Source organism: Gopherus flavomarginatus, chromosome 6 (assembly GCF_025201925.1).
Source record: "Gopherus flavomarginatus isolate rGopFla2 chromosome 6, rGopFla2.mat.asm, whole genome shotgun sequence".
Lineage (NCBI taxonomy): Eukaryota > Metazoa > Chordata > Testudines > Testudinidae > Gopherus > Gopherus flavomarginatus.
The window spans coordinates 120776114-120848202 of record NC_066622.1 but is presented as its reverse complement, the minus strand read 5'-3'; the positions used below and the strand labels follow the sequence as shown (position 1 = coordinate 120848202).

The window sequence follows — 72089 nt, the reverse complement described above, 5'->3', positions numbered from 1 at the left end:
TCCTAAGTTCTCTCACAGCAGGCTAGCTGCAGAGCCAGGAACAGAAACCCAGGTTGCGATTTTCAGAGCTGATTAAGAAATTTAGCCACACTGAAATTTATGGAAGTAGTGTAGCTAAATCTGCTAGTTAACTTTGAAAAGCTCAGCCCACATCTCTTAACCCTCAGACAGTCCCAAATCCTACTCAGTAGACAATGAGGCTAGAGTATAAAATGTACCTCATGTGACTTTTAGGGACATATGCAAAGAGAGAAAAAATGAGGCCCTGGGCAAACTCCAGAGCACTAGGCACAATCCCCTGCAATGTATATAGCCCAAAAGTATATAGCATCTTCAATAGGAATGGAACTGGACCCAGTCTCCTGATTTTAAAAAGCAAGCTGCAATCATTCTCAGATCTCTCTTGAAATCTCTATACCTCAGTCTTGTGACAGATGTGAATAAGATGCAACCTGATGTCTCCCTTACTTCTTTATATCCACTGCTTTCTTAATATCAGCAATTGCTTTTCACGAGTACTATTCAACAGAGCCATAAATATCCTTTGTCATTTAGGAAGTGTACTGTGCAGGGTAGAACTTACTTCATAATTTCAGTTTCTGGTGAGAGTCTTCTGCTAACATTGGCTGAAAGTCCTAGAGTCTCCATCCCTGAGGTTGGTAGGTCTGCAGCATGGGAACTCATCATATTACCTTCCAAGAGGATTACCTGGGTAACAGGGCTAAATTTTCCTATGGGGGGCAGGGAGAGATAGCTCAGTGGTTTGAGCATTGGCCTGCTAAACTCAGGGTTGTGAGTTCAATCCTTGAGGGGGCCTTTTAGGGACCTGGGGTTAATAAAAAAAAATGTCTGGGGATTTGTTCTGCTTTGAGCAGGGAGTTGGGCTAGATGATCTCCTGAGGTTCCTTCCAACCATAATAATCTATGATTCTATTTGCAGAGCACTTTGAGATCCTGGCATAATATTTGTGGAATAGGGAGAGAATAGCATTGTCAGGGTGGATAAGAGTCTATTTCAATACTGAGAAAAATTTCCTCTCTCAAACAGGATGAAGATCCCAGAAACCCATACTAGCCCTGATACATGTGCCAAATAAACCACAGAATCCTAAATATTAGTGATAGAAGAGATCTATTCAACTACTTTCCCTTGCTAGTTCACGATTTTTCTGTATAGTGCTCTTCCCCATCTTTTGTCTAAACTAGCATAAAATGTCTCAAGTGATGAGACTTTCACTCCTTCCCTTGGGAAACTGTTCTTGGGCTATTACCCTGGAACTGAGAGGAATGTTCCCCCATAATTTGATCATGCTAACTGCAGCCATATTGTGTGCATTCAGCCACCTTGAATTAATAAAATAGAATATCACATAGTTAAGAGTTCATTTGGATAAGCTGGGCTTTTGGAGGCAAGGTCAAATACTAGCTGCAGGCTTGCAGTTTCTGCCAATCAGAATGGGAGGAGGAGATAAAGGAGTCAAGAAATTATGAGACTGAAAGAAAATACGTGGATGGAGATCTTGAGTTTTGGGTGTTTTTGATATAGAAGCTTATTATGGTTAAGATTGTTAGGAATCTTTTGTTGCTAAGTAGTTAGTTGAAGTTAGGAGAAGTGATGACCCAGTAGGTGGTCACTATGAGCTATGTGTTTTGTAAAAAAAACAGTTATAAAATGACTAGATAATAGAGTGCGTGTACTTTGGAGCAGTTCTCTGAAGCTATCCTGAGAGACCTTTTCCTGACACCATATTCCCCAGTGAGGAAGCGATTGGCTAATTACTCAATACCATCTCAGATTTTAGGTAATTATTTGGGATGTTCTAAACATATTGCTTATGTCTGTGTGTGCTTAAATCTAGTAAACAGCAGTTTTAGATAAGAACATGCTTACATGTATCAATCTTTCACTGTGTTCCCACTGATTTATTCCTGACACTGCCTGGAGTGAAACAGCTAAGTTAGCACTGCTTTGGGTTCTGAAAACCTGAGTAACAGGGTTAAATGTATCTAACTTTTCCCTTCCTTAATTGCATCTCAATACTCCTATCTCTGTGCTTTGTGGAATAGCGTACTTGATTGGGCAAGCACTGGAATCAGTCCCCACGTTTCTCAGCTAATGAAACAAATCTGATTTCTTTTCTTCCCTCTCCTACTATTTATACTAAATTGGCCAAGTAGTTATGCCAGTTGGTTGAAAATATGGAAATAAATCACTTTATCAATATATAGTAATTTAATTATTTCTTGTCCCATATAACCACCTGTCTTAAGGTCGTCACTTAGCAAAGCCAGATGTTTTTCTCAGCAATGGGGTGAGGGTATAATGTGTGAAGGTCAAAAGTAGATTTACTTCAAATTCAGCTTGTTTATGCCAGTGTGAATTTGATCTATTATATTAGAATCAAAATCTCACTGACACTGTAGAATTTCATCCATTATGTCAGGTTAAGAATCTCCCATTGTCATTCCTTTCAGTGAGGAAACTGTTCATTTGAGAGATGGTCTACCTGCTTTGGAAAATATAGATATATTTATTTTGAATATACTATATATAGAAAGTATATTCAAAATGAAAATAATTTCTAATGATCTTTGTTTTCTGTCAAAGAAATTATATGACCTAACTGTCTTAATTATTTGGCAAATTGCTGAGTGGAAGAAATTGAAAGAGACTGTCACAAAATGGGAAATGACAAATCAGGAACTGTGGAGAACTGGGAAATGTTGATATTAGTCTTTTTATAAACATCATGTGCCCTCCACCAGCGTATCTGTGTGACTTATCCTACCTGAATACGTACAGGTAGATCAAAAGGGGTTAGTGTAGTGTTGGAGCAGCAGTCGAGTCCCATCCTGACCAGGTTTACTGATTCAGAGGGACCTGGAGTGGAGGAAGCTGTTCCTGAGGAGAAATGGCTGGTGGCACTGAAAAAAAACAACAGCAGCTTTCTGATTGGGACTGACAGAGCCAGTATGAACTGGAACTTGTAAGACTAGGGAACCACACTGATCTGATAAGCAGGGTTGGAACACTAGATGCCAATTCCACAAGGGGCATCAGCCCAGTTCAAAGAAGTGGGAGCTATTGATGCCTATTTCAATGCCTTTGAGAAAGCTAGTAATTTGAACTGACCCCTGAGGTTAACAGGAAAGGGTTCTGAGGGAGGCTGAAGCGCGAGGGTGTCATTTACCTGGAATTGGATAACCAGATGAGGGATTACTTCCCCAAATGGGAAAGGGATCTGGAACCACTACCATGGACCAGTTGTATGAAATATTTGGGCTGGAACAGTTTTATGACATGTGTCCGCTTGTGGCTAAAGGATCAAAAACCAACGGGTCTGCAACTCGCAGGCAGACTGACTGATGAGTTTGTAAATAATTTATCTGGTTCTGAGAGGCAGGGGAACACCAGGGTAAACTGCTCTAAATGTGGCTCCCAGGAGGCATAACAGGTGGAAGCACTCCAGAAGTGGGTAACCTCAAGACAAAGAGTGACAGCCCCAAACTGACTCTCTAAAAGAGATTCCAGAGATCTTTACTGAAGTGCTATCACTGTCAGATGATGGGACACGTGGTCAGACTGGGATTAGATACCAGGAAACTTGCAGTGAAGTCTAATGGGTTCACCCACTGTCTGCCCAGCCAGAAAGGCAGCTCCTACCTCAGGCTTATGGAGTAGATGAAGTCACTGAGTCCAGAAGAAAGCAGTTATGCAGCCAAATTCTCTGGGGCACAGAATGTGCTGATAGATGAATTTAGCCCCTAAAGAACTGTTTTGCACTCCCTGCATGCTCAGTGGGAGCAGGAGATGGAAGTTAATGTGGATACATTCATGGGGTGGACACTTTGACTGCCCCAACTCCTCTGAGACCTCTTGTGGTGAAACCTCATCAGTTGCTGAGAGTGTGTAACATCTAGGTGAAGGTTCCAAGTTTGAAACCATTTGTGCTGCATGCTGCATAAATTTCTGTACTGACACAGGAGGGATTGGGATGGGATACTGGATGATGTCTCTCTAGAAATTACTCTAAGTTTAAGGTAAAATCCAGTCCTCCCTTTAAAAGCATAGGGGTTGGATCAGGTGCTGAAAACTGGCTGTAAGAATGCAGCTGATGGTATCAGCGAAATGCAAATGGAGTGGCTGGGAGGGAGAAAGGGGTGTCATTTCCCTCTTCCCTGCGACACAAGGAGAAAATTGTGAAACTCAGGACACCTTCCCAGTGTCTGTAAGCAGACACACGAATGTGAGTTGTGCAGGGGAAGTCTCTCCACCCCTGAGTCATTCTGGCTCCGATAAATTCTGTGAAGCCAGACTCTGTAGGAAGGGGAGCCATCTGTGATTTCCCCTCATACAAACAGTCCCAGGATAGAGACAAAGCCCCACAGAGGTTATGCCAATGCTGGGGACGGCCCTTATTCCCTTCCTCACCTGAGCCTAGGAAACAGAGCCCAAGATTTACTGCTGGTTAAGTCCAGCTTTGCAAAGAACCAGTCCTGACTTGCTTTCCCCATCTGTTCAAGGGGTTGCTTCCCACACCACCCTAGTGGGAAGGATGCCGCGGGCTGAAGTTGAGGCACCTTGAGGAATGTGGGTTCACCACTCTTCTCACTCACAAAAGACAAATGGGAAGAGCAGGACCCAGACCCAGGCACAAGCTCAGAGATTTTTAGGGTGAAAATAGACTGTGGGGCCACATGAAAGCTCCCCATATGTGTCCTGCTAGTGTGATCCAGAGGGAAAGCTCTATATTTATCTATATCTGTAGCTATGTATTTGATAATGCTTGGCTCTGTTTTATGACAATTGTGTGGTGTGTGATTATGGGGAAGGCTTAGTGTGAAGGTCTCAAGTATCAGAGGGGTAGCGGTGTTAGTCTGGATCTGTAAAAGCAGCAAAGAGTCCTGTGGCACCTTATAGACTAACAGACGTTTTGGAGCATGAGCTTTCGTGGGTGAATACCCACTTCGTCAGATGCATGTAATGGAAATGTCCAGGGGCAGGTATGTATATGCAGGCAAGCTAGAGATAATGAGGTAGTTCAATCAGGGAGAATGAGGCCTTGTTCTAGCAGTTGAGGTGTGAAAACCAAGGGAGGAGAAACTGGTTCTGTAATTGACAAGCCATTCACAGTCTTTGTTTAATCCTGAGCTGATGGTGTCAAATTTGCAGATGAACTGAAGCTCAGCAGTTTCTCTTTGAAGTCTGGTCCTGAAGTTTTTTTGCTGCAGGATGGCCACCTTAAGGTCTGCTATAGTGTGGCCAGGGAGGTTGAAGTGTTCTCCTACAGGTTTTTGTATATTGCCATTCCTAATATCTGATTTGTGTCCGTTTATCCTTTTCCGTAGCGACTGTCCAGTTTGGCCGATGTACATAGCAGAGGGGCATTGCTGGCATATGATGGCGTATATTACATTGGTGGACGTGCAGGTGAATGAACCGGTGATGGTGTGGCTGATCTGGTCAGGTCCTGTGATGGTGTCGCTGGTGTAGATATGTGGGCAGAGTTGGCATCGAGGTTTGTTGCATGGATTGGTTCCTGAGCTAGAGTTACTATGGTGCGGTGTGCAGTTACTGGTGAGAATATGTTTCAGGTTGGCCTGTGGGCAAGGACTGGCCTGCCACCCAAGGCCTGTGAGAGTGTGGGGTCATTGTCCAGGATGGGTTGTAGGTCCCTGATGAAGAGTTGGAGAGGTTTAGCTGGGGATTTTATGTGATGGCCAGTGGAGTCCTGTGTGAAGGTCTGACATTTGAAAGCCAAGGAGGTGATAATAGATACTCCATTTAAGGCAGGAGGTTTCCTAAAACAAGGTGAGTATTCTTGCTTTGTCCTTTTCTCAGGGGGAGAGATATAGAGAAGGGAGGACACAGGCCTGCCACTTGAGAGGGATTCATTTGGGGGTCTGGCAAAAGGTCTCCAAAGGGGCAACCTACCTTGGAACTGTGATAAGAGCATCATGGGGGCAGGGGAGAGAGAAATCTGGAAAAAGTTTGTCACTACCACCTGAAAATTTCCAGGCCTAAACCCTCCAGCTGGTGTTAATCATCGTAGCTCCATTCATCTGAATGGAGCTTTACAGATATCCACCAGCTGAAGATTTGGCTCCCAAAGTTACTTTGGTCACAGAACATGCTACACACAAAGACATCAATAGCAGTTAAAGCTGGAGGTGGGATGCCATGAAAAAAAAATACAATAAAGACCAAAGTCGACTCATCTGGGTTGAAAGAAAGCTTAGATTACTCTCATCTGAGAGAGAGGTGTAGCCATGTTAGAATCTTGGTCGGGACGAATAGCTTGGTGACACAGTAGTGGAAACATGCCTTCAGGTGTTGGTGCTCATCAGATGAGTTTGGTGGTGTGGTTTTGATTCTTATTAAATACCACAACTCTGAGCAGGGGATGGTATTGACTAGCAGTATTTGTGTGTGTTTCTTAGTCTTTCAGCACTAGGTTTAGTTTTGATTCTGGGTATATGACTGTGTGAATGCCTATGTATTCAGTAACTTGAAACCCTTGGCTGACTGCCATGCGGTATCTTGGAAACTGTACTATAATAAAAAAGTAAGAAAAAGAACAGTAGGCCAGAATAGTGAAGTGTAATTGTAATAGTGAAGTGAACATTTGTGGCTTCCTTTTATCTTTTAATCTTCTCTCAGTTAGGAATGGATAGGCTCCCCAGTGCTTTTCTATGGCAGCACATTTGGCTGCTCATCTTGATATATTCATGCCATTTTTATTTGCCCTTACCGTTTTGTTAATAACGAGCCCTATTTGCCTTTAGTGGTACTTCTGTGAAAAAAAAACAAATCCAATTCCTGTAGTTACCTTTGTGCAGAGGTGTTTATTATAGTCACTAACCCCTCTGTCAGATGTAAAGCTACTGACTCTATCAGTCACCAGGGCCTGTGGAGGATCATGTCTCAATTCGGCTGTCCAGACAGTCATACGAATGATACGTCAATTTCATCACGGTATGATGGCTCGTGTCCTGGATGACGGTGAAACATCTGAGTCCTTCCCAGTCACCAATGGCGTCAAGCGAGGGTGTGTTTTAGCACCCACTTTGTTCAGCATGATATTCTCTGCCACTCTGACTGTTGCCTTTCAACACTGCACTGATGGAATAGGCCTGAAGTACAGAACTGACGGGAAACTATTCAATCTGAGGTGACTGCGTGCCATCACCAAAGTGAAGGAAACCGTACTTTGAGACTTTCTTTTTGCCGATGATTGTGCTCTGAATGCTAATACAGAGCCAGAAATACAAGTCAGTATGGACAAGTTTTTATCTGCATGTAACAACTTCGGTCTCACTATTAACACCAAGAAGACTGAGGTCATGCATCAGCCAGCTCCCCACGCTCCGTACTCAGAACTGTTCATCACTGTAAATGGACAGAGACTTCAGACAGTGGACCACTTCACGTACCTGGGCAGTACCCTTTCCTGAGCAGTGTCAATCGATGATGAAGTAAACAGCAGAATTGCTAAAGCCAGCTCTGCATTTGGCCGATTGCACTCCAACGTCTGGGAACGTCGAGGGATCAGTCTACCAACGAAGCTGAAGGTCTACCGAGCAGTGGTGCTTCCAACTCCTTTGTACGCCTGCAAGATGTGGACTGTCTACCGGAGTCATGCACAAAGGCTCAATCACTTCCACATTTCCTGTCTGCGAAAGCTTCTAAAAATCAGATGGCAGGACAAAGTGCCCAATACTGAAGTCCTTACCAAAGCCAGTCTGCCGTCAGTTTACACACTGCTGATGAGAGCCCAGACCAGATGGGCTGGACATGTCGTGAGAATGTCAGATGAGCGCATTCCTAAACAGCTCTTCTACGGAGAACTCACCCAGGGAAAGTGCTCCCATGGAGGACAAAAGAAGCAGTTCAAGGACACGCTGAAGACCTCTCTGAAGTCCCTCGAGATTAACATCGCCATATGGGAAACCCTCGCACTGAACCATCCAGCATGGCGCAGCCTCATTTACACAGGCAGTAATACCTTTGAGGCAAGGCGTACTGCTGAAGCTGAAAGAAAGCATGAGCTGCACAAGTCCAGAGCTGCCCGCACATCGTCGACAGTGCCATCACACGTCTGCTCAACATGTGACAGGACATTCCACCCCCGAATCGGACTGATCAGTCATCTTCGGATGCACAGAGTCCAGTCATCGAACGAATGAGATGTCGAGGTCTTCATCGACAACGATGGACGAACATCAACCCCTCTGTCAGATGTAAAGCTACTGAGAGGTTTAAAAACAGGGGTGAACAGATGAACTGACCAGAACCATTGCCCAGAACTCACAACTATGTTAATTGAACTATTATGAAGTTAAAAATAACCCCATTTAAATAAAAGATATACACTTTTTTCTTTCTAGATGCCACATCTCATCCTGATTCTGGCCAGGAGTGGAACAGGAAATGTCAGAATTCTATGAGAACTCGATAATCTGATGTTTTATTTTGCTGGGATTGGGTTGGGTTTGCAAGACAGTCTCAGTATCTCCAACAGTTCTGTTGAAAGTGGGTCTTTCTCTCAATTTCAGCACAACTCCAGGACATCTGGATTCCCAAAGCATTGTGATGTTGTGAATGCAGCACTTCAGTGCTTCATATAGCCTCACTGGCAGTGGCACCTTCTTCCAATTGGCCACTTCTTAGCTGGTAGAATGAGAACAGAAGTCACATCCATCCACCAGCAGAGGGCATGAGGCTTGAAGACATAGACAAGGGCATGAGCATGGAGAAAGACATGGAGGACTGCTTCCACTCCTCCTCCTTGGATGAGGCAGACCCTGACCCTCCTGAGAGAGTGACACTTGTGGCCAACTAGAAGATGTTTGAGGAGGTAAGAGGGAGAGAGATATTTTAAAACTGTCTAGTAGGAGTAGAAGGGAGAGTGGGATGGACAAAATATTGATGCAATGGAGAAAAATGTGAGTAGGGAGGGTTTGTTGGATGAATGGGAAGGTGTGGAGCTGGGGAGAGCTGCGCTTAAATAGTTTGCTTTAAAAGTTCAAGCACAGAAACACTTAGTTTTACAAGAGTGAATGTGGGTGATATGGATTGAGAATATGTGCTGTGATAGACCCAGACCAGTTGGGAACAGTGGAGAGGGAGATATACTGGCCACTGGATAAGCAGTTTTCTGTTCCCTGAGTGACCAGAGCAGGGGCTGCTCCAGACTAATGAGAACACCTGACTCCAATTAACCTGCTAAGAGTCAGGTGAGGCTGTTAAGCACCTGACTGTAATTAAGGCCCCATCTGATGCTATAAAAGGGCTCACTCCAGTCAGGCCAAAGGGGAGCCAGAGGAGAGGAAGTGCGTGCGAGGGAGGAACTGGGAGCAAGAGGCTTGCAAGAAGCGGAGAGTGAGCAGGCATACTGCTGGAGGACTGAGAAGTACAAGCATTATCAGACATCAGGAGGAAGGTCCAGTGGCGAGGACAAAGAAGGTGTTGGGAGGAGGCCATGGGGAAGTAGCCCAGGGAGTTGTAGCTGTTGCGCACCGTACCAGGAGGCACTCTAGACAGCTGCAGTCCATAGGGCCTGGGCTGGAACCTAGAGTAGATGGTGGGCCTGGGTTCTCCCCAAACTTCCCAACTCCTGATCAAACACAGGAGGAATTGACCTGGACTGGGGCTTCTACCAGAGGGGAAGGTCTCTGGGCTGTTTCCTGATCCGCAGGGTGAATCTGTGAGGTGAGCAAATCCGCCAATAAGTGCAGGACACACCAAGGTAGAGGAGGAACTTTGTCACAGTGCATTAATAATATGTAGGCCTATTATTTCTTTCACAGATGTAAATAATATGAAATATCAGTATTTGTGCAGAAACCACCTAAAATTATGAATGGAGACTGCTAGGAGTGAAGCATCTCAGCATAAGGTTTAAAAAAAAAAAAAAAAGCATTGTAACCAATATCTCTCTTTCAGAGACTGGTTACCAAAAAGTTAGGAATGTTTTGAAAGAGTGAGTGGGTAGGGAATTTTCACGCTATCAAAGCTATAAAATCCCCTTGCTGGTTTCCCCCAGATTTATGGTAAAAATTCTACTGATGGATTATATGTTGTTGTTTTTGAAATTTTTTAAGAATTTTGTTTGATGAAGTAAAAACGTGTACTGAAAATAAGGCTAATGATCTTAATTGTCAATAGCAATTAGATGCTGTGTGTATGTATCTCATGCACAATATCTTTGAGGATTTCTCAAAAGATATTTTCCAAGCTGCTTGGTTTGCCAGTCTGGTCCTGCTGATGGGAAGCAGGAAATTACTGCCTCGTCCATTCCTGCTGATACCTTTATCTCTCATTCTGTTGAAGCTCAGGGGTTCATTTTATTGTTTTACAGCATGTGGAGTATTTGCAGTGTGATGGGAGGTGCAGTGAATCAACTCAGGACTGGATCAAAGCCATTCTAATGTGGAAGCTACGCCTTGCTTAAATAAACTTCATAGATCTGATTTTTGTTATCTTTGTGTATTTATTGGTAACAAGCCACGTAAAACTCAGATGAGCTTGGATTTCCACATCTAGCAAGAGCCACGCAGCTCACATGACTCTGGCCTGCAGACCAGGTGAGTTCTCATGCAGGCGTATGAGTTGCAGGCACGTAGCAATTATTTCTCTAAAGCGATTCTTCTTAGCCACCAGGAGCTGGTGTGGCATCAGATCTCCTCTTGCTGTTCTCCCTATAGGATACAAGCCAAGAAGGCAGGATATCTGATAGAGAAACAAAATAAAGAATCCAATGCTGAGTCAAGGTTTCCCCCTCTCAACTCCTTTTTCCACAGCTTCAGCCCCTTCACCTCATAACTCAGCCACTTGTCCTAAGCTTTCTCTCCCTTTCCCCAGCTTCCAACCGCTTCCCTCTCTATATATCAAGTATCAGAGGGGTAGTCGTGTTAGTCTGGATCTGTAAAAGCAGCAAAGAGTCCTGTGGCACCTTATAGACTAACAGACGTATTGGAGCATGAGCTCTCATGGGTGAATACCCACTTCATCTCTTTTCCTCTCTATATATGTGTCAATAGTTAGATAAGGTGCTAATAGATGCACTCCAGGATATGTAGCATAGTTCATGAGTTTTATAGGATCAATAAAACTTCTTGTCTTGCACTTGTTCCTCTGTGCAGTTTGTTACATTGCTCTTAACACTCACCTGTCCCATCACTAACCTACTCAGCTGGCCAGGCACAATCCCACTGCTAAGCATCCAGCAGCCTCTTCACACCCTCATCTGAGCAGGCACTGGCAGCATTCTGCATTTCCCTGTCCTTTGAAAATGGCTATACAATCTTTTACAATTCAGAATACTGCACCTGGCATTTTATCTTCTGTGGGCAACCTGTTACTGCCACCCCCCAACTCTCCCTCAACCTCAGCCCTTTTGCTTGGAGGAAAGGAGCATGGGGGATGAAATTTCAGAGAGTACCAGACATAGAGAACAGCTCATGGGGACAGCAGGCATATGAGCTAGCAAGGGAGGAGGCAGAGTTGTTTAACAAGGAAGGTGTGGTAGTTAAATTAAGAGGGAAATTTGTAATGGTGGATTTCCTTCAAAGGGTGTTGAATGATTAAGGACAGAACCAGAGGAAGTGGATGTACGGGCCAGGCTTCAGAATGGGTGGATGGACAAAGCAGAGGGAGAGGAGATAAAAGTAAAGACTAGAGTGGTGTAAACAATTCTCTCTCAAAAAAAGAAAAAAATACAGTGTAACAGGGCGATCTGCCCCTTTAAGGGCCCAGGGGAGCAGGAAGAAGATGATCCTGTTATTGAGATGAGCCCAACAGGCAGGTTCTGGGAATCATTTGACCCACCTGGACACATTTAGTGATTGGGTCTGAGGAGTCTGAGCTAGGACACACAAAGAAACACTCAGCTCTGGGAGGCTGCTTGGCGTTTTGGGAGGGCTGAGACTCCACTCTCTTGTGGCTGCAGCAGAAGGCTGTGAGAAGAGAGGCAAGCCATGAAGACACCCATAGGCTAAAGGATGGTCCAGCCCACTAGTTATCAGAGGCCAGAGGGTCTCACAATCTCAACTGAGACAAGGACTGTTGCTTTTTGTTATTGTTTTATTTCTCCTTTTTTTGGGATGAAGGATAACTAGAGCCCTGAGCAAAGGGCTAAAAACTGAAGTGGGTGTGGCCAATTGTTTGTCCTTGACTGGTGAGCAGGTTCACCAGCCTACACGGTGAATTTAGCCCTTTTCTTTTTGTTAATGAATTGTCCACAAACACACTGTGACTTTTACAAATTTTACAGATTACTTTGATAATTGTTGAATAAGGTTATGTGATGGAGTTGTCTGTTGAATAAATTAGTTGAGTACAAAAGTCAGATCAATGGCCTTGGGGCTCTTTTGACCAGAGATCTTCTCTTGCATGGCTATTATAACAGAACAATATAATTGGTGCTATACATCAGACATCAATTTGTTCGATCAACAGATAAATCATCACTATCTTCATATTTAATAAATCAATGGTTCTATATTAACCAATTGAAATCCAGTACAGGACAGACTGAATTAACTGGCTCCAGGTTTCATGGGGCAACTGGTTGTAATTCCAAATGCTGGAAAATGTTGACATTATGATAGCAGATACTGTAAAATCTGGCTTTAGGATGGTCCATAAACAGATGTAGCTCTGGCCTCTTCTGAGCTGTCACCGGTGATTTGCAATCAGGTAGTGGGTCTGAAAACACAGGGTTTTGATATGCTGTCAGCAATGGTCTTTGATATGTTTGCAATCTGTTCACATAGAATCTTTTCTGTTCTTCTGGTGGCTTTAGCTTCCTGATGTGCTAATCATGATTTCACACACAAATATAATATAAAAAGATGAGGAAATAAAAGGGGAAAGTCCATACCGTGTATGCCTTTATAACAGCTGTAGATCAGAGGTTCAGAGTCAGCCTGCTCCTAAAAGTATACGACATTCTAAGTTTGAGCCTTCCCCATTGAAGTCACTAAACATTTTTTCATTGTTTTGATTGGGAGCAACATTGCACTCTCAGTTACATACTCAAGGTTACACAGCAAACTCAGGAGCAGAACCAGGAAGCAGAATCCAAGAGTGCTGACTTCTAAGCCCACGCTGTATCTGGTGAACCATGCTGCATCATTACCATTTCATAAAGCTGGACCTCGATAAGTAGTTAAGGGACCATTCTCTCATTATCAAGGTTGTGAATTGCCTCTTCAAACAGGGATATTCTTAAAATTGTAGCAGTTAAATATCTGGTTAATCTTATGTGCCTTTTAAATGGTTTCCAGATGAACTCCACTGAAGATACCATGCCTAGAAAAAAGCTACCAGCAATAAATTGACCTTAATGTCAGTGAATGCTGACAGAATAGAGATTTCAGCAGAGGGTTGTTGTGTTTTTTCAAAACTTCAGGGAGTTTGTTTTGCAGTATAGTGAATTAGAAAACATCTCAAGATGATTAGAGAAGGCCAAAGAGAACAAAGTGCCCATAAAAATCTATCCAGATATGATGAGAGATACCATGGCTACGAAGGGGGAAGCAGGTTAAGCACAATAAGTGCAGAAATTAACCTGTCAATATATTTTTTATTTATTCATACTAACTGTGCAGATCTTGTCTGACAATGGAATTCTCCTAAAACTAGCTCATGAGAAAGAAAATGCAAACACTTGGAAGTTTGTACTGAAGAACAGAGTTGGCAGAATTATGGACCGTGAATAAATTACCTGACCAATTGAGCTCTTTTCTCTGCTTGAACCATTTGTGAATGGATTTTGTATTAATTTATTTGCTATTCATAATAGTTTTAAGAGTTTGAAAGAAGAAATGTTGTCTTCTGCGTTGTTTTTGCTTTACTAATCAGTGTGCAATTGGTCAGCTGGGCCACTCAGTATTGGTTCTTTTTCCTGCCAAGATGTCTGAAACGAGAATTGTGAGTAGTGGATGACAAATGATTTTGTTCATGTGTGAATTTCTTTATTCACATGCAAATACGGTTTTCTGAACTCAGAAGAACCAGCACCTATTTACTTGATGCTTTGCACATATCCTTGGCTGTTCCCTATTACAGAGCTTACCTGTTAAGCGTCTTGTGCTTTGTTGTCAAGGCTTCAAACTGTATCTCTGACCTTTTTCTTTTTGCATTTCCCCATTCCATTGCGACATTGCCAACCTTTAAGCTTTTTATGTTCCTTTAAACAACTTTGTTTTTGTACCTTCTTTACTGTTCCCCTTGTATGGAACATCTTCCCAAGCATATTTGTTGAGCCACCTTCCTTGACACATTCATATCTCTCAAATATATTGACTTAAGCTATCTGGCCTGCACGAACTGTGGTAAAAAAGAAAGCAGTGTAAGTGTGCAGAACCCACAAGCTGCGTACGTGTCTCACTAAGTTTGCACGCGGTCTTTTCACTGTAACCTTTGTACCCTCTTCTCTTCTTTTTCCCCTTTTATGACTCCTGCTTCTGTACTTGGTTGCATTCAGACTGCGTACTACTGAGGGGAGACACAGTATCTTAATGTGTTTTAGGAGGTACCTAGTATTTTTCTGAGTGCTTAAGAAGTAATATATTTACTAAACATTATTGAAACCCAAACCCATTTAGGAGCAGCAAATAAAATGTGACAGAACCCAAGAGCCATGATTTCAAATGAGTGTCTACCAATGATTTTTGCCATCTTCACCTAGTTAATTCAGAATACAGCATTACAAAAAAGAAGTCAAGCACATACTGTAGGTAATAGTAAAAGGAGTAGAATGTCTGTCAAACATTGACCCTGTCCTTTTCTACCTAATGCCCCTCCCACCCGTCACTTGGAGTATTACTTCCGGGGTTGAGAATGACACGTGACTGGAAGAAAGGGGGGGGGAATGTGACCCCTATAAAAACTCTTCCCTGCACTATCTACCATAGGACCACTCCAAGAGCAGATTTGATCAACCAAGGCAAGTGCTGGGGCAGGATGACCTGCCTGGAAGAGGGTTGTGTGATCCTTCTAAGAATTCTCCCCATCCCTCTCTATCAGTTGGCAGGAGTTTCATGCATTTAGGCTGTCCCTGAAGGGAAATATGTACCAATCAGAATGAGTTTACCACAAGGATCTAATCCAGAACCTCTAATCTCTGGACCTCAGCGGCTGGCTGACTGGCAGCACCACCCTGGAAGTCTCAATACTGCATCGAAGACACCATCTCATTTCAAGAACATGTTTTTCAGAAATCATGAAAATACTAGGAGGAAACTTGGACTCCTTCACCACCATCATGAGAACTTTGGAATTTGTTTTAGCTCCAAAGGCATTCAATTGCCTGCAGAGAAAGTGCTACATCAGCAACAGTTCTGAGGAGGAATAGGAGGAGGGAGTGACTGAAGGTGCCCTTTGGCCTAGCCTAGCTGTTGATGCAATGGAACCCGAGACCTGAGCGCTCATGAGGCAGACTGACTAACGTGACGGCCTCCCATTGTCCAGTTGCCTCAGCCATTGGTGCCTAGAGATGCTCTATTTTGGGGGAGGACTAACAATATCTGCCTGTATTACAAACTTAACCCTGGTGAAGAAATCCACTATTATGATTTGACCAGTCTGTACCTTTCATAAACAAAGCCAAAGAATACTCAATCAGACACCCTGATATTATTCACGAGAAATCTGGACCCCTCACAAATCATTTTGAAATTGCAAAAGTTAAGTGTACTCCCCAAGAGGCCTATTTTTCCCATTGTTACCTATGCCAAACCTGTGCAGAAACCAAGCAGTGGGATACATACACCATACTGGCAAGGAGAAGGTCATCCTGGGGACTTGGTGCATGGTGGAATTGACAGTGGGTGTAGTGAAAGGGTGTGTGGTGGCAAAAATCTATGAAATCCTGCAGTTTGAAGAAAAATCTGACAAGCTTTTTTCCTAGTATATAAAATTACACCTACATCAGAAACAAGAGGCTTCTGGGTATCCCAGCTGATAGACAGATAAAGAAAAACAAAATAAGTATGTTAATGATTTCTACCAGAAAGGAGGCATTTGTTTATGCCAACGTGCCAATGCAGGGAGATCAGGTTCAACCCTGCAAAGCACGAAATTGCTAAACTGTTTTTAAATTCTCTGTGGGTAAATTTGACCAAAGAACAAACCCACTCAATTCCAGCATTGTGAGAGACCCCGATGAACTCTTTCAGTACCTATTTTCCTCCTGTTATGAAGTTTCATCCTGCAAGTTTATTGACAGTGAAACAGCTTGTGTGTCTTGGAAGCATGCAGAAGAATGCTACACAGTTTCTAGCAATACCAACATCTTCATAGCTTGTTTCACCACTGCTTACAGCTGCTCAGAACTATACAATTTGCTAGATAAGTTGCAAGAATAGTGCCTGTAGTATTACGTAGACTCAGTGATATTTGTGAAAATGAAGGGTGACTGGCTCATGTGTCTCCTTGAATCTTTTCACAAACACACAGTGACTAGCTTCCATAGGCGTTATGTGATGTCACGCCTGTGATTTTACGTGACTGCTCCACAGGGCTGGCTCCAGGCCACAGTGCCAAGCGCGTGCTTGGGGCGGCATGCCACAGGGGGCGCTCTGCTGGCTGCTGGGAGGGTGGCAGGCGGCTCTGGTGGAGCTGCCGCAGGCGTGGCTGCCGACGGTCCCGCGACTCAGGTGGACCTCCCGCAGACACGCCTGTGGCAGCTCCATCAGAGCTGCAGGACCATCGGACCCTCCGCAGAAACGCCTGCAGCAGGTCCACGGCAGCCGCGGGACCAGCTGACCGTCCGCAGAAACGCCTGTGGGAGGTCCACTGGAGCCGCGGGACCGGTGAGTGGCAGAGCGCCCCCTGCGGCATGCCGCCGTGCTTGGGGCGGCGAAATTGCTAGAGCCGGCCCTGCTGCTTGCGGTGAGCATGTTACTGAGTTTGGACTCAGAAATGGGAGTATAAACACTGTTTGTGCTGCTGTGAAAATTTTTATCAAAATTTTTCCTACACCATCCAACAATGGAAGGCAAGTGCAAATAGAACAGAAAATACACAGATGAAAATTGAGGCTCCCAACAGGAGTGGGACAATAAGTGTGTTTTTGTTGAATGTAATGGGAAGCCCATGCGTTGTCTTTGCCAGACATGTATCTCTCAGTTCAAATCTTCAAACTTGCAGTGTCATTTCACTTTGAGCCATGCACATATGGATCAAAAATTCCCACAAGGTTCTGAATTCCGCATTTTAAAATTGAAAATTTTGAAAAAACAGATGTAGAAAGCCCAGTTCTTCACCAAATTTGCCAACCAATCACAGACTGTAACGTTAACCTCCTATTATGTGGCCTGGCACATAGCCCGTGAGAAAAAGCCCTACTCTGAAGGCGAGTTTATAAAAACTTGCCTCACTGATGTTATTTCAATCTTGTCACCAGAGAATGAGAATGTACAGAAGAAAATTTATGGCCTGCAGCTTTCATGCCACACAGTAGAATGCAGAATCTCTGACCTGAACAATGACATTGAATTGCAACCGCACTTGCAACTTCAGCAGTGTGAGTATTTGATCATCGCTTAGGATGTGTCTTGTGATGAACAGGATGAACCTCAGTTATCGATATTTGTCCACACTGTGTCTGACGACTGTGTTGTAAGGGAAGAACTCCTTGATATCGTGTCACTAAAGGACAGAACTCATAAACGAGATCTAAAGAAGGTCTTGATGTTAGTAGTTGCGAAAAACAACTTGCCTTTATAGAAGCTCAATGTCATTGCAATGGATGGGGCTCCGTCCACGTTGGGATCTGTGAATGGATTGGTAGGGCTTTTTAAGTCTGATGAGAGCATTCTTGAATTTTGGACATTTCACTGTATTATTCATCGGGAACAACTGGTATCTAAAAATCTCAAATTTGATCATGTCATGAAACCTGTCTTGCACATTGTGAATTTCATTCACTCAAATGTACTCAGTCACAGACAATTTCAAAATCTAATTGAAGAACTGGATGAAGACGATTCCCCTGCTGATTTGCCATTTTACTGGCAGTTCAATGACTCTTGAGAGGTAAAGTTATTTCACCTTTTTTTTTTTTTGAGCTCCTGGAACCAGTAAAATTTTTTATGGAGGAGAAGCACAGAATACACCCTGAGCTTACAGATCTTGGGTGGGTTCTAGATTTTGGCATTTCTTGCAGACGTTGGATAAACTAAACGTGGACTTACAATGAAAATTCCAGTTGCTGTCTGCTCTAGTGCAAAGCATATTTGCGTTCATGAACAACCTGGAGTTGTTTCACAGACAAATGCTTGAGGAAGAGCTGACACACTTTTCCTCAATGTCACAACTTCAAGCCAGATCAAAAGATGGTGCAGCAGAATCCCTAGAATGGAGCACAACTAGATATGTGAGCATGAATAAAGATCTTAAGGACAGTTTTGAGGAAAGATTCCAAGATTTGCAGTGGAAAAGACCTCAAATCAAATTTCTGATTGACCCTTTTAGTCTGAAGCCCACTTAGTCACTGATGAAGCAACATCCCAGATGGAAATAATAGAACTTTTGGAAGATGACAGATTGAAATCTGTTCAGAAGACAAAGGAGACCCTTACTTTCTGGAAATCTGTACCAAAGGATAAATACCCCAACACCAGAGGTGCAGTCCTAAATTAATCTCGATGTTTGCCTCAACCTATCGTTGTGAATCTGTTTTCTCGACACTCAAACATGTGAAATCCAAGCACTGATCCATTCTGACAGGCAGCCACTTAAGAGAACTGCTGTGTGTGAGCATGACTGAACACAAACCAAATTTCAAGGGAATTGTTGAAAGCAAGGATTGCCAGAAGTCCCACTAAGTAAAAGGGTAAGTTTTTATTATTATCATTGTTTACTATACATTATAAATGTATAAAAATATATATTATCAAATTCTATAATGATTATTTGTGTGCATATAAATACATCTACATATACATATATAATAATTACATATTGCTGTGGTTTTTTGGCAGTGTACATTGGTAAATTCTGGCTCCTTCTCAGGCTCAGGTTGCCCCCATCCCCCCCACCAGATAACATCATCACATCATAGAGTTTGTGTCAGCTGGTCCAAAAACTTATGAGTACCAAGCTGTCAGGAAGAAAGGCCTAGTATGAAAGTCAAAGGGATTATCCTGAATGTAGCTATCTGTGAAGAGATCAGCCCTGACAGACTGAAAGATCCTCTCCTGGGCTGTAGCATAAATCCAGGAGATAACACCTCAAAAAAGTTAGAGGTGAAGCAGCCCTCTATTATAAGGATCAAAAATCAATGGCAAATAGAGACAAAGACCCTTAAGAAAACATAGAAAGTTGTTTACAACAAGAGGGTCATCAGAGAAGGTTTTAAAACCCTGCCCTATGGTTTTTGAAAATGGATACATGGTGGAAACCCCACTTTTCTGTAATTCTTGCAGGACCTAGTAACAACAGAAAAAGCTACTTTATTAAAATGTGTTGGATAATGTTGAGCAAATGTTGTCTGTTATGCCTGAGAATATTGTGTGGTGTTGCAATTGCTGGTAACCTCTGTATAAAGAACTGCTTGGTAAATACCCTTTTACCAGTTTTGTGGATACTTTTACCAATGACCCATAAATATGATTAGCATAGAAGATTCGATGTACTCTGCTTGTGAAAGCGATAAAACTGAGAGAGCCTTTACCAATGCGTGCATCATAGGAACCTGACCATTAGTTGTATAGTTCAGAACATATTTTGCCAGAGAAAAAAAGTCGCACAATTAATCTAAACACAAAGTACTTGGTTCTGTTAAAAAACCCTGTTATAAATTACAAATCACTATGCTCCCTCGGCACTTGTACTCCAGCAAGGCACAATTCTTTCCAGAGGCTTTGAGGATGCTACCTGTGACACATGGCCAGAAAGGGTTAAACATCCTGCAAAATAAATGACTCAAATTCAACCTTTAAAAATTCAAAGACATGTGGGGAGATAATGTTTTGTGTTTTTGTGTATTTCCATATATGGGGGTAGTGGTCAACAATGTAATCAACAGTCCCTGTCTATGTGGTATTCTGATAATTTGGAGATCAAAAGAACATCCTAGCATTTAAATGAATTGTAAACACAGGATATCTCTGTATTCATCTCTCTTTGAAATGTATAGCAAATCATTGGTTAATGGTGATGAAACAGGCAATTGTCTATGTTAATTTATATAGTTAAGTACCAGTGATGACCCACTTCAAAGATGCCCTAATTATCTGTTGTTTCTGGAGGGACGCCAACTTGTCAAAGAAGTCCTGAAATTGTATAAAAGATCCTTGGGTTACAATCCTTCTCATCTCAGATCTGCTTAAGCCTCTTCAGGGGAAGTTTTGAGTCTCCAGATTGAGATCCCAGTTATTCTGGTACTCCCTGAAGGTGATATTGGAAATTGGACTATAACCTGTGGTTTTAAATTCTAAAGGAACTATTTGCAACTAGAAAGCTCATCATATTTGCTATGTATCTGAACTTCAAGAATTGAACGCATGTCTGTATGTATATTGATCTTTCAACCGTACTCTCTTTTGTTTTTTAATTAATTTTAGTTCAGTTAATAAGAATTGGCTGTATGCGTGTATTTGGGTAAGATCTGGAATATTCATTAATCTGGGAGGTAATGTATCTGATCCTTTGGGATTGGTAGAACCTTTTGTTTTATATGATGAAATAAGATTTTCAGAAATCGTCTTCATATTTGACTTGGAGGCCTGTAGCTGGGTTACTTCAAGGGAACTGTGTTGTTGGCTTCTGGGAAACCAGTGAGGTAATAAAGAAACTGTTTTATGCTGATTTGATAAATCTAAGTATTGAAAATATCCACCAGCTTTAGGGATTATCTGCCCTATTCTTTTCAGTTCACCCTAATTGAGTGACCTCAGCTGGGAACCCTGTCCACACTACCAAAATACCTTATGGCTACCTGGTGTGGATTTAAGTGCTTCTATACAAGATGTTTATAGATTAAGAACCAACCTGTTCCCTCCAGACAGGCCGGTGGTTTATACTTTGAAAAGAACAACAGCCAAGCATAAAAAGAGATGAATTATCAGCATGTTCTTCTTAACAGCTGGGGCTGCTGACCAAAAGCATGTCTAGCTGCAGGAAGAGAAACCTGATCCTTTTAAAATTACTTAGCAAATTGTCCCCATAGCAAAGGAAGGCTATACGGCATTGGCCTCTGATGATTTAGTAGTGGCAATCTCAGAAATAGCACTCAATACCTTAAATGGCACCATACCTCTGACAGAATCAAGAGTGTGCACTGAAAAAGCAATGCAAATTTATAAAAACTCTGTGTAATAAATGGGTCTCACTTGAAAGAAAAATGTGTTCGGTGAGGCAGTCTGGGGGGTGTTTATCAGAACTCTGATAATGTGGCTTTTGACCAATCAATAATTGAGTGTGCAGAAAAAATGTAGCTGGTGTCTAGCCACCAGTTGGAGCAATTAAGGGGCTATTTTGCATTAGCGGTAAGCAGGGCCTCCACATGCCCCAGACAGATGCATGGGACCATCCATACTTTTGTCCATAGTTTAAAGCCTTTAGTGGCATTGCCCATTATGCAGAAGGTATCTTTACTGCATGTCAGTTTAATTTTCATATCCATGCCGTTCAACAAAAGTTTTTCTTGAAAAAACAGGTCTCTGTGTAGATGATCCGACAGTCCTGCTCTTGGTCATTAGGTTTACCTGCCTCACAAATCCTAGATTCTCCCTATCCAGCTCTGTTGCTTCATGTTGTTTGGGAGTGTCTTGATAAAACAGGGCAGTGGAAAATTGTGTGGCAAGGGTGTTGTGGCTGTAATTAAGCACTGATTCTATAAAGGCTGTTACCAAATTTGACCGTTACTTTGAGGGTATGCTCATTTATTAGGGTTACTCTGGGTGGGGAGGGGGGCTTTCTGTAATTCTATCAATATACTGCTTGTGTTTTCATATGGAGCTCTGCTTCTCCTTTCTGCAAGTCCCCTCCCAATGGAGCAATCCTGCAGGACCTAGGTTCCCCAGGGCTTGGTTCCTCCAGCTCCAGAATCAGATGCGCGCACACACACACACACACACACACACACACACACACACACACACACACACACACACACACACACACACACACACACACACTAACAGAGCAATTCTGAGTGGACCAGGTCAATCAGCACTTTTAAGCTGACCCCTTATATGTCCCTGGACTTAGTGGGCTGGGTCAAGCAGCACTTTCAAGCTGCCACCTTTATGTGCCACAGGTACGACACTGGAATAGAGTAAGCCTGAGCAGGCTGGGTCGAACAGCACTTCCAGGCTGCCACCCTTATATGCCCCTGGACTCAGCAGACTGCCACCCTCATATGTCACAGGTTCAGCATGTCCCTATCCCCACTTTCACATTACAATTGTACTGGTAGTAACCCAGTTGATGAGCAAACCCCACAGTATTTTTGGGTGCTACAGGGATCTTTAGCTTAGGCCACGTCTACACTACAGCATAAAATCGAAATTATTAAAATCGGTTTTATAAAACTGGTTTTATAAAATCAATTTTACGCGTCCACACTAGGGCACATTAATTCAGTGGTGTGCGTCCATGGTCGTAGGCTACCATCGATTTCCGGAGCGGTGCACTCTGGGTAGCTCAGTAAAAGAATGAGACCAATAACTTCAATTTCCGTCCACATTAACCCTAAATCGATATAGTAATATCGATTTTAGGGTTACTCCTCTCGTTGGGGAGGAGTACAGAAATCGATTTTAAGAGCCCTAAAAATCGATTTAAAGTGCCTTGTAGTGTGGACGGGTACAGAGTTAAATCGATTTAATGCTGTTTAAATCGATTTAACGCTATAGTGTGGACCAGGCATTAGATAAGAGAAGTGTTTCTGCAGAGTAAATGGGGAAGCTAAAAATACAAAAGAGTAAAGTTCAGAGAGAGAGAGAGAGAGAGAGAGAGAGAGGAAAGCAACCAGCTTAAAAGCTATTTATTGAATAATAGTGATAACTACACAAGGAGAGCTTAAACCAACATAATAGTTACATTATTAAAGGTTACAAAAGTTATATACAGAAAACTATACCTGATCAAACAAGTCAGAGTTAGAAAGTTATAGTTACAGGGTTAGAAAGTTACAGAGAGAGAGAGAGAGAGAGAGAGAGATCACCACTTCCATGGAGCTTGAACTGGTTGGGGTTCCCAGGTGATGGTGGTAGCTCAGGGTCCTGAGAGCTGGAGACAGGCAGAGCCCCCAGCACAATCAGTCAGGAGAAGATGTAATCCCAGTGGAACTGATGCAGAGTTTGGATCCATGCATCAGAACACTGACTGGGTAGGGTTTTTTGTAGGGAAACAACAGTGGTTCAAGGGAGAACACTAGATTTGTTTATGGGTAAACTGACGACTGAAGGGTTTTCTTTAGGCTAGACAATAGGAGCTGATCACTCTTGGCTATGGGTGGTGTTCCTCCTTCCAGGGAGCTCACAATGCAACTAGGCAGCTTCAGTCTTTTGGATATGAGTCAAGGATTCATTACTAGAATTGGTCTGATAACTGCTGAGCTGGGTTTGTGCAGGCGTAAGTTCATTAATGTCTGGAGCAGAGATCCCCCAGAATGCAGTGCTTCCCTGCTTTTCTGGTCCCAGAGTTTAGTGTGATTCTTGCCTTGGAAATTGTTCTCCATTCTGTATGCTAATGGAGATGCCTCCCTGTCCCATCTTTCATGCAGATGAAGCTAGGGAAGTTTCCTTAATCCTATCACCCTTGTCAGGAGGGGTCTAAGTGTGTCTCCCACCACCCTTCACTGCTCTCTGCAAGTCTTTTCTCTGAACAGTTTTGGTTCAAACAGAGGCTGAGGGGGATGTCCTTTCATGAGTCAGGAAGGGTGGATACCCTGGTTTCCCCCAAAACACAGAGCTGACTGGTATCAAGGCCCTGTAAGGGTAACAGTTGTTGCTTTGGTTTACGAATTGGTTTCCCAATGTGACATCCAACTGACTGAAAATAGATGCCATGGGGTAATTCACCAGACCCACCTTGGCCACTCTGCTTAAGGCACTTCCATATTTTTTTACAATCTTGAAACACAGCAGTCTGTTGTTTAAATCCATATAATGTATGCCATTTCCTGCTACAAAAAAAGTCAACAGGGACAGCCTCCATAATTGCCGATAAAGGCGACACTTTGATGTGGTTGCTTTTCTTGAAGCTGGTCTGCTTAGGGACTATTTGGAACAAGTCTAGTTTGGGTTTGATGCACTCTTCAGAAATACAGTGAAAAAAAGCCATGCTGATTAAAATTTATTTCTTTTGCCAAGTGCAGATCAACTCCTCTTTCTTCCAGGCTTCCTCTTGGGCGTTCACTTACGGCTGGTCCATGCTCCTCAAAGCCCTTCTTTTAAAGGGTTTTGGGGGGCCCATGCATTGTGAGTATGATGCATTTCTCTTTCTTTTCCTCCTTTTAATATAAATCAGCTCTGATCCCTTCTGAGAAGATGTACGACCCACCTTCTCCAGAACAGCTCAGGAGATGTGGCTTACCACCTCTCTAGTTATGTTTTGAGCTGATATTTTAAGATGGGATTTAACAATCTCTAGCCCCCTCCTCCAAAGCTATAAGGCTTTTCAGAAGAGGCTATGGAATATTCCACCCATGCCAGCCGCAAACATCAAAGGGGCCCCATGATATCGAGGAAGGGCATATCCAGTCTGGATTTGTAATAGTTTCTGTAAACGGTGAAGTCCCCATAATTTTTTAGGGTCACAGTAATGTTTTGCATTTTAAAAACTTTACTCTCTCTGAGAGTGCAGGTTCAGCTTGATGACCACTTTGAACGGTAAAATGACATGTTTCTGTTCTGGTTTATCTTTATTTTAAAGGTGGTGATGTCAATGTGATGTTTCCTGGCAGGGATGAAAGGTGGTTTATCATTGATCATAGTGACAAATTTGCTGTTCCTTCCTCAGATGGGGACACAGTATAACGGAGGAACGGAAAAGTCCCCAACAAGCTGGTGCTCTACAATGTCCATGTATTAGAGGGGTAGCAGTGTTAGTCTGGATCTGTAAAAGCAGCAAAGAATCGTGTGGCACCTTATAGACTAACAGACGTTTTGGAGCATGAGCTTTCGTGGGTGAATACCCACTTCGTCAGATGCATGTAGTGGAAATTTCCAGGGGCAGGTATATATATGCAAGCAAGCTAGAGATAATGAGGTTAGTTCAATCAGGCAGGATGAGACCCTGTTCTAGCAGTTTAGGTGTGAAACTGGTTCTGAGGTTGGCAAGCCATTCACAGTCTTTGTTTAATCCTGAGCTGATGGTGTCAAATTTGCAGATGAACTGAAGCTCAGCAGTTTCTCTTTGAAGTCTGGTCCTGAAGTTTTTTTCTGCAGGATGGCCACCTTAAGGTCTGCTATAGTGTGGCCAGGGAGGTTGAAGTGTTCTCCTACAGGTTTTTGTATATTGCCATTCCTAATATCTGATTTGTGTCCATTTATCCTTTTCTGTAGCGACTGTCCAGTTTGGCCGATGTACATAGCAGAGGGGCATTGCTGGCATATGATGGCGTATATTACATTGGTGGACGTGCAGGTGAATGAACCGGTGATGGTGTGGCTGATCTGGTCAGGTCCTGTGATGGTGTCGCTGGTGTAGATATGTGGGCAGAGTTGGCATTGTTGTGGAATAACCATCCACACCGTTAAATTTGAATCAGACAGCCTGAGGCTGTCTTTATTGATTACAAGTGTGCACACAGGGAGACAGCGGTTCCCTAAGCAGAGAGAAGGCTGATCTGCCCTTTACAATTTCACCCAGCTTTTAAAACTTAAAACCGCAAAGCGTCACACAGTAGTACATTTGATATATTCCTTATTTGGCATTTTGCACAGTTAATATTGTGGAACATAATTGATAACTTTCCTTATATGGCTTACATATTGCAATTTCAGCTGCATATTTCACAACCTTCCTGTTATTCTCTTCAGGGTGATTGTGTGGGCCTAACCGTTACATGACCCGTGACTTTGCGGTTACCTTAAGCAAGCACTTATTGCTACACTATAACCCACCAAGCTACAATATGTTTCCCCCGGGGTCCCCTTCCTAGTACATTTCCAGACAGTGTATTTGAGTAAACAACTTTTAGGGAACTAAAGGGTACTTTGGCTAAGGCTAGTTGGCTAAAGGCTAGGCCTACAAAATTATCTTAACATCCTGAAAGTCCCTATTATGCAGCGAATAGTAGGAAAGCCCCTGTTAAGGAGTGGGTTATTTTCCCTATCAGCATCGAGGTTTGTTGCATGGATTGGTTCCTGAGCTAGAGTTACTATGGTGCGGTGTGCAGTTACTGGTAAGGATATGTTTCAGGTTGGCAGGTTGTCTGTGGGCGAGGACTGGCCTGCCACCCAAGGCCCTTGAAAGTGTGAGGTCATTGTCCAGGATGGGTTGTAGATCCCTGATGATGCTTTGGAGGGGTTTTAGCTGGGGACTGTATATGATGGCCAGTGGAGTCCTGTTGGTTTCTTTCTTTGGTTTGTCTTGCAGTAGGAGGCTTCTGGGTACACGTCTGGCTCTGTTGATCTGTTTCCTTATTTCCTCGTGCAGATATTGTAGTTTTGAGAATGCTTGGTGGAGATTTTGTAGGTGTTGGTATCTGTCTGAGAGGTTAGAGCAGATGCGGTTGTACCTCAGTGCTTGGCTGTAGACAATGGATCGTGTGATGTGCCCAGGATGGAAGCTGGAGGCATGAAGATAGGCATAGCGGTTGGTAAGTTTTCGGTATAGGGTGGTGTTAATGTGACCATCACTTATTTGCACCATGGTGTCTAGGACTTCCCGTGTAGATTGGTCCAGGCTAACATTGATGGTGGGGTGGAAGCTGTTGAAATCGTGGTGGAATTTTTCCAGAGTCTCCTTCCCATGGGTCCAGATGATGAAGATGTCATCAATGTAGCGTAGGTAGAGAAGGGGCATGAGTGGATGAGAGCTGAGGAAGCGTTGTTCCAGGTCGGCCATAAAAATATTGGCATATTGTGGGGCCATGCAGGTGCCCATAGCGGTGCCACTGATCTGGAGATATATATTGTCATCAAATTTGAAATAGTTGTGTGTAAGTATAAAGGCACAGAGCTCAGAAGCCAGTTGTGCTGTGGCATCATCAGGGATACTGTTCCTGACAGCTTGTATTCCATCTGTGTGTGGGATGTTTGTGCAGAGAGCCTCTACATCCATGGTGGCTAGGATGGTGTTTTCTGAAAGGTCACCAATGCATTGTAGTTTCCTCAGGAAATCAGTGGTGTCACGGAGATAGCTGAGAGTGCTGGTGGCATAGGGTCTGAATAGAGAGTCCATGTATCCAGACAGACTCTATAGCAGACCTTAAGGTGGCCATCCTGCAGCAAAAAAACTTCAGGACCAGACTTCAAAGAGAAACTGCTGAGCTTCAGTTCATCTGCAAATTTGACACCATCAGCTCAGGTTTAAACAAAGACTGTGAATGGCTTGCCAACTACAGAACCAGGATGACCTTGGTTTTCACACCTAAACTGCTAGAACAGGGTCTCATCCTGCCTGATTGAACTAACCTCATTATCTCTAGCTTGCTTGCATATATATACCTGCCCCTGGAAACTTCCACTACATGCATCTGAGGAAGTGGGTATTCACCAACAAAAGCTCATGCTCCAAAACGTCTGTTAGTCTATAAGGTGCCACAGGATTCTTTGCTGCTTTTAATGTCCATGTATAGATACAAGGAGTTGAACCCCTCCTGTAATGTCTGCTGAGAAGGGGATTTTTTTGAACACTGTGATTAGGGCCTAAACCCAGAATATTAGGTAGCTCCCTGCTGGTACAAAATGTATAAGCACCATCAGGGGATTTAAATCTAACTTTTCTACCCACAGGGTCATAGTTCATGACCACCTTAAGTGGTCCTGGATGACTAGCCACAGTACTGTTCTGTTAGTCTATAAGGTGCCACAGGTTTCTTTGCTGCTTTTACAGATCCAGACTAACATGTCTACCCCTCTGATACAGTACTGTTCATGTAGTCCAGTAATTCGGATATGGACAAGTAACAGTCTTATTGTAGGGTGAAACTCCATTTCTTATCTCCAAAAGTGATTTTGAAAGGGACATCTTCATTGATACTGTTCCAGTTGTGTGGGTATTTTATTTCCACTAACCCTACCTCTCAGGCCCCCAGGAGATCCAAGGATTTAACTAGCTGTATTGTAAAGTTCAAGTTGGTGTTTTGGGGAAATCCCAGAACTGGCATTGCTAGGCAAAGTTATGCAAAAGCTGCCATGACTCATTTCCCCCGTCACTCCCCACCTCTTTGCAGGTGTAATTGTTTTCTTTCATGTCTAAATGTCAGAGTTGAGAAGCTTCCACTCAACTGTTAAATGTATTGAGCCATCCAAACATTTCACCACTAGTTGTTTTTTTTTTTCTCCCCTTTGCTTTCTCTGCTAGAACTTTTTCAACCCTGTAAATCCTGTCCTCTTTGAGCTTAACTTTTTATAATTCTTCAGGGTACTCCAGGGTACTCATCCCCATAATCTTTTAATTGGTATACATTGATTAAGGCTTCATCCACTATGGATAACTCATTGCTAAATGTTTGTTCTTAACCTTTTCCAAACTCCTTCGATTTTAGATCGTCTCACATGCTCGCCTTTACTAAAAGGGGCAACAACTGGCTTTATTTTAAAACTGTTTCTGTAAGCCATTTTCCATACATTTAGAGAATTTGAGGTGTTAACTCTTTATAAACTCAGGTAACACATTGATGTAGCAAAAGGTGTTGTGGGATGTAAAATATCTCCACATCCTAGATTTTAAATTGCTGTTAAATCACTCCACAGCCCCCTCCCCCATTGACGTCATTATTGGTAACAAAATGGTGAACATCATATTGCTTTAACACTCTGCTTAAAGGTTTGTTTAAAAATTCTTTTTGCCGATTGGTTTGTAATTTTGAGTCACACGACCTTTGCTGAAAATAGCTTTAAAGGTGTTGGATACTTTGCCATCTCTATTGTCTTTTAGGCCTAAGGCCCAGGCACATTTGGATAGAATATCTATCGCTGTCAAGATGTACTTAAAACCACTGTTGGTTTTGGAGAACTAGTGCATTTTCACAAATCTGCCTTCCGTGGTGCCTCCACATCTGAAACAACGATGTGTTTCTTTTAAAATGTATTTGAGACTGTTTGCATAAAGTGTAAGCATCCTGATCTGAAATTCAAGCTGTTACTTGTCTTATATTCACTGTTTTATTAGGTGTTTTGGCAGCTTGAAGTAGATGGTTCACCCTTCCAAATCTCCCAACTTCCTTGGTGGTGTGATGTATTTTCTTTAACAGAGCCTTCAGCATAGACAAGACTGTTAGCTGTAACATCTTTTACTAACACAAGTATGGAAAGGATACATTCACAGTGACACATTTAAATAAGTTTTATTAATCACCTGGTTTAACACATCCTTTTACAGCTGACTTTGGAAAACGGATGCTATGACTCCTTCCATTGGGGAGGAGCTGCTTCATTCTTCCATTTTGTTCTTATCCAGATTTTCCTCTCAAGCATGAGCAAAAACAGCTGAAGCGTGATAGATTTACCAGCACAGGGCTACCAGTGTGTAGGTTCTCAAGGGCCTCTAAGAAGGTGTTGTCGAGCTGCCAAGACGTTTTCAGAATAAAAACGGTGTAAGCCCCCCTTGGTTTTAGATTTATGCAACCCTGGGTCAGTTCCTACCCCATTATACCCCATCCTCCACTGCCACTTCTTATCGTTCATTTACCTGTGCAACATCTTCTCCATTCACCTTGTCCACTAGCGACTCTCATAAGCCATGGTTGCCTTTCTCCACAGGAGTGGGCAACAGAAGGCCATCACGCTCACGAGTCTCACTTACGAGTGCTAGGTGTCGGAGTCAAATTCAGGCTTATCCATCAACGGCTGGGCCAAAGGGCTCACCTCAGTCACTCCCTCCTCCTCAGAACTTTGGCTGATGTAGCGGTTTCTCCCCAGGCAATCGAACTCCCTGAAGCTAAATCAAATTCTGAAGTTCTCACAGTGGTGGTGAAGGCGATCATGTTTTCTCTGAGCTTTTTCACAATTTCTGAAAAACATGTTCTTGAAACTAGATGGCCTTTTCCACACATTGTTGGGACTTTCGGGGGTTTCATCCTAGACCCTCTTGCTATACATATTCTGATTGGTACATGTTTCTCTTCTGGGATGACCTAAGGGGCTGAAACCCTCGCAGATTGGTAGAGCATGGTGGGGGAGTTGTTAGAGGTATCACACAACCCTCTTCCAGGCAGGTCACCCTACCCCAGCACTTTCCCCAGTTGGTCAAATCTGTTCTCGTGGCAGTCCTAAGAGGCTGAAACTCACTCCAATTGGCAGAGGGCAATGGGAAGAGTTGTTAGAGGGGTCACATGCCAACCCTTGCTTCCGGTCATGTGTCAATCTTGACCCTGGAAGTAATACCCCTGGGTGGGTTTTATGGTGACAGGTGGGAGGGGCATTAGGGATCAATGTGTGGGGTCATTTGATTGAAGTTGTACCCCACCTAGTACTGAATAATCAGAGCCAGATCTTCATATGGTGTACATGCATCTCTATTGACTTCAGTCAAACTGTATTTATTTTACACCTAGATGAGGATCTGGTCCATAATCCCACATGAACTAAAACAGTGCTTCTCAACTTGTGGTCCATGGACCACCATTGATCCTCAAAACCTTTCTGGTGATCTGCATAGCCAATTCTCAGTTTATCTAAACTGTGGGGGTTGAGTTGATGAAAGGCAAAAGATGTGCTGTAAATGTGTGTAGTCTATTTTAGGAAAAGGTTCAAAAATCAAGTTGGGTAATGATATAAATATCACTTTGGGGAAATGGCTGGTAGAATTTCTTATTTTCTAGGTGCCCAGATTTAAACTCTTTCCCTGTGAAGGCTTGCATGTCCCAAAGACCTTGAGAGCTAGCGTGACCATAATTCCCTATGCTGAATAGGGGACACTTGTTAAAATTACTCGTTTCAGTCAAGTACAATAGCAATGAATCAGAACTATGCAGTACAAACATTCAGATCAACACTGTTAAAGAGAAATACTGCGTCGTTGGATTCTTTTTATTTGCCTTCTTATCTTCAAGACTTTAGGGTTCACATGGGAGGGGCAAAACACACACACACACACACACACACACACACGGAGGATGACTGACTGACCCACTCTCTCTCATGCCTAGCTGGGTACCCGGGATGGAACCACCTCTCCAAGTACCTGACATCACGTCTTTCCAAGGCAACATGTGCAGGGGCACACAGGGTCACATGCTCTTCTCCCCAGATTTCTGCCAGGGTTCACACCAGAATGTGGCCAGCAGCAGCCTTTCGGCACTTTCGAGGAGAGCTGGGAGCGATGACCTGGCCCATGTCTTTGCAGAGCTCGTCTCTCCCCTCTCCCCGGCTCCTGCCCCAAGTCTGGAAGCAGCTTGTCCCTTCCTGCTAGCACAGTGTTGAAAGTCAGCTAACACCTCCAGGCTGCTGCTGACCACTGACATAACCCAGCTGCCTCAGCATGGGCAGGAAGGGGCTAAGCTCAGAGGATGCATTGTGCACCAGGGCCTAGGGATCCTGAGTGCAGGGGCTTCAACGAACCCGGCCAGAGAGGTGGCTCAGCAGAAGAAGGTGCCTAGGGGATGGAGCGGCCTCATGCTCCCTGGTGGCAGGACCTTGTGGTGGAGGGCAGGTAAAGAGGGGGCTGCTGTGGATCCTGCAGGGCCAGGGTGTGAACAGGCTGGAAATTACTTTCCCAGCCACTCCAGAGATTAGCTGAGCTGTGGATAGGCTTCGCTGTGCCAGTGTTGTGCGAGCTTTTTTTTTGGCACATGCAGGGCTTGGGTCCTCCTGGCCAGCATCCTGGGCTGGAGAGTTTGGGGCTTTCCCAGGGTGCTGGCCCAGCCAGAGGCAGAGAAGGAAGAAAGGAGCCTGATGGCCAGGCTGTTGATGAGCTGAACATGCTGACCAGGGGCTGGTTCTCTGCACAGCACTGGGAGTGGGACATGCCCAGCTGAGAGGAGTGAAGGGGCAAAGCAGGGCGAGGACAGCGATAGGGGAACATGTAAGGAGTGGATGGATGGGCAGCAGAGGCAATATGTAACTGGCTGCCGCCTGCCCTGCCCACACTCACCAAGCCCTGCTGCATGCAGCAGGGGCTGCGCTGACAGATGAGCAGGGGGAGTGGCCGGCCCTGTGCATTGCATCTTCACCCCACCACCAGCCTTGCACACAAACCCCCATCATCTGCCACTGAACCTTCCCACTTACCGCTGGTGGGCAGGCGACTAGTGAGCAGGGATCCGACCAGCAGCAGGACCTGCCAGTACTGATGAGGAGAAGACAGAAAATACGGGACAATTTGCCCCTTTTTAAGAAAAAGTTGGGACACCTGCAGGAGGGCTTAAGTATGGGATTGTCCCTTTAAAACGGGGCATCCGGTCACCCCATTAAGAGCTATGCTGGTGGCAGTTTTAACTCTTTGTAGGGCCACCCCAAACAGACAGATCAAAGAGTTTCAGAGACAAGGGACCAGACAAAAAGCAGTTAACTTCCCCTCTCCCCCATGTTGGGGCTTGAGCAATAGGCCAACAACCTAGCTTCATATATAAGGTAAGTTATAGAAACACAAAACAGATATTTCTGGCAAATGGTATAATATACAGCGGGGGTTCCCAAACATTCAACTGTCTTTCTGTACCTGCTGAGCCAGTAGTTGAGCCTTTCCTTGGTGCTGTAGAGGGGTTGATGTATGGCTTTATCGATCAAGGGATAGGCTGGGTCCCACAGGATCGCTATTGGCATTTTAACATCCCCAATGGTAATCTGCCAGTCCCTGATTGTAGCTTTCTGAACAGTCCTGTGTTCTTAAAGATGTGAGCATCATTCACCTTCCATGACCAGCCCACATTGATGTCGGTGAAGAAGCCCTGGTGATCCACCACTGCTTGCATAATGATAGAAAAGTAGCCCTTTCTGTTGATGTACACTGTGGAAAAACTGTTTGCTGCCAAAATAAGGATATGCATGACATCTATTGCTCCACCACAGTTCAGGAACCCCATTGCTGTAAATCCTTCTACTATGTCCTGCACGTTGCCGAGAGTCACAGTCCTACATAGCAGCAGGCAATTAATGGCCCTGCACACTTGCATGAAAATGGCCTCAGTGTGTTTTCCAATGTCAAATTGATTTCTCACTGACCAGTAGCAATCTGACATTGCAAGTTTCTATAGTGCAATCATCACTTGCTTCTCCATTGCTAATGCAGCTCTCATTTAGGTTTCTCTGCACTGGAGGGCTGGGACAAGCTTGGCATACGGTTCCAGGAATGTGGTCTTGAGCAGCTAAACGTTCTTCAGCCACATCTTGGCATCCTAAGCCTGCATTACAATGCAATCCCACCAGTCAGTGCTCGTTTCTCAGGCCCATCTGCAGCTGCTTCATGAATGCCACCAACAACCTGGAATTGGTTCTCGCTATGTCCTGCAGCAATCTGTCCTCCAAGAAATCATATTCCCCACAGACTTGCTTCTTCTTATGGCTCTGCAGATACCATAGGATCTTGAGTCCTGTGCTTGCCACACTCCTGACAACAATGCAGAGCTGTGCAGGATCCATGCTTCTGTCAGAGTTGGTGGACAGTGAGAAGGGCTGTGCAGGTTTGTGGGATTTTGAAAAAAAGGTGTGAAAATTATGGGATACAGATGACATTATGGAATGGAGTTAGTTGCACACTGGAAGTTGACCCCTTGCTTCTTGATGCCCCGGCGTAAATTGTTTTTACCCCACCAGGCACTGCCAAAACTTCCCAAAAGTCAGTGTGCTGAACAGTGGCAGGATGCAGAGTGGGATACCTGTCCATGGTACACTGCACTGTGCATCTGTACACGCACTCCTGCTGAGTACATGCACTGCTGACACAAGAAGCCAGTATACATGTGCATAAGTGATATACCAAACTGCAGTGTCTGTACGCTGATGTAACTTGCATTGGCAAAACTTTGTAGTATAGACATGGCCACAGACCATCCCTTTGGGGATATAAGGAACCAAAAGAAAGACTCTGTCTTTATTCTTTACCTTCTGAGACAAAGAAACCAAGAGATTTGATCTCTATGACGGGTCCTGGTAAGGCTGGCCAGAAAAAAGCCCTGGAAAGGAGACTGTGGGTGAGAGAACCCATTTTGAATAAAGACTGTATCTTGCTAGGTTAATTTTTAGTCTTTTAGAAACATATTTTCACTTTTATTTCCTTGTAACCATTTCTAATTTTATCCCTTTTTTTTTGGTATCACTTAATCCATGTTCATCTGTTAATAAGCTTGTTTTATAAATCAGTGCTATGTAAGATCAGTAAAGTGTATGCTTCTAGGAACATAACAGGTTGTAGTGTTTTATTGTCCGTGTAGAGACAGTGAACTTAATACTTTCTCTGTGAGGCTTCAAGGAAAGAGACTGGCCCCTGCAGTAGGATCATTTGGCATCAAATTCTAGATTAGAAGGCTACAAATTTGGGATTAGAAAGCTATAAAACCAAATTGAGCAAAGCCAAATTGAACAAATTGTGGGCTGCTGGCAGGTTGTTAGGGTCAGAGCTATAAACCAAAACAGCACAGCCACAAGACATCTAGCATTACAAGCTGGATGGTGACCGAATCCATTACTGGTCTGAGTGAACCCCAAAATATCAAAAAGACCTTAATAAAATATTCTACAAATACTTGGCAGTAGTTTATTTGTGATGCTGTGACTCAGTCACATTTCTGAAGTATGTACTGCAGGCAACGAACTGACCCTTCAAACACCATTCCTTCTTGAAGGAAGGTAAATCTGTAGGAGCACCCCACTGCTATCTACAGCTTCAACCCTTTCATGCCATCAGCAGTAGCCAGGAAGAATAAAGCCCTTGGATCCATCCTAGAGATGTGAAAGGTAACTTTTGATTCATATATGAATAACAGGCACGTGGGGTAATTTACGCCAAGGATGTTCTCCAGGAAGTGAGAAGTGCTACTGTTCAAATATCTTCCGGCAGAGATCAGGAAGTTATAAAATAAAATAAAACCAGGAACACCTTCATCTCAAACTGAAATGAAATCACTTTGTATTGATTTACTGTAGACACAAAACAGAATATTGAGCCACGCCCCTCCATAGTCAGCGCCTATAAATTCTGATGCAGCTTTTGTCAGGCACCCTGACAGGATGGGTACCACAATGTTCTTCAGTTGGATGATGCTGTTAATTTCTGAAACTCTGCAGACTACTCAAGGTAACAGGCCTACAATTCTTCAAAGCTATTCTTTCAAAAATGTAAAGAGAAGTTTTGCTCATTTTCACTGGGTCCACAGCTAGACCTTCCAATCATGGCAATGGGAGTTTTGTGCAAAAATTAAAGGTAGTGAGTGTAGGGCCACATTGGCTAGCACAGCTTTATTCTCTTGAAAAATTTGAGCTAAGGAAGCTAGTTAACTATAACTACTATTTGAACCATGTAATAAACTTCTCAGTATGACGAAATTAACCTTGCTCCCACTACCTAGGGTTTTGTGTTAAGGGCTTGTATCACAACTGAAATCAAGTCAATCACTATACTGTAAATTACTGATTTCATGTCTCTGGATCTTTGTGTTCAGGGTGGGATTAAGGAGGGATGTGGTTTCTCTTGCTAAAAAGCATATTCATTTTAAAGTGCTTCAATTGTAATACATCCAGATCCACATTGAATCACCCAATTTATATTTCATTAAATATATTTTAATGACATATAATCAGATATGCTTGTAAATTTATCATAGTGTTCTTGGGGCAAATGAAATATTACACACATCCTAGTATGCAGGCATCTTCCATTTGTCGGTGATTTTCTTTCTTGCTATGTTATATGATTAGTGGGGTAACCAGTTCAAAATGTTAAACCAACCTATTCTAAACAAGTCTGTAAAGCTCAAATTATATTACTTAGACTTTGTACCTGGAAATACTGTGGGTGATTTTCATAACTAGTATTTAAGCAGCATTATAGGTATTTTTATTCACATCAGGCCCTTGATTAAATGAAAATTTTAGAGGTCTAGTGTGCTATAGAGTGTGTCTATCCTTTCCATGTATTGATGAATGGTTATGTTGTAACAGGGGTATAAGGATATATGAGTGAACTCTAACCTTAAAGCTGGGCAACTTCTTCAAAACACCTTAAAATTTGGCTTCTTCCCTAATCTGAAATATCCTTCCTTACCTACCAATCATGGGATCCGAGTTACCTGTGTGCTCCCTGCTGAACAGATGGCTGGCCTCCCAACTATCTGACCTCTAGTCTCTCTTTGTGTGTGTTTCTTTCTCCCCATCCCCTGTTTCCTCCTTAGACTCTCCACATCTTTCCTCCCTCAGGATGGCCCTGACTCCTGCTTCCCCCAGCTTCTCCCACACTTTTTCTACTAACTCTCACCATTACCGCCCAGTCCCTTGAGCACTGCTTCCCAGTGGGAGAGATTATTTCCAGTGCTCTCTATGCATTATGCCATTGGCTGTTTCAGGCACCTCTGTATTTTTGGCACCTTTCACCTGTGTTGCAGTGAGCAGACCTGTAAACTTACATCCCTAATGGACAGCTTAAGCAAATAGAAAGATGAGAAAGAGGTAGGCAATGGGGGCTCCCTTAAAACCTTTAGTGCAGAGCCCTCAGCTGGGATGTGGTTGACCGAGGTTCAATTTCTCTCTCTACCTGATGCAGATCAGAGATTTTGAATTTGGGTCTCCCATGTCACAGCAAAGAGCCCTAGCCAATGGGCTATGGGATTATTTGGTGTGGGGTTCTCTGAAGCTTTTCTTTTGAAGGTGATCTACTTTATACAAATAATTAAATAGTCAGTGGAGAAGGGACTTGAATTTGAGTCTCCCATATCTTAGGCGAGTGTCCCAACCATGGAGTTAAAGGGTATGAGGAAGCTTTCCCCTACTATTTTGTGCATCTAACCCTTTATTTCCTGTGCTTCTATTTTAAAATGCTCCAAAAATCATTTCATTTGATCTAAAATTAATATTTTTGTCATTTTGATGATTTTTTGGGGGGGCATTTTCAGTTTCAGATCAAACCAAATGGATTTTTTTAAAAATTTTTTGAAACTGCCAGAGAACTGAAAAATCCAGGATTCACCCAGTCCCAGTGTTCACTCCTGCTATTGATGACAGATATAGACTGACTGCAAGAAAAAATAACTTCGTCACTTGTAACTGACCAATAGTATCGTGCATTGCTTCCAAATTTACAGTTTCAATTCTATGCAAATTGCAAAATGTTTTGGTATTTCCGAATCTACCCTTTTTTCCTGGAAAAAGTTTTGACCTAAATTTTTGCCCTGTTCTAGTTATAAGACACTATTAACTGATGCTAAAATTTCTCACGTTTCACCCTAACAGTTGCTGGATATACAAGGACTTCAGAAACAGGTAACTGATCACTTACATATTATCCATCATGACATACATTTTAATATGCGGACATGCACATGTACAGAATCACTACTGAAATGTATTACAGGCAGAGCTGCTAGTACCATTACTTAAGATTGCCTAACACTGTCCATGATAAGGTCCAATTTTCAGTTGCTTATAACTTTGCCAAACTTCAACAATTTAGGCTCAAATCCATGAATGTTTGCCACACACTGGTGTATTTTGGGAAGTTTCAGCTACAAAATTTCTTCTGTTTTCAAAAATAAGATTAGGGAAAACATGTTGTTTTGCCCAGGTTAAAAACATTCTTTAAACTGTTTCATTAAGGAGCTCTTGCGCTTCCATGATTGGGTGTAGGGAGCTGGAATTTGGCAAAGGGGATATACTCTTGGCCAGCCTGTGAAAATTCACTAAAGGTCTCTAGTTTTGCCTGTTATCTTCCTGCAGAAACACCAGGATACCCTCTATCATGGCCTTGGTACACAACTGGTAAGTGCTAACTCATGCTGGTTTCTCTCAGGGATTTCTCTTTTATGGGATTCCGTGCTTGAAATGTTTCACAACTGTAACATATGATTTCAGGGAGCCGTTGCCATGTGACTGAAATGAGAGGAAGGACAGGTTGAACAGTACAGCTGCATGTCACAGCTGTAGTCTAACATATTGTACCCTCAGAGAATTGAGGTGTGGAGAATAAATATAGTTCTCCTCAGTCCATCCCACACTCTCCCACTTCTGTTCCCTGTCCTTCCCCAGGAGATAGTAAGGCACATTTGTAACTGTTTTTAGTTTGAGGATAAGATTTTCAAAAGTGCTCCTTCTCCCTGCACATATGATGTTTTTAGGATCATTTGAGTTTGTTAGTTGAAAAGCGACTTTGTGGAAGGAGGCAAATCTTCCTATATCAAAAACAAAGAAACATTCACATGAAACTCTGGGAAGCTAACCACTGATTTCTACACAATTTTAAAAGTGTTTGGGATGAATTTTATCGTTACCTACATCAGTAGAATTCCATTGACTTCAGTGGAACAGGCTGCAATAACAGCTCTGTGAAGATTTGTACACAAAACCTTGCTATTCTGTGCTTGAAGAATGAAATTATCTTAGCCATGTCTATTTCCCAATAGCTGGGGACCACACTTCCTATGTGTAGCTGTTTTACCTCTGATTGTCACAATCCAATATGACCTCCCAGACTCACAAATTAATGTTTCTGTAACTATAATTGTTCTTACAGAAATATTGACCTTCGCTTTTATGTTTGCTTTTAGGCTATTACCACTGTGGTGGGCACCTCTCGGGTTTTTCTGGGGACTTCTCTAGTCCAAACTATCCTAGTTACTATCCAAACAATGCACGATGCATCTGGGAAATACAAGTGGAATATAATCATTATGTAAACCTCCAGTTTGACTATGTTGCGTAAGTAAAGCACTAGATATTTATAAGTAATTTAGCCTTTTTTTATCTTTAATTATTGTGCTATCCATTTGGTCATTTATTTTCACTGATCTTTATTAGAAGGCCCTTTAACCATTCAAATGCATTATGGATGTATGAGTAGCACCATTAAGCATGTATGTTCATCCCATTTAATGAATTTTCCTGACTCATGTGTGCACTAATTACATTTCTGTGTGCACGCCTGACTTCAAAAGCACCAGACTGGGTGCATTGAATGGGTTGGTTACATTGCAAAAACTCTGAAGGGTTGTTGCAATTAGGCTTCATTTTTACAGAAAAAAATTCTGTCTTCTATGTGCAAATGATATATATAATTGCAATTTCATGTCATCTAGCATATGTACAAAACGTTAAGTATAATGAATACAATAACTTGGGGAATTCAGGAGATTAGGCTGTGCTCTTCATCTAATGTTGATTTGTAAGTAAATTGCTGTGCATACATAACATAACATGTTGAAATTAGATCACACACATGGTAACTTGAAGACATAAAGAAATATTTTCAGAACATCAGTCCTATCTATACTATGATATTGTAAGTTCATTTGGTTAAAAGTATGCATGAAGCATTTTTATTTTCTCATAGGTTTCTTTAAAGAGGATTACAATTTTAATATTAAATATTAAATTTGTTAAATCTTCACCTGGACATTTGTTTATACAGGGTAAGCACATTGTACAGTAATATAGGGCATGTTTACACAGGAGTGTAAACCTAAGGTTAGTGGGACTCAAGTCAGCTGACTCATGTCAGGGAACCCTGGGCTTGAGCATTTACACTGCATTTTAATCCTAGATCAAGGATTTTCTGACCAGAACTCTAACCTAGAGCTTTGGCATCCACACTGCAGTGCACACACCCAAGTCAAAGTAACCCTATCCCAGAATGCCTAGCTTCCCCTCCCCCCCCCCACTCTGGCATTGACACTCTAGACCGATGAATGTTTTGCACTGTGGGAAAATCCTACTGCCCATTCTGTTTCCTACCTGTGACAGTGCTATTGATGGGACTCAGGTGCCCATAAGGAGCTATGAATACATATACCACATTATTAGCTCATTTGGTAGCTGTCTCAGGAGAATGATTGCAGTTACAAAAGGCTTTATACTGAACTACCATCTGTCATAACTGCCCCCAGTAGCATGGAGATGGAATAATTGTCATAGGCTGCAAAAGTCCACATTCCTGACCAGCCTTTGTACTGTACAGGCAGTTCAGCTGTAGGCAAGTCTACAGCTTGTGACATGAAGGGGTAAATTGTCACTTGGGCCTTTGGGTTGATGAATTTGGGGTCTACAAAGGATTGGTAGATAGCTGACACTTGTGCCCCCGTGTCTCTCCACGCAGTAACCTTCTTGCCGCCCACTCTCAAAGTTTCCCTTCGTTCCAAGGGTATTTGAGAGGCATCTGGGTCTGGGGATCTTTTGGGTGATGGTGGTGTAATGACTTGCACTCGGTTGAGGTTCTTTGGGCAGTTGGCCTTTATCACAGTTCATCACACTTGAAGCATCTTCCAGCTGACTGGTCACTGGGTCGAGGTGGGTTACTGGAGACTGGTGAGGTGGAAGAATAGGGTGTCTGTGGCTTTCCTTGGGTTGTAGGAGGGGTCTTGGGTTGCCTTCGGTTGTAGGGTTTATTGTCGGTGTGCCCCCTGGGGTATTCATTCCCCTTAACAGTAGCTTTCTTGCTTTCTGCCACTTCCATCCATTTGGCTCCAATCTCCCCCGCCTTGGTGAGATTTTTGGGTTTTCCATCTAGTATGTACCGTGTTATGTCCTCAGGAACACCATCCAAGAACTGCTCCATTTGTATGAGGAAGTGCAGTTCGTCCAAGGATTTAACATTGTTTCCTGATATCCAGGCCTCATAATTTTTCCCAACGTAGTAGGCGTGTCTGGGAAATGACACATCTGGTTTCCACTTTTGGGTTCTGAAACGCCGACGGGCATGATCCAGAGTTATCCCCATTCTGAATCTGGCCTTGGTTTGAAACAGTTTATAATCGTTCATTCAGTCCTTTGGCATTTCAGCTGCCACCTCTGCTAAGGGTCCACTGAGCTGTGACCTCAGCTCTACCATGTACTGGTCTTCAGGGATGCTGTACCCAAGACAGGCTCTTTCAAAATTTTCTAAGAAGGCCTCAGGGTCATCACCTGCCTTGTAGGTGGGAATTTCTTGTGCTGTGGAACCATAATTGGCGAAGGGTTGTTAGGATTGGCTGGAGCATGCTGCCCAGCTGCGCTAACTCCAGTTCATGCTTTCTCTGTTTTTCTCTCTCTTCACTTTCTTTTTGTTGTTTTTCCATTTCTCGGCGGTGGGCCATCTCTTCTTCTTCTAGTTTTCTGTGGTGGGCTGCATTTTTGGCTTCTTGTTCTCTTTTATGGACTGCCTGTTTGATGTTTTCTTCCTTTTCTTTCAGTTCTACCTCTTTTTCTCTTTTTTCCATTTGTCGCCTGTGGTCTGCTTCTTTGATTTGTTTCTCCACCTCCATTTTTGCCTTGGAAGTCATGGTTCCTGTTTTCTTGTGTTGGGGTGCCCTCCGGTGTTTATTGTCTGAACTGCTGGTTCTGTTGTCTCCTGGGGTTTGCCTAGCAACAGTGCCTTTTTTTTTCTCTAGCTAATCTTTTAAATGTAAAGTAAACCAGAAAAACCACGTTATTTGCATGTGTGTTGTGCTGGGTACTTAACTCTCAATCAGAGTGCTATAGTATAACAAAAGACCCTTAAATGTTCCTTGCTTAATATGCAAGCCAAACTGCAACCACAGAACAGAAAAAAAAATTCTCTCTGGCTCTGTTTAAAACCACCCTTTCTCTCTGCATAAAAGTCCTAGCAGAGAAAAAGAAAAGAATATTCCTACTGGCTTCTGGATTCTTGTCTATCCACACCATTGCCACTCATGTCATAACTGTCCTACTCAGATCTGAACCTTAGAGTTCAGAACATGAGAAGCTAGCATGAGACCTCCAAAGCTTAATTACCAGCTTAGATCTGATAGTGCTGCCACCAATCAGGAATTTTAGGGCCTGATACCCTCTGGTCCCCCCAAACCTTCCCAGGGCACCCCAAGACCCAGATTCCTTGAGTCTCACCACAAAGGGAAATAACCCACTTCCCTTCTCCCTCTTCGCCTCCAGGTGTTCCCTCCCTGGGTTCCTGGAGAGATATACAGATTCAAGCTCTGTGAATCTAAACAACGGGATTCCACTCTCCCTGCTTCAAGTCTTTGAAACACAAGTACCGAGAGATCAAATCTCTCTCCCCCCTCACCCAGAGAGTATGCAAAGTCAGGCTTAGTAAATCTAACACACAGAGATTTTCCCCCTCCCTTCGTTTCTTAGCCTTAACCAGTGAAAAACACTCAAACAGGTCTTAAAAAGAAAGCTTTATATAAAAAGAAAGAAAAAGGACATAAAATGGTCTCTGTATCAAAGTGACAATATACAGGGTCAATTGCTTAAAGGAAAAAAATGAATAAACAGCCTTATCCAAAAAGAATACAATTTAACACATTCCAGCAACTACACACATGTAAATACAAAAAAACAATATAAACCTATTGTCTTACTATCCTTGTACTTACAACTTGGAAACAGAAGATTAGAAAGCCTGGAGATAGAAAAATCACTCTCAGAGCCGAGAGGGTCACTGAACCAAGACAAAGAACAAAGAACTTACACCCAAAACTTCCCTCCACCCAGATTTGAAAAAGTCTTGTTTCCTGATTGGTCCTCTGGTCAGGTGTTTGGTTCCCTGTGTTAACCCTTTACAGGTAAAAGAACATTAACCCTTAGCTATCTGTTTATGACACTATCTAATCTGAGAATTGATCTCTCCCCCTCTAGGCTGAGTCACATTGGCAGGAAAATGCCCTTGTGCACCTGTTCTGAGGATAATTAGGACATCAGTCTCCAGGACTGTCAAATTAGGAAAAGTTGCAATTCTTAAGTTTTAAAATGGCATTTTCAGTTAAGGTGTTTTTGTTTTGTGAGTATTTTATTATTTTTGTCTGTCTGTTTGGAAGTTTAATAATAAGTTGCTTTCAGAGGAGAAACACACATACCCCAGGCGCATCCCCAGAGCTTGGCGTGAAGTGTGTTCCAGCACCCCCCAGGAATCCATTATCCCTTCTCCTGCCGCAGCCCGGGATAGGAGATCTCTGGGTGGCTTTTGGGGCTGGCTCCAACTCATCACACGCACAGTGCACGTTGTCCGGATGCCCCTGCATGCACAGCCCCAGGGAGGGCAGAAGGGGTCAGAAAGCATAGTGAGGACCAAGCGGCTGCCCTGCAGGGAGGGGGAACAGCCAGAGTGTTGAGGGGTCATCACTTCCCTGGCCATGCTGAGCCAGGAGCTATGCTACTACCCCTCCCTGTAGCAGCTTGGTCCCCACTCTGCTCTCTGCCCTCCCTGCCCCCATGGGGCTGTGTGTGCTGGGGCACCATGCACCAACATCTGGCTGTGCTCTTGTGACCAGGAAGCAGCTCTCTGCAAAAAGCTTTCTCTGATGGGTCTCCGCTGAAAACCCTGCAGGCTCTCTGATAGTTAGGGCCCTACCAATTTCACAGCTGTGAAAAACATGTCATGGACCATTTACTAAGCCCTTCCCATTAAATCTGATCTCCCTCATACTGCTGGGAGTGCCCCAGCAGGGAGGTTTCTAACTGCAAGTACCGACTGGACTGAGAAGAGACACGACTTGTCCCTTCCCAGCACGACCACTGAGGGGAGGTGGGAAAGATCGGACCCATCTCCGGTTACCTTTTGGGTTGGGACCTCCACCGTTACAACACTGTGAAATTTCAGGTGTAAACATCTGAAAATGTGAAATGGACCAATTAAAAAAAACCTCCAGTGGTGAAATTGATCAAAACGGACCTTGATTTTGGTAGGGCCCTTCTAACAGTGTAGTTGCAGACTGGTGTTCAGCAGACAATGAGTTAGTGCTCATCTGAGCTGCTGCACTATGCAAAGGGAGATGTGGCTTCCTTTTGCAATAGAGTGCTATACACTGTACCACAGATGGTTGTTATTGAGAGGACTAAGGAAGTTGTGCCAAGGAACTCTGGGATAAATCTGGAAGACTTCTGGGATCTGAGTGAAGCTAGGGCTGCACACAGACAGAAAAGTAATAGGGCCCAGACCCCAGGTCCAGGCTTAATATTGGCTCGGACCTCCTCCCCTCCCCTCCCCCCCCAGCCCTGCAGAATCCTGTGACTCTAAGTTTGAGTTCCAGGTTAACACAATTGGTGTATGGATGCAAGGGGGGTTAGGTTGAGTCTGGGCTTAAGCCTGGGCTTACATTGCTGTGTAGACATACCCATAATTTCCACTAAAGGCCACATTTTCAAAACATGGCCTCTAACTGTGTATGTGTGAAACCTGTCACTTCTGCATGAACGAACAGTCCTGTGTGCCAGAAATGTAGTATCTGTGGTAGGCAAGCATTTATCTGCATGCTTGCAAAAATGCTAGCATCTGGAACATGTGTAATGAGAGGTCAGGCTACTATAGACTGCAGGCCAACAATGTCTGAGGCACTTTCAACAAAGTGTTTTGACTGACAGCCAAAAGGATACTTTACGAGTACAGTCTAACTTTCCCTCCACAGACTGGAACCGCACAGTAACTGCGCTCACGATTTTATTGAAATCTATTCACAACAGTCATATACATCTACTTTGCTGGGAAGAATATGTACCGGTGGCTATCAAGCATTTACATCCTATTCAAACAGAATGATGGTTGTGTTTTCAAGCGATGGCAGTTACCAAAATACAGGCTTTCATGCTACTTATTATACTGTCTTCCAAGGTAAGAACAATTACTTTGTCTTAGATATGCTGGTTAGTATGGAGCATATATTATGTGAACCTGGCAGACTGCACTAATTATTTAGGATTCTCATTCTTTCTCTTATATTATCCATTTTTATTTATTCTTTGACAGTAGTTAGTTTTAGCAATTTCAGCGGAATGGGAGAGTTTTGCAACAATGCATGTAAGTTTAAGAATGTAAACAGAGAAAGTTCCAAATGTAAAGAGAGTATGAAGTTTTCCAGAAAAATATGCACTCTGCACAAAAATGCCCTTCCTCCACAATCGAAGGGGGAGGAACGTTGAGTGGCCACAGAGGAAGGACGCAGTGCCCACATGGTGCAGGGGAGTTGGCTGACATGAGAAAGCATGTGTGGCTGGGAAAGGGGGGGCTATCTCTTAGGGTCCACCACCTTCTTCATTGGCTGTAAGGGAGGGAATGAGCTAGCCAGCTGGTTCTTGTGCCCACCCCCCACCTAGTCTATTTAAGCTTATCCAGTCTTTTCAAAAAGTGTTTTGCTACAGCCAGCTACCCGGCCTTCCATCCCCTTAGTATAGTATCAGTGCTGCGTTGCTTATGATGCTGAGGTTCTGACTGATCACGTGGTATGGGATCAGGAAAGAATGTTTCTTCTTGGACCAAACTGGCAAGAATTCTAGGGGGAAGAAGGGGTTGGCTTCTTCTCAGGATCATGGAGGCACCGTTAGCTTATAGCATTAAGAGATACAAAGGTTTAACATTAGGAAAAAATATACTGGTTTAGCACTGCAGATGGAGCTATGCTGATTTACAGTTGAGCATCTGGCCCGAGATGTATTAAGCAATACTTACCTGACTGGTCGGTCTTTATTAATTATGTATAATATTGTGGGTCTAAAAAGGACTAGACTGTCTTGTAAATGTTGTTTTTGTTAATTAGTTGTTACCTTTTCTAAGTTAGTGAACTCACTTAGTGCCACATACAAGTCAACTATATTTAGAGACAAGGAAACTCCAGGTGCCTAATATTGTCTTATAGCCAAATCCATGTCTCATGGGTGCAAAAAAAAAAAAAAGCCCGAATTGCTTTGGAACCACAGCACAAGTGAGCAGCCACAGAAAGGTCATGCAGGGAAACTCTAAGACCTCTAATTTGTGCACATCAATGCTGTGACAGTTTGGAGAGGCCAGGGGTTTGCTCACAACTAGCTGACTGATGTTCAGTATGACCCATTCCTGTCTACACTGACTGGAGAGCTATGGTCACCATCATATTAGTTCACATGATTCAAGGTTATTTCTTACTTGATGTAATGGTCTAATGAATGAATGCAAGTCCCTCTCTCCTGCGACTTAGCAAAGACAGCAGTAGAACCTGACTTGCCGAAAGCTTTCAGTGCCACAATTCGCTAGATGAATTGCAATACAATGACAAGAAGATTACTCTGATCTTTGGAGCTGCCTGAGTTTGAGTTACAGCGAATGTTTACAATAGGTTAATAGTTTCAGACGCTATTTGTGTTTTAAGCTGAAAATAGTTTGTATATTTTCAAGTTGAAAATCCAAGACATTTGTTCCAGGGGAGGGATGGTGCTAATGGATGTCGTGGGTGCACAGGAGAGTTTGGTAGCGGGGAAGCTGCCAAATAGGAAAGGGCTTGTCCATGCTACCCTGATATATTTTCTATGATACTTGTCTTCCTTTTTTCCTTATCCTCATGTTTAACTTTCTCCTTTTTCTTTCCAATCCCTTCTCCTCCCTGGTTCTCATATTTGTCTCCCGCACTTCATTCCCTCTCCTCCGTCTGTCCTTTCTCCCTTTTGTTCTGCCATCCTCTTCCTCACTACCCTGCCACAATCCAGTGCTCACCCTATTGTTCAGGGGAGGAGAGGAAGAGTGACAATGTCAGCCAAGTGTCGGCATGTGCTGGGATTACATTGCTGATTTATACTAATGCAGAGAGGGGTGTGAGCAGAGTGGACAAGGGGCTTTTTGTTTTGAGGGATGGAAAAAGAGTTAGTGATTTAGGGGTACACAGAGTGTTTGGAGCTGAGTATGTTGATGACAGAACATTTCATAGGCCTGGCAAAAATAAAAGCTGAGCTCAGCCATGGGCAAGTCCTGTTCAATGCATACCTAAAATACAGATTTACTGGCTGTTCCTTTTCCATCCACCAACCATCACTGACACGTCAAGAGTGCAGCAGGAGTAGCTTTTCTGGGGCTCCACAGCCTACAGGAAAGATTCAGTTTCCCTCAGCAGAGAATTTGATGCTTAACAATTAATACAGATCTTAATTAATAATAAACCTCAAAATGTCAGAATATGGATTCTGTTCAAATAACCACTCAAACGTTTGGAGCCAAATGCTATTGTTCTATTTTGCTTTTCTGACAGACTGAGGTTCGCTTTCATAAGCCTAACTATGCAGTCTTCATTAGTTGGCAGGATGACAGAAGATTAAAAAATCTTGACATTTTAGGAAATTGGCAAAAATGGGAAGAAGCTCTTACCCTGATGTGTAGGAATCCCCAGGAAAAGTGGAAAAGAAAAAACATTATTTATTATGCAGAAAATCTGCAAAATATAAAATTAACTCAGATTTATAATAATAATACTTTACATTTATATACAGGGGTTAATTTATGGATATCAATACAGCTTACCTGGAAGTAAAGGATCTTTATCTCCATTTTTACAGATGGGGAAACTGAGATGTAAAGTTTAAGAGATTGCCAAGGGCCACACAACAAGACAGTTTAAAAAGTGGGACTACAAACCAGATTTCTGAACTCCCTACACCATGCTAGAGCCACTAGACCACAGTTCCTTCCTTGTGATGTTACATCTTGCTATCTGTACATTATTTGCTCTTCTCTCAACAGGCAATGGGGATATAGAGTAGGGATGGCTGGAAAACAAGAAAATTCTGATTTGGAGAATAATTTTGAGGGTTTCAAATTTGTTTTCATTCTGCATCAGAACGAAAATGAGACTGTTTGGGTTTTTGCTCTTAATGAAAAAGCACAAGAGTTTTAGCACAAGCGCTCCCCACAATAGCATGGTAGTTAAGGCATTCACTCTGATGCAGAAAACCCAAATTCAGTGCTCCGCTCTACCTATTTGGGAGCAGATACTTGAACCTGGGTCTCTCACATCAGGTGAGTGCCAATTAAAAAACCAATTTCCCTCCTGGACCTGCAACAACTTCCCAGTGAAAGGCTTGTTAAAACAGATCTGTTTCCACGAAAAGTTTTGGTTTTGATGAATCAGATTATTCCAATGAAAAAATATTTGTCAAAAAATTCCCAACCAGCTCTAGTATAGCATCCAGCGCGTTCACATAAGCATAGGCTATAACCAGATGCGTGAGTCACAACTCCTTAGTGTTTTTCATGATTTCTAGAGGGGAAAATTACACCAGATGGAAAAAAGATTACTGCCCATTATTCCACAAATCGTTTCCCATGTCTTTTAAAGACCTAGTGAAAGGATGGAATAGCCATGGGGGTCATGTTGAACTTTATTGCAAAGGAAATTGGGCAAGGGTTTGTGATGATTACTGGAACACACAAAGCAGAAGTTGTTTGCAGGCAGGTTGGATGTGGATGAGCCATTTCAGCAACAAGAAGTGCCTATTTTGGTCAAGGGTCAAAGCAATTTCTCCTTGATTATCTGCATTGTGGAGGTAATGAATCCTATCTTTGGGACTGCCTTAGTCTATAATGGGCCTCATGTAACTGTGGTCCCAATGAAGATGCTGGTGTCATCTCTACAGCTATTTTCTGATTTTCTTTTTGAAATACTTAAGCCATATACCACACCAGAGCGTTTAAGGTCTGTACATGCCTCATCTGATATGGCTAGGAGTCGGGAGACCTGTGTTCTGTTCACTTATACACTATTGTGGACTCGATCGAGTTGCTACACTTGTTTGTACCTTGACATAAAACATTTATATATTTAAAAAATGAAAAGCACTATAAAAACGTGAAGTATAGTTACTAAAACGTACTTCATTTGCTTCCTGTTTACAAAGTAAAAAATTCTTCAGACATATTTGTTTAGTAAGGTTTTAATTAGACCTAATGCAAATAGTGAAGGTGAAAATGGGTTTTTCTGTCCCATTCCTCTCCCCCATTTTCCAATTGCTCATAATTTCCTCAAAGAAATTCCTTTTTCAGCTGAAATAACCCATACTTTGTCTGAAGCCTTAAGGTGATCGTGTTATGTGGAAAGCTTTGAATAAAATATGTGCAGCCATTTTGAGTTATATGAAAAAGGGGGGGTTAAAAATTCTCCATGTTCCTTTTGATATCTTGCTGTGGGTATAAATTTCAGTCATGGTTTGGTTTGCAGGTTTTATTGCCTGTGCCTTCACACCTTTTTTTCTCATGTTCTTAACTTGTGTTAGCTAACCCAGGGTAATATCCTGCTTTGATGTTTTCACATGAGTTAGCAGGTTGAGATAAGTCCCAGGCTATCTCCTGGTCTATAACTCAACTTGCTAACTCATGTGAAAACTACCAACTGCCTTGTCTTCATTTGGATTTTATTTCAAATTAATTAACATGAGTTAAGAACATACTTACCTTTTTTTGAAATGTGTGGTGAGATCTATTCTTTAAAAGTGCTATATAAGACTTAGGTGCAATTCATGGAAGTTATGGAACTGATAGTAAATATCCTTAGGCATATCTGATTATCAGGGATCTCTCACAAGACTAACAATTCCGTGGGCACCACTTTAATCACATTAAATCCATTGGTTTCAAGTCCATGGAATCACTTCCTAGCTTGTGTTTATGAATACGTGTTGATAGGACTGAGGCCTAAGATTGCATTCCTCACAATTACTTAGATGTTAGTGATTTCAGGGTTTTGTGCAATTCTGAGAGATCCTCTGTGTCTTTGCTGCCCTATTTGTTGTTCTTTGGCACTACATTAATTACAGCTACAACGTTTTCTATTTATTTTTAGAAAAAACATTGCCATGGCCACCCCTCCCCCCAATAACCAAACTCACTAACCTCTGTCCTTCTTTTTTATCTTTCAGACTCGACAACAACTGGTAATTATCTCTTTTTAACATTTTTATTTATCTTTATTTCTCTTTCCCAATGCTTTCCAATCTGACAAACAACACCATTACTGCTCCCAAAAAGGGGTTCCAGATGCAGGAGTTATTGGCAGATATAAGCTGGTGTAAAGAGAGAAGGCAGAGCCTGTTGCACTATGCATTACACTGAGGGCCAGAGGAGAGTGGTTCTCATACATATCAGAAAAAGAGCTAGGGACAATAGTAAGAAAGAAATGAATGAATTGACGGGCATTATCTATACTGAAGAATTTGAAGGCCCCCAATGGTTAAAAATAGATGACAAGATTTTAAACTACTCTGATAATTTCTGCAAACTTGCATTACTTGTGGATCAGATTTCTGAAGGCTGACTGTTACTCTAGCAAAGTAAAATGGCACAGCAAGCGCCATAAGAAACATGAGACTTCACGACAGAGTAGTTCTTGCAGCTGTAAGCATCGCTGATCCTTCAGAGTATAGGGCCAAATGACTATGATTGTCTAGTAGCTATATTACCACAGCACTTATAGCCCTGGTCCCCATTGTGCTGGGTACTGTACAAACATACATAAAGAAGCATTTTACCCCCCCCCAAAATATTTTTCTTTGTGTAGATTTTTGACTATTACAAACAGAGCTGGGCCCAAGTTCAATTTCCTTTCTGCCTTGAGTCTCCCATGATTCAGGAGCATGCCCAGGCCACCAAGCTTTGGGATATGCTGATACAGAGTTTTCTCAGTCTCTCCTGGTCCAGCTGTTCTAGTTTGTATAAATAATTACACAGTCATTGGAGCAGGGACTTTAAATTTGGATCTCCCATGCCCTAAGTGAAGGTCCAAACCTCCAGCCTATAGAGTCGTTCTTACACTTTGCCCCTCTCCCAATAACCATTCATTGTCATTCATGGTGGTGATTCAGAGAGTCATTCATAAACTATTTGCCAAAAATCTTTTGCCCAGCTTTAATTATAAATATCCCTCTTCCTAGCAAAAGAAATACAGTCCTAGGACCAATTTCTTTTGGGAGCCACATGACACATGAATGAAAATCAAACATTTAAGTAAATGTCTTCTCACGTTACTGAGAGATGTCATTGAAAATGTGAAACAGCCCCTAGTACAAAGGAGTCTGGTCTATGATGGGCTCCTAGGTGTTACAGCAACACAAATAAAAAAAAATACTAATTAATCCACATGAATATTCCTTTGAATAGTCCTATTGACTTATATAGGACTAGTTAGCCGAGGAAAATTATTTTTGGAAATGTAGGGTTGGAAGGGACCTTGAGAAGCCATCTAGTTTTTCCCTCTGTGCTAAGGCCAGAATTATAGCAAGAACATTCCTGATAGATGTTCTTCATCTGTTCATAAAAACCTCCAAAGGTGGGGATTCACATATATGCTTGTTTGCAGAATTGCATCCCTAAAGGTTAACATTCGTCTTTCTTAACTCTGCTATTTCCTTCCTCTTCTTTTAAATAAGTGTCTTCAGTACAGTAACCAGAGGAAATGCAGACAGCTAGCTTTTTATCAGCATTGTGAATTATGCAATTGGCTAGAAATATAGTTGTGTGTTATTTGCAAGATGAGTGCCTGCTTTGTATTCTCTAGTGTCATGATTATCTAGCCAGTCATCTTTCCCCATCCATCTATCTACCTACCGCATTCTAATTTTCATCCTCTCTCTCTCTCTCCATCTATTTTCTCCCTCATTCAGTTATGCTGTTAATTTGGTTTTGATTTTATTCGCATTATCTTGAATTTGGCACATTACTCTAAAAGCCTCTCTCTCACTATTAAAGATGTTGTCAATTTATGTATTGTTCTCCTTTTGTATTTATAGCTCCTCCTACTACTACTTCAACATGGTGGCCTTCAGGTAATTCATTATTCTTTTACTTCTTTATTTTTATATTCTATTTTTCTCAATTATCTCATTTTAATACACAAATAAATCCCATATAAATGTCACCAGATTCCTTGGAAAATAAGTATGGCATGGTGATAAACCTCTGTATTTTTTGCAGGCTGTCTTCAGGCTGATGGCAATACATTTTTTTTGAATATCACCTTTTTCTTTCTTTTGGCAGCCAGCACTTCTAAATAGGGATACAGTAGTACTGTAGTAGTTTATTTAGGTATTTATACTTTGAAGTAAGCACTTAGGCCCCAATCCTGCAAACACATATGTATGTGATTAACTTGGCTGACGTGACTGGTCCCAATGGCCTCAATGAAACTATTCCTGTCAGCAGAATTAAGCATGTGTGTATGTTTGCAGAAACGGAGATCTACAGCTTGGTGGTACATGAATACATTCAATATGGGAATTAATGAGACTATAAACAGGGTGGAATCACTTTCAGAGCAGAGCTGTGCTAGAAGAGAAATAAACTGGGTCCAGTGAGCTTACTAACTGAACTCCATCCAGCCTTTTCTCTTACTCGCCAATTTTTTTTTTAAATTACTACCTTCCCTCTCTGTCTCTCATTTTTCCCATCTATACACTGAGGACAATAATACTTACCTTTTTGGTACTTGCTTTGAGAGGTAGTGATGAAAAAGGCTATAGAAGAGCTTGATGGTGTTATCATTATCATAATTTTCATGACAGAAGTAACTTGACCTGCACCTTCAAATGCTTGTGATCAAAAGATGCATCAATTGCCGTGAAAACTTTCTATGAATCACTTATTGGTCAAAGTGTGCATGGATAGGAGTGAGGTCAAAAGTTCCACCGTCTCCTTCACCCAGTAGTGATTTGTGGGGGCTGTGCTGCTTTAAGGAACCCACTGTGTCTGTGTTACCCTACTCGTTGCTCTTTGGCACCAAGTTAACTACAATTACACTGGTTTCTCTGTATTTTTGGTAAAACATTACAATATCCAAAACAAAACAAAAAAATCACCAACCCTGTCCTTGTCTTGTATCCTTCAGGCTTGATGATACCTGGTCATTGTTTCTTTTTAGCATTTTTTGTTTAGATTTCTTTGTTTTTCAATGTTTGTCAATCCAATGAACAGCACCTAGAGTACCCAGTTTCAGCACCTATAGCACCAGGTTCAGGAGTCACTGGCAGAACTATGTTGTACTGCACAATTGGTGTAAAGAGAGATGGTAGAGCCTATTGCATTATGCATTCTACCCTGCTAGCCAGAGAGGAGTGGCTGTGAGAGATACCAGCAAATAGAACTGACTAATGTGCTAATAATAATTTCCTTGAATCTGTTTTAGGGCTGGCATTGAGACTGGTGAATTCATCTAGCAGATGTGAAGGTCGTGTTGAAATTTATTATCAAGGATCATGGGGAACAGTCTGTGATGATTCCTGGGATCTCTATGATGCAGATGTTGTGTGCAGGCAGCTTGGCTGTGGACATGGTGTTGCAGCAAAGACCAGTGCCTGTTATGGTCAAGGCTCGGGAAATATTGTCCTGGATGATGTGGGTTGTAGAGGATCGGAAAACCGTCTATGGGACTGTCCTCATTCAGGATGGCTCTCTCATAACTGTGCTCACTCAGAAGATGCTGGTGTCATCTGTTCAGGTAAACACCAAGAGTTTGCAGGTTTCTTGCAGGTAAATAACTGGCAAAGAATTTGCTTTTAACCATGTCTAAGATGTTTGTGAAAGTCACATCAGAGAGGTTTCAAAATATGAAACAGAGTTTTTGGAACTGAATCCTATACTAAAAGGGCCACTTTCCTACTTCCTCAAACATTAGTTCCCTGCTTCAGCCAGCCAGTTAGTTCCCTGGTGAATGTGATTGTGCAAGCATAGAATAAAGAGATTTAAAAACATAAAACAAACAAAACAAAACAAAAATCAAACAAACGAAAGATGGTCAAGTAGTTAAGTCATCTCTCTGAAGTTCCAAAGGGCACGCTCCACCTCCATGGGTTAGTTTTCAGTTCTGTTAACTTCACTTCCTTTGAGTGTAGGATGGTTCCGTTGGGATAGGGCATGGAGATGGGGCGGGAGGGGGAAGATGTAGAGTTCATTCCTGATTCTGCCATATCATTTAGCTTCTCAATGCCTCAGTCACCCAATAAGTAAAGTAGGGATAATGAGACTTACTTAACTTCATGAAGCACTCAGAGATCCTGAGATGAAAAGACCTATTTAAGTACTAAACTTTTTGTAGTTATGAAAGGGAAATTCATTTGGAATTTCTTCATTGACATCGGTGAGGGTCAAGCACATTTTACTATACTTTATGATTACCCTTAACAAGATTTCACAGACATGGTGCTTTCAAAGTTCTGCTCTACTTGTTTTGAAACATAACATCTTCCAGGAAAGTCATGCAGCTTCTGATGTCATTTGCTCAAATTTTATAAGGATATCCAGGCAAATAACAGATATTTTGATTCATTAGCAATTTCAGAAAGTTGGGAAAAAATCATTTAGGGTCAGACCAAAAGCCAAAGAAGTTTCAATGAGCCCCAAAGTGGCATGGCACAGGGAATTAAAATATCTGATTTTTGTTCGCAGCTTTTTGACTTTCTTCCTGTGTGTCTCAAGTCATATTATGCCTTGGTTTCCCCATCTGTAAAAATGGGCATAAAGATACTTTACTTCTGTGTAAACTAGTTTGAGATCCATACATGAACAGCACTATATAAATATAAAGTATTATTATTATCAACCTGAGTTAATTTTATATTTTGCAGATTCTCTGTATAAAAATATTATTTTTATTTTCCATTTTCCCCTGGGGATTCTTATACATCAGGGTCAGAGCTTCTTCCCATTTTTGCTAGTTTCCTAAAATTCCAATTTTTTAAAAAAATTTCTATCCTCCTGCCAGCTAATGAAGACTGCATAGTTAGGCTTATGAAAGCAAACCTCAGTCTGACAACAACATCTTTGAGGAGTCATGTGAAGTAATATGAAGTTGGCAACCCTACTGATCACACTGACTGCAAAGCTGTGCTTTCTAATCAGGCGAAATTGAACACCCTTGCCCTGCTCCCTGCTCCACCCCTTCCATGAGGAACTGCACCTTCTCAGAGGCCCCCTCTCACTCCATCCCCCCTCCCTCTGTCACTTGCTTGCCCCAACCCTCACTCACTCATTTTCACCAGGCTGGGGCAGAGGGTTGGGATGTAGGAGGGGGTGAGGTCTCTGCCTGGGGCTGCAGGCTCTGGAGTGGGGCCAGAAATGAGGGGTTCAGCATGCAGGAGGGGGCTCTGGGCTGGGGAGTAGTGCTGAGAGATTCAGAATGTGGGAGGGGGCTGGGGCAGGGGGTTAGAGTGCAGGTGTTGAAGGCTCTGGCTGGGGGTGCGGGCTCTGGGGTGGGGCCGAGGATGAGGGGTTTGGGGTGCAAGAGGGTGCTCTGGGCTAGGGGGTGTGGCTGAGGGGTTTGGAGTGTGTGAGGGGGGCTCCTGGCTGACCCAGGGGGTTGGGGGTTGGGAGGGAGTACAGGCTATGGGCTTGGGGTGTGGGCTCTGGGGTGGGGCCAGAAATGAGGGGTTCAAGGTGTGGGAGGGGGCTTCAGGCTAGGGCAGAGGGTTGGGGCAGGGCTGCCCAGAGGAGTGGGGCAGTGGGGCAATTTTGCCTCAGGCCCCGCAGGGGCCCCCAAAAGAATATATTATTCTACAGTATTGCAACTTTTTTGTATGGAAGGGGCCCCTGAAACTACTTTGCCCTGGGCCCCCTGAATCCTCTGGGCAGCCCTGGGTTGGGGTGCAGGGGGATGAGGACTCCCGCTAGTGGTGCAGACTCTGGGGTAGGGCCAAGGATCAGGGGTTTGGGGTATAGGGAGGGGGTCCAGGCTGGGGCATAGGGTTGGTGCATGGGAGGCGGTTTGGGGTGCAGGCTCCAGGTAGCACTTACCTCAGGCAGCTCCTGAGAAGCAGTCAGCATGTTCCTCCAGCTCCTAGGTATAGGGAAGACCCCAGGGGCTCTGCATGCTGCCACCCCCTGCAGGTGCTGCCCCCACAGCTCCCATTGCCCACGGTTCCCAGCCGATGGGAGCTGCAGAGCCAGCACTTGGGGAGGGGGGCAGCGCGCGGAGCCCCCATGGCCTCCCCTATGCCCAGGAGCTGGAGGGATAGGCCGGCTACTTCTCAGGAGCCATAGGGAGCTGCCAGCCCACACCAATCAGACTTTTAATGAGCCACCAAGGTCCCTTTTCGACTGAGTGTTCTGGTGGAAAGACAGACACCTGGCAACCTACTGATCAGGAAAGGGTCATGTTGAACATCAGTTCAGCTCGTTGTGAGCAAATTATATACTTAGGCCTCTCCGCACTTCCGCAACATTGCTCTGTAGAAAGTAGAGGTCTTAGAGTTCCCCTGCTTGGTCTTTCTGTGGTATCTCACTTGTGCTGTGGTTCCACTGTGCTTAGGGCTTTTTGCAAGCATGAGGCATGGATTTGGTATGAGACGATATTAGACACATGGAGTTTCCTCATCCCTAAATATAGTTGACTTGAACGTGGTTCTAAGTGAGTTCAATAACTTAGAAAAGGTATCAACTAATTAACAAAAACAATATTTAACAGGCAGTCTAGTCCTTTTTAGATGCGGTTTCATACATGTTTAACAAATAAGGCCTGTCAGATAAGAATTACTTAAAACATCATAGACCTGATGGTTGTGCTAAATCAGCATAGTTCCACCTGCTGTGCTAAAACAATATTGCTTTTCCCAATAGTAAGCGTTTTTAAGTCTTAACACAATAAGGTTACTGTGTCTCCATGATGCTGCAAGGAAGGCAAAAAAATCCCACTGGACCTTTTGCCAGTTTGGTCCAACAAACAAAAACTATTTTCTGAACCCATATCAGGTGATCAATCAGACCCACAGCATACAAATAACACAACACATACTAAGGGGAGGCTGGAGCAAGAGGCTTTTGGAAAAGATTGGGTAAGCTTAATAGGTATGGGGGGAGGGGCACAAGAGCCAACCAGCTAGCCCATTGCCTCATCTCCATCCAATGGGAACAGTGACGGACCCCAGGGGATAGCCCCCCTTTCCCAGCCACACACACTGTCTCAAGCCAGCCCTCTACCCGCACCTCCTGGGTGCTGCCTCCCCTCTGGTCACTCAATGTTATTTTCCCCATTGATTGAGGAGAGGGAGCATTCACATTATCTGAGGGTTTGGCCCCATATTTGTATGGGTAACTTCACACTCTGTTTACATTTGGAACACACAAATCCCCTCATTTTTCCTTAACCATTTATGCATTACTGTAAAACTTGCCCATTTAATTGAAATTGCTTATACTGTCTACTGTCAAGGAAGAACTAAAAATGGATAACATAGAAAGAATGACAACCCTAAATAAATAGTTCATCCCACCAGGTTCATAAAATATATATTCTCTATGCTAACCAGAGTATCTGAGACAAATTTACGGGTAATTGTTCTTACCGCATTGAAAAGAGTAACAAGAAGCATTAAATCCTGTATTTTGGTAATTGCCATTGCTTGAAAACAGAACAGTCATTCTGTTTAAATAGGATATAAATGTGTGATAGCCACCAGCACAAATTCTTCACAGTAAAGTAGATATGTATGGCTGTCGCCAGATTTTAATAAAAGCGCAAAGACAGCTGCTGTGCTCCGCCAGTCTGTAGAGGGAAAGTTAGACTGTATTAATAATATATCCTTTTGGCTGTCAGTCAAAACACTTCTTTGAAAGTGCCTCAGACACTTAGTCTACACTAGCCCGACCTCTCATTGCATACGTGCCAGTTGCTAGCATTTTTGCATGCATGCAGGTAAACACTTGCCTACCACATTTGCTACATTCTTGGCACACTGGACTGTTTGTGCAGGCAGAAGTGACAGCTTACAGAGAGACAAGTAGAACCTATGTTTTGGAAATGTAGCCCTTAGTGGTAACTACGCTACTGTACAGATAATGGCAACAAAAATGATTAGGGGTATCGATCACCAGGGGTATACAATTTTTATGGTGCAGGTGCTGAAAGCCATTGAACCAAACTGTAAATCCTGTATATCATGGAAACCACTTCAAGACGGGAGTGCAGCAGCACCTCTTGTTCCGGCACCTACATCAATCAGCTTCCATATGAGGATAGATTAAAAAGACTGGGATTGTTCAATTTAGAAAGGAGACGACCAAGGGAGGATATGGTAGGGGTCTATACAATCATGACTGACGTGGAGGAAGTGAATAGGGAAGTGTTAGTTACCCCTTTACATAGCACAAGAACCATGGGTAACCCAATGAAATTAATAGGCAGTAGGTTTAAAATTAACAGAAGGAAGTACTTCTTTATATAATGCATGGTCAACCTATGGAACTCATTGCCAGAGGATGTTGTGAAGGCAACTGGGTTAAAAAAATCAGATAAATTAATGGTGAATAGGTCCATCAATGGCTATTAGCCATTGGTCAGGGAACAACTCCATGCTCCAGGTGCCCCTAAACCTTCAACTGCCAGAAATTGGGACTGGAGGACAGGGATGGATCATTCGACATTGCTCTGTTCTGTTCATTTCATCTGAAGCATGTGGCAATGGCCACTGTTAGAAGACAGGATACTGGCCTAAATGGATGATTGGTCTGACCTAGTATGACTGTTCTTATGAGATCCAGGCTCAAGTCCCTGCTCTGCCTTGGAGCAGACTTGAACCTGGGTTTCCCCACACCAGGTGAGTGCTCCAACCACTAGGCTGTAGAGTCTCTTTCTTCCTAGCTAGGGAACTGGATGGAATCACTTTTCAGAGGAGAGCTGTACTATAAGCTGCCTGGGAATTTATTAACTGAGTTCAATCTAGCCTTTTCACTTACTCACCAGAAATTTTTCAAAAAGTACGTTACCTCTCTCTTCCATCTGTAAAATGGGAATAAGAATACTGACTTTTTTTTGTAAAGTGCTTTGAGATCTAATGATGAAAAGTGCTACATAAGCACTTGGTGATGTCATCATTATTACTTTCATGACAGACTTAACATGACCTGTACCGTCAAATGTTTGCTATAAAAAGGTGCATCAATTGCAGTGAAATCTTTCTGTGAATCACTTATTGGTCAAATGCTGCCTTATTTATATAATTTCACCATGGTGGCTTGTCTTAATTCATTAGAATATAGCATAAATTGCAAGTGAAAATGAGCTTTGTGGTGTCATCCCCTTTATGTACACATCAGAAAAGCACCAATACAATCTTCTGTCCTGGCTCTCTTTCTTTAAACAGAACTCTTAGTTGCAGTGCAGGGAGTGCCTGCCCAAAATGAACTTTGCTCAAGTCTCTTTTTAAGAGTCCCATACTTCAGTGAGCATCAGATTAATATATATAAAATTATTAGAAATATGAATAAGCCCATATGTATTTTTATGGTTTGTATAGCCCACTCTAATCCTTGGGAATAACCTCAGCATCATTTAGATGGCCTGATGTGAAATTCATTGGTGCATGGAACTGACAGTTAATATCCTTAGAACATGTCTGAATATTAAGGATTTCCTCACAAGATTGAATATATTGATGGCACCAATCCAGCCAAGCACCTCCGCACATGTTTAACTTTGATCACATTTTGGTTACAAGTCAGTGGAGTTACTTCCTCGCTTACATTTAAGCACTGTTTTCTATATATTTTTGGTAAAACATAGCCATGTTAAAAAAAAATCAAAATCACTAACTTCTGTCTCTCTTTTATCTTTCAGATGCACAAACACATGGTAATTGTCTCTTTTCAATATTTTTTGTTTAGATAGCTTTCTCTTTCCCAGTGTTTGCCAATCCAATAAACAGCAGTATTACTGCTCCCAAACAGGGGCACCAGGGAGTGGTGCTGGAATAATGTGTGTAGTGGGGGTGCTGAGAGCCATTGAACCAAACTATAAACCCTGTATATGATGGAAGCCACTTCAAGCCAGGGGCTGCAGCTGCACCCTGAGCACCTCTAGTTCAGCATCTATAGCTCCAGGTTCCGGAGTCACTGGCAAAACTAAGTTGTACCACACGGTGTAAACTAAAGAGAGATGATGGAGCCTCTTGCACTAGGCATTCTACCCTGCTGGCCAAAGGGGAGTGGCTGTGAGTGATAAAAGCGAAAGAGACAGGGAAAACTGAAAGAGAAATGGCTGAATTGATGGGTTTTATATATGTTGAGGAGTTTGAGCGCCCCCTACTGATTTAAAAAATAGATTACAAGATTTTAAAGTACCCTCACAGTTTCTACAAACCTGCACTACTCTTGGATCAAATTTTTGAAGGCTGATCATTATTCTAGAAAATATATATACACACACACACATATATAAACTATTTTCTAGAAATCTTTTGCTCAGCTCTAATTATAAATATCCCTCTTCTTAACAAAAATAAAATACATTCCTAGGATGAATTTCTTTCAGGAGCCAACGGACGCACAAAAGAAAATAAAACATTTCAGCCAACATCTCATGGTACTGAGAAATGTCATTTAAAATGTTAAACAGGGCCTAGCAGAAAGAAGTCCTGGTCTATGACTGGGGGTCTTACGTGCTACAACAGTACAAAAGCCCCAATAATAATTAATCCACATGAATATTCACTTGAATACTCATATTGCTTTAAATGGGACTATTGAGGATAAGAGAATTATTTTGGGAAATGTAGGGCTGGAAGGGGCTTCGAGAGGCAATCTAGACTATACCCTCTGCACTAAGGCAAGATTAAGTATACCTAGACCATTCCTGAGAGAGATCCATCTAATCCATTCCTCAAAGCCTCCAAGAGTAGGGATTCAGTGCATGCATGTTTTCATGATTGGGTCCTAAACGTAATCATTGTATTTCTTAACACTCTTGTTTCCTTCCTCTTCTTCATTGCAGTAATTATATGCAGACAGCTAACTTTTGATCAGCTTTGTGAATTAGACAACTGGATAGAAATATAGTTCTGTGTTATTTGCACAATGGGTGCCTGCTTTGTATTGTTTAGTATCATGATTTGCCAGCCAGCCCGCCTGCCATCTCTTTCCCCATCTCTCCATCCACTGACCTGCTTATCCCTTTCTAATTTTCATCCATTCTTTCTCTCTCTTCTGTCCTCATTCAATTATACTGTCAATTTAGTTTTGATTTTATTGGCATTTTCTTGGATATGGCACATTATTCAAAAACTATATATGTCTCTATTAAAGATGTTGCCCATTTAAATATTCTTCTTCTTTTGTATTAATAGTTTCTACTACTATTCCAACATGGCTGCCTTCAACAGGTAATTCAGAATTATTTTACTTCTTTATTTGTATGTTGTAATCTTCTCTATTCCCTTATTATAATACACAAATTATTCACATATTAATGGCACCAGATTCCTTGGACAGGAAAATAAGTACAGCATGATGATAAATCTTAGTCCTTTTTGCAAGCTGTCTTCAGGCTGACGGCAATACATTTTTCGAATATCAACTTTTTCTTTCTTTTGGCAACTAGCATTTCTAAATAGGGATAGAGTAGTACAGTACGATACTATATTTAGGAATTTTTACTTTAAAGGAAACACGTAAGCCGCAATAATGCAAACACTTATGTATGTGCTTAACTTGGCTAATGTGAATGATTCCAGTGGCTTCAATGAAACTCTTCGTCAGCAGAAATAAGCACATACATGAATGTTTTCAGACTGGGGCAATAGGTAGATCAAATAAAACAGACCTCTTAATGGTTTCACGCCCTCTTGAACTCACTCTTCAAAGTTCTTTTCAACTTTCCCTTACGGTACTTGTTGACTATCAGTCTCGTGCCAGTATTTAGCCTTAGATGGAGTTTACCACCAACTTTGGGCTGCATTCCCAAGCAACCTGACTCCAAGACCACCTGGTCCCGGCGCTCCAGGGGCTACTACCGGCCTCACACTGTCCATAGGCTGTGCCTCTATCAGGAGGACTTGAGCCCCCAAGAGCAGCACCGGGACAAATAAAACAGTTACCAGTCAACAAATACATGCCATTAAACTCAGTTTCTGTGTGCTTCACAGGAGGAAAAATAAAAATCCAATATTTTTTTCTGTGCGTCGCTCAACAAGATAATGAAATTCCTTGCTGTTTTTCGCTTTTTTGTATAAGCAGGGCAAAGGTTGTGCCCCTAGCCTCTGTTTGCCAGAAGCTCAAATAGGCGACCAGGAATGGATCACTTGATGATTACCTGTTCTGTTCATTCCCTCTGGGGCACCTGGCATTGGCCACTGTCAGAAGACAGGATACTAGGCTAGATGGACCTTTGGTCTGACCCAGTTTGGCTGTTCTTAAACCGTGTGTCAATTAAAGCTCTGCATTAAGTAAAAATTGTTACATTCCAATGTTGGCTGCAGATGATATTTTCATTCAGACTGTAATTTTTGTTCCCAGTGCACCAGGTGCTTCTTCAAAAAGTTACTTCCAATCTGAATTAAGAACATAACATTACTGGAGAAAGAAAGCATAATCTTTCTCCCCTGAACATTTTCTTTGGCCCATATTTTCTGTCTCCAATTATATACATTTAGGGCTTAATCTTGAGAGGTGCTGAGTATTAAATGAAACTGAATGGGCTCCACAGCGCTCAGGATTAGATTCTGATCACAGAACACCTCACTGAAGTTATGGGAAGCTTTCCTTTAACTTCAGCAGGTTTTGGCATCGACTGATAAATCATATACAATATATGCAAAAGTATATATAAATGACTCATATGTATTTTCTTTTCTTACAGTTTATTCTTCAGCAAAATATACTTGTGGTGGTATCCTTCAGTATTCATCTGGGACATTTCAAAGCCCGTTTTATCCTGGGAATTATCCAAACAATGCAGATTGTGTGTGGGAAATAGAAGCAGTGAGCAATTTCCGTGTGACACTTTCATTTAGTGTTATAGAGTAAGTAAGGCACTAATTTCCAAGGCAATTCATGGGTTCAAAATCATGGAATTTTGAAATTGGTACCCTCTCCATTTCAAGGACATTTCTTAACAGGGTTTAACACTTGTAAATGACCAGTAAACCTAAAATGAAAATTGTATGAATATAATAGTATTTGTGGTTATTTGTTCAGTCCTGGTTGGTACCATATAAGAAGCAAAATGAAGACAATCTGTCACAAATACCTGGCAGACTGATGGGTTTAATTTGAGATTTAGTGGTGACTAGTTAAACAGGAGTTCACAAAATAGTTTACAAAATGTTCGTGTTTATTCCCCAGGACAGAAGGTGGTACATGCCAGTATGATTATATTGAGATCTATGATGGGCCACTCCATACCTCTCCTTTACTGGGGAAAATTTGTCATGGTTCCTATCTCACATATACATCGTCCTCAAACTTGATGACAGTTCGATTTCACAGTGACTCGAGTGTCACAAACAGAGGGTTCCGTGCTGCCTATTACACCTTTCCAGCAGATCAGAATACTAGTAAGTTCATGTTTAATACAGAACTTCACTTTTCAGCAGACAAGCCTAGTTACTGATTTTATTTCCTAAATAACTATTTATTAATGTTGTTGAACCACTTCAGTATAGCAAGCACTCACTGTCATCTTTCATACTGCGGGATTATCAACCTATTACTTTCAGTTTTATATTTAAACAAAATCAATGTTTGTTATTATCAAAGTAATTATTTTTAGACATTTTATTTGATATTCAGCCTCCATTAACTTTTTCTTTACATCGTCTCATTACTCTTACTTATGGCACCTTGTACGACCTAAGCGTTCATTCTCTCTGGGTTTGATCCTAGTCCTGATGCAGGCAAAACTCTCATTGCAAGCACTCCTCTTTATATAGCAGAAGTGAATTTCATGTCCTCTCCCCAACTCATTAGTTATTTATTTGAGCTCAATACCTGTTGAGCACTTTGCTGGTACGTGTTTAGTATTAGAATTATTTATATTTAGAATCATTCCCTCCACTTCCTTTTGCATTTTTGAGGCTCTTCCTTGAATTCCCTGCAATTTGTCCATGTCTTCAGCAGCAGAGGTGCCCACAAATGAACTAGAACACCTTTCACAGCCATACAAAGCCTGACCCTTAAGCACTCATTCAGGCAAGACTCCTATTGTTTTCAGTGTGAACTTTGCCCATGTAAGGACCACAGGATCCAGTCCCCAAGCAGTGACTATCACTTTGATGTTACTCAGCCTCTGCACATGTAGCTCCAAACCCCATATGGCTCATGTTAGGCCATACATGCAAACCCTTGTTTCGGCAACCCTTGATCATATTGAATAGAACATAACTGGTTAATTCCATTGGCTGATCAGTATAATTCAAGATAGCAAAATCTGGTGCATTAATTGCTGTCAACAAACACACCAATTTATCTTTACTTTACTGTTACCTTTGTCTTCACCTTCCATTGCATTTTAGATCATTCTCTCCCAAAAGTACTGAAACACTTTATTTTATTTGCTTAATAATGGCCCTGGTAACACTGTTCTTAATTTTACTCAAGCAAAATTCAAAACCAACTTCAATAGGACTTTTACTTAACTGCCGCATTTTTTCTACTATGGTAACTGTGATTCATCGATGAGACTGTCACTGATCACAGGAGGAGAAGTTATAATTTGCAGATTTTCATAGTAATAGTAATCCTTAGCCAAAACCCACAGGCCCCTGGTGCGTCATTCAGTATTTAAGACGTAAGATAGTAAAATCATGTGGTTTGGCTTATGAACCCCTTCCCCTCTCCCAACCTACACACAGAGTAGATAACAGCATATGTATAGATTGCAACATTTAATTATGATTGTATGCCTGTACATACTAATAATGTATGTTTTATCCACCCACTAGCTCTTCTGTGCTTGCCAGAATACATGCATGCAGTTATTAGGAGATCCTATCTCCACTCACATGGCTACGATGCATGGGATGTCAGCTTGAATGACCCTTATTGTAGACCAATCATTACATCAAACTATGTTATATTCAACATCCCATACAATCGCTGTGGCACAAGACGAGAGGTATGAAGTTGAATATTTAGCAACCTATGTAAGTAGGTCTGTGCAAACTGCAGAATGTATTTTAAAAAGGGTCATGAACAGAAACCTGCTGTGGTTCACAGGCGTTACAAATGAACCAACGACTGCAGGTTCAGATTCATTGAATGCTCCCACAACCGTCCTTCCCCTGCCTGCAAGGAACACATCACTTATTGTAGATTGACTTTATGGGGAATATTGGGGGACAGGGAATATAGGTGAGCAACCTTAACCCCTGTTCATAGACTTTTTTCTAGCATGAGCTGATGTTCATGAATAGTAATAATACTTGGCACTTACATAAGCCACAGTTCAGTAAGGTACCAATTTAAAGCATTCACTTCTATAGAACTTTAGATTAATCACAACTCTAAGTACCTTGCTGAATCAGGACCTTTGTGTATTACATAGTCAAAGCTTTGCATAAATGTAAACTAACTTGGCTGTGTTTGGGTTCAAAGAAAATATTTTTTACATCTCAATGTAATCACTGTATTATACAGCCAACAAAGTTTTTTAAAATTGGTCATTTCTATTCATAAGTCACACTTCTTTTCAAAATACTGAAACAACACTTTTAAAATGTGTGTTATTCTATGGGCATACCAAAAGTTTAGTAAGAATAATGGTACACCTCTACCCTTATATAACGTGACCCAATATAATACAAATTCTGACATAACGTGGTAAAGCAGTGCTCAGGTGGGCGGGCGGGCGGGGGAGGGGGTGAGTCTGTGCACTCTGGCCGATTAAAGCAAGTTTGCTGTAACTTGGTTTCACCTATAACTCAGTAAGATTTTTTGGTTCCCAAGGACAGCGTTATGTTGGGGTAGAGGTATAATTGTGACCTCAGGCAAAAGCGTGACTACATTAGATAATTGTGTATTTAATGTGTCAAACAGGGAAACAACAACACTATCATCTATTCCAACTTGATCAAAGCAATCTCTTCTGGTTACATAATCAAAAGGCAAAAAGATCTTCACTTGCATATCAATTGCAAAATGCTCCAAAATAGATGGATTGAAATAATGTATGTGGCTGAGGATGTTACTGAAGTCAATGAAACTCAGTACGGCAGATACAACGTGACCATTTCATTTTATGAATCACCATCCTTCTCAAGACCAGTGTATGACTCTCCATACTACGTTGACTTGAACCAGAATTTATTCCTTCAAGCTTCAATTCACAGCTCTGACCCAAATCTGGTGTTGTTTTTGGACACATGTGTTGCATCACCTGATCCCAATGATTTTACAACAGTAACCTATGACATTATCAGGAGGGGGTAAGGACTTTTCCAGTGATGGTTTTCAATGAAACTGTGCATGGAGTACTGTATCTGTTTTGTTTACGCAATAATTTGAATGGGGACAGTGTGAAGTAATTCCAGTTTTCCTTGCCACTAAACTATTTTTAAAAAAATTTTTTGGCAAATCCTGGCAAAAAATGAGAAGTCAATAGAAATGACAGTTAGATGATACAACTCTGCATCAGTGATTCCATTCAAGGATGTAACATAGTACCTAAAGAGGTAAATTCAGTTCTGATGTAAACAGGTATAACCCCAACCTCCTCTGATGTCAGTGGATTTTCACCTGCCCACATCAAGACTGAGTTCAGCCCCAATTAGTTTGTCTATAGAATTCAACTGTATTTTTAAAATATTCTGCTCCATTTTTAAAGAAAAAAAATCATTCTTTTGCAGTCCTAGGTTTTTTTTTGTAGCATACTGGAAATGTTATTTCAAATTACTGTAATTCAAAGTTTGGTTCAAATGACTGAAGTTTAATGTTTGATTTTTCCTACTTTTCTGTATTTTTCCTGCTTTTTAAAATCTTTTCAGTTTCTTTTCATGAGTATTCTGTGTTTTGCAAGTGACACTTAAGAATTTTAATGTCCCAGAATTGTTCATCTGGCTTGGTTTAAACCATTTATTGTGGAAAAGTCAGATAAAAGAATCATAGAAAAATTAGATTCTTAGATCTGGTAAGAAAATAAAAATAACTGATCTCATTCAGAATAGCGATTCCTGTGTTTCTAAGCTTTACCCACCAGAACTTCAGTGGAGTTCTCCAGTGTTAGACTCTACAACTTTCTGGATATGCAAGTACAAGTCTTTCATGAGCAAGTCCCATTGTCAATTAATATGACTCTATTTATTGGTGCAATCCTAATTATATATAAATAATGGGGAATAAGAGTAAAATTTCAAAATAATTCAGCCAGGGTAGCATTAGAGTGGCAGGACATACAGAAATTAAGTTTTAAAGACGCCATCTGCATGATAGTTTAAACCCCCTATCTATTGCAGGAGATGAAAATTAGATATTCAAAACAGCCCTTTTAAGAAATGATCTGATAAAAAAAAATCATACAACGAAGAGATAGCCAAATCTTTTAAACCTCATATTTGTTTAAATTAAAACCCAAAAGGAAATAAATTTTCCATATCTACATTCAAACATATCTTAACCATCTGTAGGTGAGAGAAGTGTTGGCATGAATATAAAACATAGTAACACATGCAGTCTTAATCTCAGTTTATACAAGTTTAATACCTTGTGATGTTTCTTATGCTTATGAGTTTATTAAAATGTGTATAAAATACATTGATGATATGACAAGTCTGCAGATTATTCTGAGATGATAGCTGTGTGTTAACAGATAAGTTGAGTTCCTTTTCATGTTGGTTAAATTGAACCAGAATGCACTGGCATGGAATTTTGGCACTTACTATGGTGAGTCAGTGCTGACAGGAAAGTGAAACATACTAGAATCTTGTTCTGTGAAGCTCCTCTGCAGCTGACTTACTAGAGATTAGGGTCATTGGAAACATTGACTTTCTTGCTTCTTGCATCCAAAGCAGAAATCAGAGGATTGAGAGTGAGTTGGATAAGATGGCACAGAATGGAAGAAGGAATTTATCATCCTTATTATTCATATCCAGTAGCACCTAGAGAACCCAATCAGACATCGGGGCCCCACTGTGCTAGGTGCTGTATAACCATTTAGTAAGGAGCCGGAGCCTGCCCTTCAGAGTAGAGCTGGTAGGAAAAATTGTGACTAAACTTTTTCCTGTCAAAAAAACAGCTGTTCAAAGCTGAACAGTTTCATGGAGATGTATCCGTTCTGACAGAAATGTCATTGGGAAGGCTTTGTGAGACAAAGAGAGAGACCTAGGCCAAGTGGTTAGGTTGCCTGGGCTGTGGAAGACCCAGGTCCAAGTCCCTGCTCTGAATCAGGCAGAGCAGGGACTTGACTCTGGGTCTCTCATCTCCTGTGTAACAGCCCTGGCTATTCTGCATTTGGACTCTCTCTCTCTCATGGTTTTTTCATGAAAAATGAGATTTCAAATTTTTTTATCTTTGGAACAAAAACAAATTTCAAAATTGTGTGTGAAATGGAATTGTTGTTTTCTGGCCAGCTTCACTTAAGAGCTTAAATCTTGGTTACATTTTCCTGTTAATCATAAAAATAAGCCCCATTTGCTTCAGCTCTTCTACAGGGGTCACAGACATTGCAGTCTGGAGATATTAATAAGCAGCCTTGGGCTCTTTTCAATTATTAGTTGCCAGGACATCTCCAGGGGACCTCTTTGCAACTTGTCTGTTCTGGGCCCTGAACCTACAAAGACTTATGCACAAGCTTAACTTCAAGCATCCAATTCAGTAAAACTACTCACACTCTTGCATGTATGTAAATACCTTGCTGAGTTAGGAAAAATATTGTATATTTTGCTTTTAGACAAGTGTCTGCCACTATTTTAACCTCTTTCATTTTCTATTCTTACTATAATTATATATTTTCTCCCTTTTTGTTGTCAATGCATTTTTAATTTTTATCTTTGCATGTAGGGCGTGCTTGATGCCTGTGTTTTGTTTCTGTGTGTATGCATGAAGATGAATTGTATTTTATTTGTTTATTTTAGGTGTGTTAGAGATCCTACCTATCGTGTATTCTATTCACCCTACGCCTCCACCTTACGCTTCAAATTTAATGCCTTCAAGTTTATTAACAAACATACATCAGTTTACCTGAAGTTTAAAATGGTGGTGTGCAGGGTATATGATTATTCTTCCCGATGCTACCAAGGCTGCACACCCAGGTCCAAGAGAGATACAAGCTCTTACCAAGAAGAAGTGGATGTTGTTGTTGGGCCTATTCAGCTTCGGAAAGATGGCACTAAGAACAGGAATGCTGGTAAATTTTAAATAACCTTCTCTTTTGTTTAGTGTAAGTGTGACTATGGTCACTGAAGGGGCTCACACTGAGAATGCTCAAACTGCAAAGAATAGGGCAGACAATCCCCCAAAGTTGTGGTTTATTCCTATAATTAGATTCACAAAGCCAATAACAAAACCGCTTCTGTACTACCTACAAAGAAGCTAAACTACAGTTTCTTTTACGCAATCCAGCATTTGGCTCCCACCTGGAGAGCTAAGTCTATATAGTGAGAGTTACTTTAAACCTTATTCACCACAAAATTCTACCAGCCCCAAGAGACTGGACACCATTACCTACCATGTCAATGAATATTTCAGATCTGACCCAAATAAATGCTTACAGCCAATTCTTATTAACTAAAGTAAGATTTATTAAAGAAAATAAAGTGACTGTGGTTAAAGATCATTATACATACAGATATGAGTAAAGTTCTTAGGTCAATTTCATAACAGAGATGGTGAGGCTGCTGGTTTGTGAAAGTACTTCTAGAATCAGTTCAATGGGTTTTAGTCCAATAGGCAGTCCATGTGTAGAGTTTGTTCAAATTCTTCTGAGAATTTGCAGGGATAGTTCAGGGTATGCCTGGAGACCTCAGCATGATGACCTGAACTTCCCCTGACAAAGTTTAAGCATGTCTGAGATAAAATGAGATCAGGCCCAAAGCTGCTTTTATGTTCTCTAGCAAGTTGATAGCATTTTGACAGCAGACATCACAGCAGGCTAGAGTGAACAGATGTCTCGATTTTATAGGGACAGTCCCGATTTTTGGGTCTTTTTCTTATATAGGCTCCTATTACCCCCCGCCCCCTGTCCCGATTTTTCATATTTGCTGTCTGGTCACCCTAGCAGGGGCCTTCCCAGATGAAGAATGGACAGTGCATATTGTTGCTTTGAAGCTAAACTTCTATTTCTTACGTATACACAGATAAACTAGTTGCATTGATTAGCATAAGGCAATTGCCCATTCAAACGGTTCATAGGTAGTTTATTATAAACATCAAAGAGAAATAAAGACAATGATATTATTATACCACAAGTTTCTTTTAATATCCCCTTTTGATCTCTGAATCAATTGAATATATAATGAAGCATTACAGATAGGAACTGAAGTTCAGCATTTACAAGCTAATTAGATCACATTGTTAAAATTTCTAATAAGATATAGGTAAACACAGACAAATACAATTGCTATCTGATTCTAATTCTTTAACAATACAGATTTACATTTTAAGAAGTCTGGCCTATTTAACCTTTGTTAACTATCTTCAAGGAATGGCCCTGTTTACCATTTCAATACTTTTCTAAAATGACCTTAAAGATTGATTTTGGATCACTCAGCCTGCTGGTTGCTTAACCCTTGCTGGCTGATTGTCACAATAAGGTTCTGTAGATCACTTTCCATTTCATTTTACAAATTCTTACTTCTGATTTCGCAGTGCAGCATGCTTTTACTGCTTTAGCAACAACTCCCTTATAAACATCAGGGACTTGTTTATTGACTAAGAGCATCTACAAATTTGTTCCTTACTTAACACATTTCAAACCCATCATTTTAATCTGCCCAGCTCAAAAATGCTAATTGAATCAATTCTTCAGGAAGAAAGATGAGATGCAGTCCATTTCCTTCTAGCCTCATTGATTTAATTATCCACAAACTGTTCAAGAGCTGTGGTTGTCATGTCTCACATTGAATATCTCTAGTAAAGTGAAACCTCAACCTTTCCTGAAAAACTACTCCATTCCCTACCTAGCTCCTGTCCTAGTTATGATGTTTTCTTAATATTGAACCTAAAACATCCTTGCTGGGGGTTCAGTTCATGAAATAGTCTTTACTAATATAAAGATGGATTGATGTGTCTAGAATATCTTGTATAAAATAGAGTGAAATTGATTTATTTCTTGACCTGATCTAGAACATAACTTTGTAATTCAAGTTGTCTTTGTCCTGGTAACTAGAGCAGAGAACAAAATGAAACCAAAACTCTCTCTCTTAATTCACAGAGCTGGACTATTCTGAACATCAGGAAGATGTGGATTCCCGTGGTTCACTTACTGCTACTGACGATCATTCCCAGGCTCCATTTATTGTTACGGGTGTGGTGTTTGCAGCTGTTATTTTCACTCTTGTTGGGTTTATTTTGAAAAATAAACTGAAGAGACCAATTCCATATGAGATAATGTGAGACACTAAAGACACCAGCATCAGGGCATTTATGTAATGATTCAATTTTTAGCATTTGCACTAAATAACTTGTATATGACAAATCATGCTTTAAAGAGAAAGTATGAAAACCTTACTGTAATGATACTACCATCTGAGTTCTGGTAAATTCAGGCTAGAGTTGGGCCTGAGGTTAAAACCCCACCTCCAAATAACATGAGAAGCTAGGAGAAGTTTGAATCCAGATCCCAACTCTCTGACTTGCAGCCATGTCCATGGACTTGAACTCCAGCCCCATATCTGGCCCACTAGCTCCCTCCCCCTCAATCTAGAACCAGATTTTGCAGCTCAGGACTATCTCTAGCCTAGATAGGCTAAAAACTGGGTTCAATTCCTGTTCCACCACAAACATCTTGTGTGATCATGGGTGAGTCACAGTCTCTCTGGGCCTCAGTTACCCATCTGTAAAATGGAGATATCAGCACTTTCCTACCTCACAGGATATTACAGGGAATGGGGCCATACAAGTACTTAAGATAGATGGAGAGTACTTTGTTTTGACAACTTTATACATAATAAAGGGCAATCTGACATTTTTATGTTTACCTTTTATGCCTACCCTAGGACATTTCAGTCATTTCTGATCATCAAGATATTTAGATTCTTATGCATGTTTTCTTCCTCATAATCCTCCTCTCAAGACCAGTGCTTCTAACATCTCAAATAGTCTGATGTGGAAATTATGGTGAGGAGTCAAATGATAGATGGTGCAAATTTGTAGGATGGGATGGTTTCTAGTCTGAATGAATCTCTTATGTAAACGCAGCAATTTAAAATCAGAAAGGTGTTTACAAAGC

The 72089-nt window shown here is 41.9% G+C and overlaps 1 protein-coding gene across 1 annotated transcript; it reads left to right on the top strand.

The window, feature by feature from the left end:
- The first annotated feature begins 48286 nt into the window (after window positions 1-48286).
- LOC127054530 (deleted in malignant brain tumors 1 protein-like) lies at window positions 48287-71429 on the top strand. The gene is given in 10 exon segments (XM_050960767.1): window positions 48287-48390; window positions 48392-48605; window positions 53132-53444; window positions 61057-61092; window positions 62568-62730; window positions 63053-63264; window positions 64651-64823; window positions 65744-66132; window positions 68776-69047; window positions 71073-71429. Coding segments are annotated over 10 exon segments (2058 nt in total). The 3' UTR covers window positions 71255-71429.
- The last annotated feature ends 660 nt before the right edge of the window (window positions 71430-72089 follow it).